Source organism: Marmota flaviventris, chromosome 13 (genome assembly GCF_047511675.1).
Source record: "Marmota flaviventris isolate mMarFla1 chromosome 13, mMarFla1.hap1, whole genome shotgun sequence".
NCBI lineage: Eukaryota > Metazoa > Chordata > Mammalia > Rodentia > Sciuridae > Marmota > Marmota flaviventris.
In genome coordinates, this window is record NC_092510.1 from 104,622,471 (window position 1) to 104,694,559 (window position 72,089).

Consider the following 72,089-nt stretch of genomic DNA (forward strand, 5'->3'; position numbering starts at 1 on the left):
CTGGTGAGTGTTGGGGAGCCTGTGCCTGGACGAGTGTAGGTATGTGCCTGGGTGTGTGGGGGTGTGAGGTGTCTCTTGGGTTACTCTGGGCCAGGTGTTCAGAATCAGGTACCCTGCAGGTGGCAGATGTGGCTCTTAGAGGGTAAAAAAAGCACCTGAGCTCACTAGGTTTGTCAGATCCAGGTCCAGCCCTGCTGTCCTCCCAGTGCCAGTCTTCAGGGGCTGCCTACACACCCAGTGTGGAGGGTGCCTGCAACACCCTTGGAAGATGGAGGCCATTCCTCCCAGAAACCCTGCAGGGGCAGGTCTGGCCTGCTGCCAGTACTGCCACTGTGGTCAGCAAGGCTGGCGCTCTACATTGAGCTCAGTGTGGGCCGTGCTGCAGTCTGTGACAGGATCACAGTGCAAGGGAGCTCTCCCAGCAGACCCAGTGCATAGTGAGGGTAGGTCGGGAGCAAGCAGGCCTATGTGGGTGGATGCCTGAGCAGACAGCAGAAAGCTGGGAAGGCCCTCAGGCTGGGGTTCAGGGAGTCAGGAGCTGCCAGCAGGGGACCCCTGAGAAAGGAAGCCCAGGACTAGCACTGGGGCCAGCATCTGCCGTTTGTCAGGAGGGACAAGCCCTGCACCCATTTCACAGATGAGCCCTTGTGGGGTTGAGGAACTTGCTGATTGTCCCTGGATCAGGAGGTGACAGGTACAGGTTTCCCTCAGAATGAGCACTCTGAGGCTTCTCTGCCCTTGGAGTCCCCCACGCCCCCAGCTCTGACTCTCATGGGCCTGAGCTCTGCGAGGGGCCTGCACTTGGTTCCAGCCTGCACAGCCATGCTGGGACTCCTATGACAGGGAGGGCTCATTTCAACCATGGAGAGGTGGCCGAACCCCTGGCCTTGCTGAGGATAGCCAGTGAGGATTCCTCAGTAGGCATTTTGCAGCCTGTGTTCTAACCCTACAGAGCATCCCTCTTCTCTTCTGCAGACAAACTCAAGAGAGTGGCATCAAGGAGTCCGTGTCCTGGGGCACTCAGAGGACCCAGGATGCACTTTATGAGGCTAGGGCACCCCTGGAACGTGGCCACTCAGCAGAGCTCCCTGTGGGGCAGCCAGGAACACTGGTGAGCCCTCCCTGGAGGGGGTTACATGAGATGGGGTGGGGGTGGGTAGACCGTGCCTTGTGGGGTGTGACTAGGAGGCTGCTGTCCCCCCAGGCTGCGGATGTACAGATGCAGAACATGGCACTGAGGGGTCCTGATGGGGAGCCCCAACCTGGGCTGGAGAGCCAGGGCCGGGCTGCCTCCATGCCCCGCCTGGCAGCAGAAACACAGGTGAGTAGTCTGGAGGGGTCTGTCCAGGGTGAGGGTGAGTGAGGGCCTTACCCCGTGAGACACAGAGGGGTCTGCTTGGAGGGACTGCAGGGGCCTGAGCCTCCACCCTGACATTCAGGGCTGCCTGGCTGCATGTCTGCTCCTTGCTGCCCACACCTCCTTCCTGTGCTCCTGGTTCTGGACATCGTCTCTTCTGCTCTTTGCATGTCCTTACTCATGGCCTAACCTAACCCTAACCGGTGCTCACCCTGACCCTCACTATCCTTTCTTTCTTCTTGCTGTTCTTGCCTCTTCTGGCCCTGAAGCCCCCATGGTGGCCAAGTGTAGAGCAGCTTCCTCATCCTTGATAGGGGTTGGCTGTGCCCCAGCCCCACAGGGAGAGCCGCTTTCCATAGTGCAGCCTTGGGGGCAGCTTCAGGGACCAGTCTCTCTGACAGACTGAGGAAAGTGATCCCTAGGCAGCTCTGGGCTCCGCTTGGGATTCTCCACCTAGGCCAATGGCCCCACTCCTGGCTGCACACAGGGCCAGGCATCTGTGACTCCCAGCAGGTTCCTTCTGACTGGACCTGGGCTGCCCTTCTGCCCCCGAGCCTGCCTTACCTGCAGCCCTGTGCTTCCCCAGGCCCAGGCCATGCACCTCCTTGTCCTTTTTCCTTGCCCACAGCCGGCCCCTGATGCCAGCCCCATGAAGCGCTCCATCTCCACGTTGGCCCAGCGCCCACACGGGGGCCACCTCTGCAACACCACCCTGGACCGCCCTCCCCCCAGCCAGGCACCACATCACCACCACCATCGCTGCCACCGCCGTAGGGACAAAAAGCAGAGGTCCCTGGAGAAGGGGTCCAGCCAGCATGCCGACACAGATGGCGGTGCGTGTGGAGGGGCCTGGGGTGCCTGTTATGGGGCTGTGGCTTGATCTGGGGGATCCCAACAGCCCACGGGAATCCTCTTCCTTGGTGTCTCTCATGGCCCCAAAATGGGCTAGAGCAAGAGGAGTGAGTTCTAGGTCTGGGGACCAGTCGGGACCACATGCCACCGGCTTCCCTTCCCCAGCACCGCTGAGGTGTGTCCTGCTCCCTGTGAGGACTGGGTCTGGAAAGGTCTTCCTGCCTACGCTGGGCCCAACCGAGCTGACTTCTCCTCTTCCTGGCCAGCACCAAACAGCACTGCAGGGCCCAGCCTGCCCCCAGGAGAGGGGCCCCCAGGCTGCCGGCGGGAACGGGAACGCAAGCAGGAGCGAGGCCGGTCCCAGGAGAGGAGGCAGCCCTCGTCCTCTTCCTCAGAGAAGCAGCGCTTCTACTCCTGTGACCGCTTTGGAGGCCGTGAGCACCCTCAGCCCAAGCCCTCCCTCAGCAGCCACCCCACGTCCCCAACAGCAGGGGAGCCGGGACCCCCACCACAGGTGAGTGGCAGGGTGGTGTGGGCCCCTTCCAACTCCTTCCCCAGGCCACCCAGCCGCCCTGCTCTGCCTGCCGCCTGCCGCCTGCTGCCTGAAGGGCCTGAGCTACACTGCTCCTTGCTGCCCACTCAGCCTGCACTCCAGCCGCTGTCCCTGCGTGGTTGTGCCAGGGGCTTGCTGCTCTCCCAGCCACTTCTTTACCTCCAGCCTTGCTGTGCTGTGGGAAAGGGCCATCCCCCACGGCCCTCCCTCCTGCTTCCCCATGCCTCATGACCCCTGCTGCCTTGTGCTGCACACTGTGTCTGTTTGGTTTGGTTTTATTTTTTGTTTGCTGCTCTCTTTCTTTGTGTAGGGTAGTGGTTCAATTAACGGGAGCCCCTTGCTGTCAACATCTGGTGCTAGCACCCCGGGCCGAGGTGGGCGGAGGCAGCTCCCCCAGACACCCCTGACTCCCCGCCCCAGCATCACCTACAAGACGGCCAACTCCTCCCCGGTCCACTTTGCTGGGGCTCAGAGTGGCCTCCCGGCCTTCTCCCCTGGCCGGCTCAGCCGTGGGCTTTCTGAACACAATGCTTTGCTCCAGAGAGACCCCCTGAGCCAGCCCCTGGCTCCAGGCTCTCGCATCAGCTCTGACCCTTACCTGGGGCAGCGCATGGACAGCGAGGCCTCTGCCCACACCCTGCCTGAGGACACACTCACCTTTGAGGAGGCCGTGGCCACCAACTCAGGCCGCTCCTCCAGGACTTCCTATGTGTCTTCCCTGACCTCTCAGTCCCACCCTCTCCGCCGTGTGCCCAACGGCTACCACTGCACTCTGGGACTCGGCACTGGCAGCCGGGCGCGGCACAGCTACCACCACCCAGACCAAGACCACTGGTGCTAGCTGCACGGAGACCATGCGCCTCAAGGCGGCAGGCACCTGTGGGTTCCCGTTGATGAGTTTTATCATCCATGCTGGGCTTCAGGGCCGCAGCCCTAGGAGGAGGGGCCGCCATGCACCTCCTTGGTGGAGGCTCCCATTCCTCTCTCCTTCCTCTTTTACACTGGATGGACTAATAAAGCCCTTCTTAGAGGGACATGGCTCTCTAACCCCTCGTGTTCTGCCTTCCTGGGTCTCATGCCACACGTCAGAGCCTAAGCAGGGCATGGCTGAGCTGAGACAGACCTGATGGGTCCGAATCCCAGGTCTTGGCCTCCAGCATCCAGAGCAGGTGCCCAGAACGTCGTGGAGGAGGCCTGAGTCTCGTGGGGAGCACTCACATCCCAATGTGTGCTGGCGGGCCGGGCACGCCCGAGAGCGTGGAAAGGAGCCAGCTGTGGCCGGCAGCGGGCCTCCTGCTCACACACTGCTGTTGCTCTTGCCACTGAACCGCAGATGGCGTAGAGTCACACTCTATCTATCTGTCCCTGGACACTGCTGCCCCGCAGGGACTAAGTCTGGAGAAGGCTCTTGCTGTCGGCGTCTGTTTGCAGCACCCTTCACTGTCATTTCTGTATACTTGATCTGGAACATAGGAAAGCAGGGGAGGAAATGTTGACTTTAAAAACCAACCTGTAGGAAGGTCTCCACTGTTGTGTGCTTCTGTGTGGACTCCCCCAGCTCGGTCCTTCCCCGGCCGCCCTGGCTCTACCGCTCGACCAAGTGCCTGACCTCTGGCTCCTGGCATCACACGCTGGGCGAGTCCTCTGAACCATCGGGTGGATTGTGTGAGAACTGCTCATAGTGGCCAACAGGTAGAAAGCTGGTGGTCCTGGACGACAGCAGCACATCACAATTGGTGACAGGTGACTGCCCCACGAACCTCCCGCAGTGAGGAGGTTCTAGGAAGCCGCGGAGCTGCAGGGCATGTACTTGAGTGAGGCGCTTTCAGTCTGTTCTATGTCTGATTCTCAGGGACGGATGCCTGCGAAGGAGGGCGTGATCTCTGTGTGTGAAGTTTTCACCGAAGGCTGGGGAGACTGAAGGGCCAGTGGCGGGGGAGACTTGACCGAGGGCTGTGTGTCGGGCCATCAGGCAGGAGGGAGCAAGTTGCCGGAGGGGACTGGCAGGGGAGAGGTGACTCCTGGGCTGAGGCTGGGTGTGCCAGCCCAGCCGGGGTCCCAACCCAAACAAAACCTGACCTCATGGCCGCTCTCCAAAGAGAAAGTGGCTCACCACTGGGCATGTGTGGGTGAGTCCGTGGCCGTGTCCTCCGTGTCTTGAAACTTCAGAGGATATCTCTGGGACTTTTGGATTCTACCCCATGAGTCTCCTCAAAGAAGCTTTGTGGGTGTGTGTGCGTGTGTGCTCACAGGTGACGGGCGTGTGCAGGTGTGTCACTGAGTGGTGTCGACAACCATAGGGCTATGCAACAAAAGACACATTCAATAGAAACAAACACACAGGCCCACCGCCTGGTCTAGGGTTTCAGCATGATTGTGACCAAACCTTTTTATAGAATTTCCTTATGTGAAGGCACAACACTCTGAAACTTAACAATTAGCAGAATATTTTATTCCAATAGGATAAAATTAAGCAGGAATCTTGGACTGTGCATGTGACTCTGCACTTGTGTGGCAAGTAGAGGGCTGTGCATTTTGATACTGGTGTTTGTCTCTGTTCCTGCCCTAGCCCGTGTTCTTGGGTGCCGAATGCACACATTCCATGTAGAACCACAGCTGTCTCTCTGGGCAGTCCTGGGTCAAGAGCCCTCTTTTCTAGACCCACACAACCTAGCTGGCTGGCCTGGATCCTTCTAGGCATTGGCATTCATGGCAGTTGCAAGGTGGGGGAGGGAGACAGCAGGGCTTGCCTTTTTGACTTCGGGTTTGTTTCTGTACTGTCTCTTTTCAAGCTATCGTCTGTTTCCCTTGAAGTCTTACAGTGAGTTGCCAAATTTGAAATGCATCAGCCAGCTGTCTGCATCTGGAACCTGTCAAGCAGCGGCTGACCTTGAACAAGTCACGTGTGCATGTAGAATATACACATATATACGTTATTCCAGTATGTGCATGAAGTGTATATCTTCCTACTTTTTGATACAATGTACTCATTTGTTAATTTTTAATTATATTTGATATAAATTGAAGGTTTGTTGCAAAACTTTATATTTAACAGCAGTGTTAGAGAGAGAGTGAGAGAGAGAGAGAGAGAGAGAGAGAGACCCAACCATGGAACATAACTGGTATCTACTTAAAAAAAAAAAAAAAGAATCCTGTGATTGACTTGTTTGCTGCCTGAGTAATATTTACAAGCCAAACTTTGGATTCTGATATTGTTTCTACAACGATATTTTGTATGAAGCAAAGTCCTTGGATTAAAATAAAAACTTAGCAAAAAAAAAAAAAATAAAAAACAAAACCCCTGCCATGCTGCCTGTGGTACGTGGGCACGTGTCTTGATGCACCTAATGGGCGGGGCACCCAGCCAGGAAGGCGCAGGAGAAAGTGCGACATTCTGGACCTGCCTATGTAAGTGTGGCTGGGTTAGGGTGGGCGGAGGTCCTGGCCTCCACAGTGTGTGGACTGCCTTTCCCAGGGGCCTCCAGGCCCCCTTCGGATCTCCACATATGGGTGAGTGGACACCTATTGTCCCGGGCACAGGTGGAGAGCATCCTGCAACTCCCAGAGACCCTGGGGGCTTTGCTCCCGAGCTGCAGTTTCTCCTCATAGTGGTCTCTGGTTCTTACATCCAATTTCTTAAACCCAGGCTCCTGAAACAGGTGGTTTTCTTACTGCTTTTTCTTCTCTCTTTTCCCACTTCTGGTGATAGCAGAGATAAATATAGGCATTTGTCAGTTCAAGGGCTGGGAACAGATTTCATCCAGTAACTACTGAGGTAGTGGAAGGAGCTAAGCTCCATTCTCATTTGTGTAGAGGTGGTTTGACATTTTGAAGGGGAAAGTAGGGAGGAGAAGTGTTTGAGTTCAAGAGAGTCAACAAGGTAGAGAGGCAGAGGGTCAGTGTGTCACCAAAGGGATCGAGGAGGCACTCCTGTGAGGACAGGTGAGACACAGCAAAGGTCTTAAGGGCAGCAAAGGTGTACGTACCCCACGGCAGAGTGTATTGCCCGCCCCTCAGGGAGGAGACTGAGGCACGCCAAAGGTGAGCTCCCTGTGTGTGTGACTTTCCAGGGGAGAAAAGTGCAGGTCCTTAGGCTTCTTCAGGATTCAGTCTCTCAACAGTCATCCTGCATTGAGTTCAGGATGTTCCTCCTCTGTCGAAACAGTCCAGCCGTAAGTCATCTGGGGGCACGTTGTGCAATTCTTTGAACCTGGAGACTTGTACATTAATATGTTCGTGTTCTCATCAATTTGTTGCAAGCATGCACTGAAAGTTTTGTTCATCTTACCAAAGGTCTCCATCTACTAGAGCGTCTCCTTCTCCCTCAGAGCCCACCTATCTCAGTGCATATGCAGTTAGGCCAGCTGTTGCTGACAGTTGTCTGAGTAAGGATTCTAGCTTCTACAAGCATGAGGAGATACCCCATCCCCTTCTCAATCACATTCCAAAGGAATTGTTCTCAGAGGCCCTTCTGAGTTGCAAGAGAAACGTATTTTCAGTTGCAAGCCCTTTTTAGTAAATACTTCAAGAAGGGGAGGTCAGGGCCTGTCATCTGGTGTGGGTTAGAACATGGTAAGTTTTCCTGGCAGTATTGAGCTTTCCTGAGGCAAATGTTTTAATGGAGGTGGTGGAGGTGGAAGTGTTGCTGGGGTCACCCTAAGCTACTTGAGCCTGGTAGGTTCACTTGGTGAAAACTCTTAGTGCCAGGGTTTGGGCCCAGTTGTCATGTGCTCAGAGTTCTGCACTTCTCATTGGGCCCCTGTGCCTTTAAGTGATCTCTAGTGGTTGTTTACAAAGAAGGAATGCAGTTCCAGGTGGTTTCACACATTTTCTCTTCAGCAATTTTTCTCCATAGCATCATGCATTCTGGGATGTTCCAGTCTCACCCATCCAATCCAGCCAATTCCCTTTATTCTCATAGGAAAAATTAGTAAAGACATTTCCATACTTATTCAGCTCGTTCTGTTAAGTAGAAGAGTTAAGTGTGGCGACGGCTTAGAAGAGTCTGACAGTGAAGCTCCGCGTGAAGGTCGTGTTGCACAGAAATGACACTGCCCTCCCCACAGGCTCCTGCTCTGGCCGACATGCGGAGCAGAGCTTTGCGCCTGTTCTAGATCATAGAAGACACCTGCTGCTGTGGGGTCCCTCAGATGGTGAGCCAAGACACTCAGAGCCATGGCCAATGACATTCCAGCTGCCACCCAGGGCGTTTGCTGGGCTGCTACTGCCGTCTTCGAGCCCAGCAGGAAGGAGATGCAGCTGGCTGCCCTCGGGACTTGACACTGGCCTGCCTCCACAGTAATGGTCTGCTTTTCTTTATTTTTGTAGAAATTTCTCCTCATTAAATGGTGACTGCCAGCACCACCTAACAAATACCCTCTGTGACCAAGTCCCGACACAGTTCAGTTTATCCCTAATAAATAAAAAATAACCAATTGAGAAAATGGACTTAACATTTTCAAAGAAAAGAATATCTTCTCTTGAACAAGACAGGAAACTGACAGAGATTCTCTGCCTGTCAAACTTCTATCAGGTTCCAAACACTCTCCTGGGCCCATCCGTGCGCGTCCGCCCTTCCTTGTACAATCCAGTGCTCCAGAGCACAGCACAAGCTCCTCCTCAGTACCTTGTCTTCCTCCCTTTCTGGTTGGGTCTCTTGTCTTGACTGTCCCTGGTGATGGCTGCTCACCCTCATTCCAACAAGAATACTATGGGGTCAGTTTGGTCAGAGGCTCTCTCACGTTTCTGATTGGCCATTTCCACAGACCCCATTGCAGAGGTCTCTATATCTATGTGAGAATCCTGAAAACAGCTGCTCCCCTGCTTTAAAAAACATCGCTGGGTACTTTTTCTAACACTGCGAGACAAGGGGTAGCACAGGTTGCCAGCAAACACCAGAAGCTGGAAGAGGAAGGAGGGACCCTGCCCGCAGTTTTCAGAGGGAGATCAACCCTGCCAACACCTTGATTTTAGAATTCTGGCCTCCGAGTTGTGAGACAGTGTGCGTCTGTTTGAAGTGACACCTATTTCAGGGCTTTGTGGCTGCCCTGGGAAACGAACACGCTGGCTGTCCCTGCACTCAGATGTGGTCCTCCTCCCAGTCTACCTCGTTAGTCATTCCAACACTGAGTGAGAGGAATGGTGGGAAGACACTGACCCTGAGGACAGGGAGGTGCCAAGGGGAGTGGGCTTGGCACTGGAGGGCAGAGCTGGAAGACCCAGGGCAGCTGGGCTCAGGCAAGGTCAGGGTGGTGGGAAGAGCAGAGTCAGGTCCACGGAACCAACTTGATTTTAAGCACCCCAGCTCCCTTCTGAGCCTTGGCCCTTCCGTGCTGTGCCCTGGGACATTTCAGTCTGAGCGCCTTGCTGTCACCTCAGGGATGAGCATCAGGTCCGAGACCGGAAGCTGAGCTCTTCCTCCATGGGCAGCAAAGTCCTGAGTGCCAAACGTCACCTCCTTCTCCACACCCTCCGCTGCTCAACTTGTCTTCTGAGGAAAACTTCAGCACATTTCAGTCCTGGCTCTGCTGGGGGGCGGGTTGGCACTGATTCCAGCCCCCTCCGGCAGCACAGGAAGGGCTGCAACCAGAGGAAGGAAGGCCCCTGTCCAGGCTGCAGGGATGGCCCCGCTGTCCTCCCTGAGTTGGGCTGGATCTCAACTGTGTGTGTGTGTGTTTTAAGAAATACAGGATCGCTCCATTTCTTCTCATAATCTTTTTAAGAGAAGAAGGTGTATTTTTTCTCTCTTTCTATAGAAGGAGTGTTAGAAGCTAGGATTCCCTGGGAGGAAGGGGTGCATTCCTTCCCTTACTGGCACCGGTTGTCATGTGGTGGGCTCTGATCCACACACGCACACATGAATGTGTGGACACGCATGTGCAAGCACACATGCATACACATACCCTCACAACTCCCCCCAACTGTTACACATGCCATGACATACCATGCACCTGTGTGTGCATAACACACACACACACACACGCCTGTCGGGCTTGCACCTCTGAGGCTGCGGAGTGGAGGAAGCCAGGAGAGGAGCCAGGAGAAGCCGAGGGAGGAGCCTGGAAGCAGACAGAGGGAGCATCACTTCGCAGGAGACCAGGGCGTCCCCCTCCTGATCCACATTTGTCTCAAACCCTAGACTTCTCTCCAGAGCCAGGAATGGATTTTCCTGGGGTTGATTCTTGTGGGGACCTGAGCTGAGAATGTGGGTTCTCTGGGCCCTCACTCTTCTGCCTTCAGAGACGGGGTAATGGGGTCCATGGCTGGGCTCTGGATTTGTTTGCAGACGAAACAGGAGGCCACCCAACAGACACACAAACAAGGGGGTCAGTGTGGAACAGCAGCACACGTGACACTCCCCTGAGCCCTTCAGGAGCTGTCCCCTTTCCCTACCTTGTCAGTGTGGTGACAGCAGATGTGGTTCAGCATCCTCCGAAGCTCCCCAGCTCCCTCCACCTGTGGGCAGGGACAACCCTTTGGCCTGTCTCCAACGCGTCATGCAGAAGCCCTTCCCTCTTGAGAGGACACCCCATTTTCAAGACTCTTACAAAAGTATAATCTGTAGCTCAAAACTGGGCACTTGACTCCCGACGATGTCCCCCACTTTCCTGAGGCAGTGGACAGGAGTGTCACGAGCCTAGGCAGTTGAGGACAGAGGCTGAGAAGGCTGGGGCTGTGGTTGGCCCTGGGCTGTCATCTCTGTTGCAGGCACCAGTCCCTTCTCTGCAGGACCACGGTAGCTTCCAGCGGGCATTCTGGAGTTGGGGTCCTGCTCTCTAGGAGAACAGACGGAGGGTGTGGTGTGTGTGGTGCACTTGGCGGAAGCTCCTGGTCCCACTGAGGGAACAGATACCATTGGAGTTGGGGCCCTCTGGCTACACAGAGGCGTCTTGACCGTGTCTCGTGTCCTTTGGGTGTAAGTGGGGAGCAGTGGGGGGTGTCTAGAATCTGAAGCTGCTAGAAGGCCCCGGGCAGCATGCTGTCAGGGGTTAGCTTTATCCTTGGCACCTGTGCCCTGGTTCAGACTGCCGTGAGCACAGGGCCTAGGGATGGGGGTGCGCTGAGAGGCCTGGGAGACTGGGTCCTGTGTGGATGCCAGGCTGGCACAGGGAGGGAAGATGGAGTGTTCTGGCACAGGTGCTGCTTGGCCTCTGTGTGGGAGGCAGGAGAGCTTCCTGGAGGAAGAGGAAGGTTGGCCTGCTGAGCATGAGGTTTCTGCCCCAGCATGGGTCCTGAACCTGCTGCCCAGCCCTTCCCTCCTCCCTGTGCTCAGTTCCAGACCTGGATAGGGGCTCATAGAGCCAGCCCACAGCTGACCCAGGACCTGTCAATGGTACTACATCAGGGCTTTGCAAGGGCACAGTTCTCTCTGTAACACCAAACAAACAATTTAAGAAAATCCAGGCTCAGGCTGCAGTTGCTCCCTGTAGAAGGGGATGAAGTAAGCAGTTGAGTTGCCGAATGAGGATGCAGCATAAGGTCCTCCAGGCTAATTGGAGTGGATCGCAGCAGCTGCCTCCAGGTCCTCCCTGGCCGGCATGGCACGGGGGGCTCCTGGAGTTGCCTCCAGGTCTGGCTGTCCTTCCCCAGGAGGCTCTCGTGAGCCAAGAGGCAGACTGGGGCCTTTGTACCTTTCAGAGTTTATCATCAAGAATAAGGCTAGGCTAGGTGGGCCTTGGGGAGCTCAGAGACCCCAGGGCCTCGGTGGGATCTGACATCCATTCACTTGTTGAAGGACATCTTGATTCCTTGAGAACTTAGCCATTATGAACAGAACTTCTGTATGTAATTCCATGCTGTATTTCGACAGATATTTTCAAGACATATGTTTTCAAAGCAGTGTCTAAATTCTTAAGATCATAGTTCATATCTATCTTTGGAAAAACCTGTTAAACTTAAAAAAAGTGATAAACTATTATGCATTCCGCCAGCAATGAATGAATTCTTGTTCCATATACCACAGCTGATACTGTGTTTAAAAGGCTTTAGCCACTTAATACGTGGGCAGTGCCATCAGAGCCGTGTGGTTTGTTTGACAGCTGATGCCGAGCAACTTTCTATACTTCTTTACCATTTGCATATCTTCTTTGATGAATTATCTCTTCAGATATTTTACCTGTTTTTAATTATATTGTTATTATTGATTTTCTTAGTATAGTTAGGATTTTAGTCTACTTTAGATATGAATTTTCCAAACATTTTCCCATGTTATGGCTCATGTTTTTCTTCCTTAAATGTGATTTTTCACAAAGTGGAAATTTTCATATTTTTAAATATGTTGGTACTAGGCATTGAACTGAGGGGTGCTATACCACTGAGCTCCATCCCCAACCCCGTTTACATTTTTTTTTTATTTTGAAATAGGGCCCTACTAAGTTGCCCAGGCTGGCTTCAAACTTGCAATCCTCCTGCCTCACACTTCTGAGTCTCTGGTGAGACAGACATGTGCCACTGTACCTGGTGATATTCAATTTTAATAAAGTCCACATTAACAGTTTTTCTTTCATGGATTTTTTTGAGCTGTATTTAAAAACTCATAACGAAATATGTGAATATGTGGTCATGCATATTTTCTTATATGATTTTTTACAGCTGCACAATTGACATGTAAGCCTGTGGACTATTCTGAGTGAGTTTTGTGTGAATTATGAAATTTGCTTCTGTCCATTTCTCCTGTATGGTTTCCAATTGCTCCATCACCATCTGTGCAGCAGACACTCTTTTCTTAATTGAAGGTCTTTGTCTCTTCAAAATATCAGCTGCTGGATGTGGTGGTTATGTTTGGGGCTCTCTCCTCACCTCCATTGATCTTCTGTCTATCTCTTCACAGCAGCATATTTTCTTCACTGCTTTAGCTTTCCAACAGGGGTTGGGATGCAGATGATTGAGTTCTTTGATGGTCCTTCTGCAGTCAGTCTCTTCTGTTCTAGTTTCAGAGGTTCAGAAACACTGTGCCACAAATTTGTCTGTGATCACACCAAAACTGCAGATCAAGTTTGAGAGAATTTCATTTTAATTGTGGAAAACTGAAGAAGGAATGTTTCTGCATTTATTTATGCTTTATTTGATTTCTTTCCATTGTTTCAGGGTTTTCTGAAAATATAAGACATTTTTAAAATTTCCACTTTGGGTGTGTTATTGTAAATGGTATTATTTAAATTTTTCTTACTCTAGTTCTCAAATTCACATTTCCCCCATACGTTGCTGATATATAGGAAATCAGTGGACTTCTGTTTATCAGCCATGCTCGTTGCTTCTTTCTCTCGCTATCCATTCTGATCAAGGCATTGGATATTGGGTTCGACTGCCATTTGATTTCTAAAATCATGGCCTGGACTAATTAGAATCATTAATTTCAGAGCTTCACTGAGACTGCCAGGAGAGGTTGTGGGGTCACTGCTGAACAGTGAGTGCTGAGGGTCCTGTGCTGCCCACAGTGGCTGGTAGGGGGCGCGCAGAGCTACCTTTTCTGACCCCACGTGTGTGAGCAAAACACTGGACTACATTACCCACAATCTTTAGGGGCAGGAGCTTGCAGGAGACCCTGCAGTACTACCCCCTACACACACACACACACACACACACACACACACGCACGCACACAGAACCCTCCACCCAGCAGTCAAATCTGGGCTAAATTTCCCACAATCCCAATGAGGTGGAAGCTCCCAGGATCCCCCATGGAGAGCCAGCAAAATATGGAAGTACACCACACAAAACTCTCAGGATTAATTATAGTTGGGGCCAGGGGTATGGTAACAGTTAGAGGCAGGGTTTTGCGATGGTGGGGAATTCAGAGAGCTTCCTACCCCTAAAGATTGTGAGTTATGTCCTGCAATTTGCCCATTCAACAAAGGGTATCTTGGGAGTATATGGCCTGAAACTTCTAGTGGTCTTCATGGTGAGTGTTGGGCTACAGAATGCTGGACTACACTACCCAGAATTCTTCAGGGCCTGCAGTTCCCAGGAGCCTCTGGGGTGAGGGCTGCCAGGGCAGAAGACCTACCTGACTTTAGTGCTCAAAATCCCTGGGGATGCCTGTACCCTGTAACCCTGTAACTCTCAGAGGTTTCTGTAGTGAGAGCTGCATTGGCAGAGCACACTACCTAAAAAAATTCAGGTTACCAGGGAAAACATGGGGTCTACAGCTCCAGGGGTTCCTCCCAACAGGGCTGCACAGGGAAACTGCTAGAATACAGTATCCAGAATCCTCAGGGGCTGCAGCTCCCAGGGTCCTTGGTGGTAATTGATCAAAAATAGTGCATATTACCCACAAATCCTCAGTGTCTATAGCTCCTAGAACTCTCTGTAGTGAGTGGGCAAAACCCTGGGCTACATAACCTACAGCACTCGGGGACCTGTGGCTCCAAGTCTCCTCAGTGGTGAGAACTGAACTACACTATCCAGAATCCTTGGGGAGGATTGCCTAAATGAGTGAGCAGACTGCAACTCCCAGAGGCCCCCACAGTGGGGACCACATTTGTAGGAAACTGGATTACAATATTAGAATTCTTAGGGCACCAAGGCAAGCATGTGGCCTGTAGTTCTCGTGGACCTCCCAATGGGGGCATGTGGGCAAAACACTGGACTACATTACCCAGAATCCCTAGGAAACTGCAGCTCTCCGGATCCTCAAAGGTAAGAGTACAGGGTATAAAACTGAACTATACTACCCAGAATTCTTGGAGTCAGCCAGGTGCCTGTGTAGCCTGCGATCCCAGAGGACTCCACAGTGAGGGCAGTGCAGGCAGAAGGCCAGACTACACTCCCCAGAATGCCTTGGGGCCTGCAGATCCCAGACAGCCTCCTGTTAAGGTCTGCAAGGGGCAAGGTTTGTATTGAGTTACCCAGATGCTTCATGGGTGCCCAGGCAGGGTGCTCTGTGCGGATCTTGGGAGCCTTGATGGTGAGGTCCATTTAGGCAGGATGGACTGCACTATCCAGAATAATCAATGGCCTGCAAATTTCAGACTCAGAAATCAGCGCTGCCTGAGTAGAATGGACTACAATACCTAGAATTCCTGGGGACTTAGAGCTCCGAGGAGCCACTATAGCATGGGATGCATCAACATAGCAGCACACTACAACGTCCACGACTATTGGGGGTCTGAAGCTTACTGAAGTTGAAGCCTCTGCAGTGAAGGCTGCGTGGGCACAACACCAGACTGCACTGCCAGAGTCCTGCAGGGTGCACAGCCAGGCTGCTCCCTCAGGCTGCTCTGAGAGGGGACTTCTGGGTGACCCTAGAGACAGGAATGACCCACGAGGGTCATGAACCTCCCAAAATGGGCCTTGTAGGCAAAACCCAGAATCCCTAGGAAACTGCAGCTCTCAGGATCCTCAATGGTAATCCCATGCTGTAGTGGCACCTTGGAGCTCTAAGCCCCCATGGTGCTGTGTGGCAGAACACCAGACTCCACTGTCCGGAATTCTGAATGAATGGGTAGCCTGCTCCTAGAAGCATTCATGGTGAGAACTGGGCAGGAAGGACAGACTGAATCATCTAGAATGCCCCAGGGCAGGGGGATGCAGCCTGCAGCTCTTAGAGCTGTTGGTGACTTTGTCTGAGTTCAGGTTCTCATAACCTTGACAGTGACCACTATAGACTGGGATTTAACTGCTTTTCTTAAAACTTATGATCCCCAAATGGGATAGTCTCTGGCTAGGTCACTCTGTCTCAAACAGTATACTTCCCAGTGGCCTCTGTGGTGGCCTGTTTCTTGCCTTCTGCCCTTGGGCGGTAGAGTGAAGCCAGGGCTGCACGTGGCTGCACGTGGCTGCCTGAGTTGGGGTTCTGCCTGCCTGGCCCCTGGCTGCAGCTGTGCTTGGCCTGGTGGAGGGCAGGCTGGGGTGCAGGGAGGTGGCCCCTGAACTCCCCTCTGTCCGCTCCTGAGATTCAACTCATCCTGGTGCCACAGAAACACAAGCAGACCTAGTTACAGCAGTGAGAACGGATTTCGTCCAGTAACCTCTGGTGGTGGAGGAGGGCGCTGAGATTCCCCAGGACAACCAGGGACTCCGACCCGCCCTGCAGGAGCGACCTGCATGGGCGTGGCCAGGCGGGGCCTAGGCGCCACCTTGGTGCCAGTTCTGCCTCCGCCAGGCTGAGGCCCAGGTTTCTCCTCAGAGCTCCTCAGAGGAGTCCAGGCTCCTGCAGGTGGTGGGTCACTCCGCAGGGAGGGCAGAGCTCCCCCTGCTCAGGGCAGCCTCGGGGAGGGGCCTGGCTCGGGGTCCCTTGTGGGTTGTGTCCTACAAACGGGGGCAGTTCCTTTCTCACAGAGCAGGCTGAGGGAGGCCCTGGGTGGGGACCCTCGTGGGTCATTCCCATCCCTAGGGCCACCCAGAAGTCCCCTTCTCCTAGAGCAGCCCGAGGGAGGCTCTGACGCGGGGACCCTCATGAGTCATTCTGTCCCTAGGGTCACCCAGAAGTCCCCTCTCAGAGTAGCCTGAGGGAGATGCCTGGCTTGGGGACCCTCGTGGGTCGTTCCCGTCCGTCTCTGGAGTCACGCAGAACGCCTCTCTCGGGGCAGCCTGAGGGAGACACCTGGCTTGGTGACCCTTGTGGGCTCTCGGTAGGACACCTTAGCTTCCTTCTCCTCGGAGCAGGCTTAGGCAGACACCTGGCTTGTGGCTCTTGCCTGTAGGGCTGCCTGGAGCTCCCTTTTTCTCAGACCAGCCTCAGGGAGATGCCTCGGAAGCTTCTGGATGAACAGGCATTACGTCATTGCCCTGGATTCAGGGTGGATCCTGGTGCTTAGGGTGATGGGATGGGGATCAGGCAGGTTGTCTGCCTCTACTAGCTTCAGCCTCAGCTTCCCCAGGGTGGGATGTGAGCATGGAAGCCTGGGGATTTAGGGGCTCTGAGCTAGGGAGGATTGAACTTGCAGCTCTTCACCACCTGTGGTCTCTGATCCTCCTAGGACTCCTCTACACACCTTGCCCCCTCCTCCAGGCCCTGCGCTCACTAGACTAGGTTCAGCAGCTGCCTGATTTGTGTCTCAGGACACTGATTGGTATGTTTTTAATGGTGCACAAAATGGTGTGTGTTGTAAAACATTGACATCCTCCATTGGGATTAATACATTGACTCTATTATGCTTTGATATACCATAAAATGAATGTAGTAAAGTTGTCTTTCTCTCTTTTAGATCATGAACATTTGAAATAAAATCAGAATTTGTTAAAGGTCAGGTAACAGCTGTGAACTCTGATGATCCTGGATCTTTCCAGTGGGAGATCTCTAAGCACAAGTCAAGTTTTTCTATGCTAATTGCTTAATTTATAGTCTCCTTATTTTAGAGTCATGTTGCACTGTCTGTATTCACTGGGAAATGCCCCTTGTCCTCCAGGGTTCCAGTTCCTTGCCGCAGGCTTCTCCTATTCATCTTTTAATTTCTCCTCTTTCTGATTTCCAATAAAATACTTAATGCTATGAATGTCTGCTGTTTTTCATCACGGATATTTAAAAACTATACCTCTAGCTTACTTTGTTTTTGATCTGTGGAATTATCTTGTTTGAAAATTTTCAAGATAATCTGTAATGATTTTAGTAAATTGCTGCTTATTGAGTGTTTTGGAGGTCTTGGTGTTGAGCTTGGTGGCAGAACACTTGCCTAGCATGGGTTGGGTCCCAGCACCAAACATGAGTGTGTGTGTGTGTGTGTGTGTGTGTGTGCGCACATGCATGCGCGCGCGCGCGCGCACACACACACACACACACACACACACACAATGATGTCTTTGACAGGACTCAATCATCAAATATATCCAGAGGTATCCTTTAGAAAGATCATGTATTTACACATACACACTTATATCACAGTAACTCTTCAAAATTTGGATGAAGTTATTATAAGCAAAAATTTCAAATCAGTTTTAGAAGATAAAACAGGATGGTGATGTTTTTAATGCAAGCTATTGATATGCATGATACCAATATAGGTAGAATTTCCTCAGGACTCAAGTCATCACAATATGTAAAAGACATAGTAGTTGCTTTTTGTAATTCAAAATATCTAGTAAAAATAAATGTTTTTTAAAAAGAAATTTTCCTTTTTTAAATTTAGAAAGCATATCTATGTATTATAAAGTGGTACATTCATCAGAAAATTAATTTCTCTTATTCCTTGTAAGCAAGGGGATGGGCCTTCCAATGAGCATGATGCTTTATATATTGTCAATAATTATTGTTGGAGAACTCTGTTAAGTGTTTCCTCTCTGTTCAAAATATAATTTAAAAATGTACCATTGTGCTTTTGAATTCACAAATTTGACTTTCTTCTTTGAGATTATGATTTATTAGTACTTAAAGAATTTCATGGGCTGGGGATGTGGCTCAAGCGGTAATGTGCTCGCCTGGTATGCGCGGGGTGCTGGGTTTGCGCGCCATTCAGTGCGTCATGGACCTGAGCTCCCGGGAGAGAAGCAGTCTGGGCGCCATCTTTACCAACAAGAACTCTATCAGACATATAGAGTGGATGGGAGGAGGAGCTGAGGAGAAACCGCATGGGTCTCCACTGGACTGGAATTTTATGGGGCTTATGGCAAGAAGGGAAGGGCTTGGGACAGGAAAAAGTGTTTTTAGAATCACTTGTCCTGCTGGAGTTGGTCGGGGAAACTGGCTGAAATCTAGGATTGGCCAGGACATCCTGCTGATTGACAGGTGTAAGCCAGGAGATCCTGCTGATTGACAGGTGTTTCTGTTGGTGCCTGGTGCCTTATTGATGTTTCTTTTGCTCGTGGGCTGCTTGGTGCTTTGTTCCTAAGTCACTGCCACTGACCTGACAATGTCCTGAATCACTTTTCTTCTCTACACCTTTTGGCCATGATGTTCTGCCTCACTTTGGATGAAGAGCAATTGAGTTGTCTGTCTTTGGAGTGAGAGCTCTGAAACCATGAACACCAAATAAGCCGTCCTCTCTAAAATTGTTCTTGCAAGTCTTTTGGTCACAGTGATGAAAAAGCTGAATAAAACAGAAATTGGTACTGAGAGTGGAGTTTTTGCTCTGACTAACATGACTATGTGGTTCAGAAGTCTTTGGAGCTGTTGGAGAGGAATTTTGAAATGTTTAGAAATGCAAACTGGAAAAGTTTTAGAATGTTATAGGTGGGGCTTAATGGGTGATTTTGGTGAGAGCAGGAGTCCAGAGTATCAATAGCACTTTAGAATGCAAAGACTGGGTTTGTAAGATTTCAGAGGGAGAGAACTCTTTCAAAATTGGGCAAGAGGCCATTTAAGTTATATTCTGGCTAAGAAGTTGTCTACATTTATCTGTGTCCTGAGACATTCTGTGAGGCTGAACTCAAAAGTGGTGGAGTAATTAATCTGACAGAGGAAAATTCAAGGTAGCAGCAGCAGCATTCAGGCAGTGACGTGAATATTGCTGGTAGCTTTTAGGCAAGTTCACTCTGATAATTAGAATCCGAAAGCAGAGCAGAAAGATTTGAATAATTTCCAGTTTGGCCATAAAAGTGTAAAACTGGGACTAAGGAAACTAATTGTTAAAGACCTCACAACCACTAAAGACAGGCTAAATTGCTTTACCCATTGCCGCAGTCTGGCTGGGCACAATCAGGAGCCACTTGTCAAAAGAAACTAACTTTATTTTTAGAACCACACACGCCAAACAAAACAGCCTCTCAGGAAAAACCCTCAGAGCCTCAACTGCCACCACCAGCTTTCCACAAGCCTCTCTCTCCCACACAAGCTTCTCTCCACCCCCCACAATTCTCCTGCTCTTGAGGCCGATTGGCTGGGTCACATGGGCGGAGCCAAAAAAGTCCCCCAATGAGCAGCTCCGTGGTCTGAAAGGGCAGGGAAACAGCCCAATGAGCATCACCGCAGAGGAGCCAATCAGCTAGATGTTGCTAGATGTCTAGCCAATCAGCTAGATGTTGAGTCAAAGATAAAACCAATCTACAGCTTCTACAATAGCCATCACTGAACTGCTTGCAGAACTTGCCTGGACACATTGTGAACTCACCTGTATGCATTGTGAACTATCTGTTGGTGCAGCGACTTGTGGTAGTGTTGGGGTATTTTTGCTGATGATGTCATTGGTGGTACAATTTTTCCAAAAGGAGCCGTCAATTGGCTTGGTGTATCTTCCTCCCTTCTGCTTGTCATGATCGTCCAGCTAAAATTTGGGGGCCAACAGAGGTGAGGCAAAGAACCTCACCCCCCCGCTGGTACAAAGACCTCTCCACAGGTGTGGCTGTATACTGGACCGGTAGTCAGTGACGGGTAAGATCCAATTGCAATGGTACCAACCTAAGGACCATATGTACTATTGGACAACCTAAGGCAGGCACGGTCCCTAAGCCACATGCTTGTTGTTTAAACAGAGAGGGGGAGATGTTGAGAGCCACAGCCGAAGGGGCCCCAGCAAACTTCCAGCTGCCAGCAAACTTCCAGCTGCCGGCTGATGATTGGCTCACAGCGGCCCCAGCAACATCTAGCTGATTGGCTCCTCTGCGGTGATGCTCATTGGGCTGTTTCCCTGCCCTTTCAGACCACGGAGCTGCTCATTGGGGGACTTTTTTGGCTCCGCCCACGTGACCCAGCCAATCGGCCTCAAGAGCAGGAGGATTGTGGGAGGTGGAGAGAAGCTTGTGTGGGAGAGAGAGGCTTGTGGAAAGCCGGTGGTGGCAGTTGAGGCTCTGAGGGTTTTTCCTGAGAGGCTGTTTTGTTTGGCCTGTGTGGTTCTAAAAATAAAGTTAGTTTCTTTTGACAAGTGGCTCCTGATTGTGCCCAGCCAGACTGCGGCATTGCACTGGGATGAAGATAGGAATTCTGGCAATAATGGCTAAAGAAAAAATTATGTAACATTACAGAAGGCACTAAAAGAAAACAATTTTCTTAACAATTTACATTGTTTTTAAGAGAATTATTAAATATAATGAAAAGGAAAGGTGAAAGTAAACAAACAGATCTGTTAACCTTCTTTTTTGTTTACATATTAAAACAATCCTCAACAGTTGTTTACCCAATTTAAATTAAACCATATAAATCACGTGAAAAAAAAATTTTGGATCCATTTTATCATGAGCGCTCATCATATATGATATATGGACATACGTACATTCAAACATATAACACAAAACACAAGTGTGCACACATAATATAATACATACAACACATAACATAATAGTAAAGGCCTTGTAACTTTTTACAGGTGAAATCTCCATTGCAATGTTTAAAAACTCTATAGTCAAAAAAAATAGAACTGATCAGCAAAACATTAACCTAGGTCTGTATGAGCTCAAAAAACAAAATAGAACTTCATGATATGGCAAAGGGAAATAATAAAATAGATATTGAAAAAAGCATCCTGGTTTTGTTGCAGATGTAAGAATAGCCAAACTGGAGTTTTGGATATCAGTTGTTAGATTTGAGCCAAATCATCTTCTTTTTGGTCTGTAGAAATCGCTTTAGTTAATCTTTCTGGAATCCAAATTGGCTGCTGTTCTCCCTGTGGAAACACACAAACAGACCCCCGACTCCAGACAATTACTGGGTCAGGACCTTTCCATTGTCCTGTTAGAATATCCTTCCAAAGTACCTTGGGCTTATGCACATTTTTTGGACACATATGCCTTTCCGCAGCACTAAGTCCTGATGAATCCAAATTTAAAAAGTTTAGAGTAAAAAGGGTTATTTTAAGTTTATCTTTGGGGAATATATACCCCTTCCCAATTCCTTCTTTTTGCTTTAATAAGTACATTTTAATAGTTTGATGAGCTCTTTCAACTATGCCTTGTCCCTGTGGATTGTATGGGATTCCTGTTATATGAGTAATGCCAAATGTTGAGCAAAATTGTTTAAAAGAGGTAGAAGAATAACCAGGGGCATTATCTGTTTTTAACTGTTTTGGAACACCCACAGTGGCAAAATTTTGTAAGCAATGAGCTATAACATCTTTAGTTTTTTCTCCGGCATGAAGGGAGCCCATCAAAAATCCAGAAGAAGTATCAACTGTAACATGCAAATATTTTAATTTTCCAAATTCTGGCAAGTGTGTGACGTCCATCTGTCAAATATGGTTAGGTATCAATCCTCTAGGATTGACTCCAAGATTAACTTGTGGTAAAAAGGTCACACAATTTTGACATTGTTTTATTATTTGTCTAGCTTGTTCCTTACTTATTTTAAAGCACTTTTGTAAAGTATTAGCATTGACATGGAACTTTTTATGAAAATTTATAGCTTCTTCTAGTGTAGAGAAAATATGTTTGTCATGTGTAGTTTTATCTGCTAAATCATTGCCCAAACTAAGGGCTCCAGGCAATCCTGTATGTGCCCTGATATGTCCTATAAAGAATGGATCTTTTCTGTCCCAGATTAGACTTTGTATAGTGGAAAGCAAAGAGAAAACAGTAGAAGAAGGGGAAATCCTACCAGCATCTTCAAGAGATACTATAGCATTAACTACATACTGACTATCAGAAAATAAATTAAATACAGAATCTTTAAACATCACAAAAGCTTGTAAAACTGCATTAAGCTCTACCTTTTGAGCTGATTGTTTGGGTACTAAAAATGTAAAAGTTTGATCAGGGGTAACTACTGCTGCTGTACCATTATTTGACCCATCAGTGAATATATTTGGAGCATTCATGATAGGTGTTTTTCTTGTCATTTTTGGAAAAATTACAGGATGCAATGACCAAAAAGACAATAAAGGATTAGATGGTAAGTGGTTATCAAATGAAACATTAGATTTGCACATGATTATTGCCCAAGTATTTAACTCATTAGCTAACTCATCAATTTGATTCATAGTATATGGAGTAATAATTTTATTGGGAGAAATTCCAAACACTCCCTTTGCTGCTTTTATTCCTTTGAGTATTAATTGTCCTACAGCCTCAGGATACCTAGTAAGAATAGTGTTAGGAGAATAAGATAAATGTATCCATAATAATGGACCTTCTTGCCAAAATACTCCTGTAGGAATATTTTTTGTTGGTAGTACAATAAATAATAAAGGCAAAGTTATATCAATTCTATCCAAATGCATATTTTCCATATATGTTTCAATAATTTTTAATGCCTTTCTTGCTTCAGGCGTTAACATTCGGGGTGAATTTGGATCTGATGGACCTTTTAGGATATCAAATAAAGGTCCCAACTCTCCTGTTGGTATACCTAAATAAGGCCTTATCCAATTTATGTCTCCTAATAACTTTTGAAAGTCATTAAGTGATTTGAGTTGATCTACTCGTATTTGAATTTTTGGTGGACGGACCATGGTTGAGGATAATAGAACTCCTAAATAATTAATTGGAAAATTTAATTGTACTTTATCTATTGCTATCTCTAGATTATAATTTTTTAATAAGTTTGTAAGTGTGGCATAACATTCTAGCAATGTGTTTTTATCTTTGTGTGCTAATAATACATCATCCATATAGTGAAATATTTGTAGTTCAGGATTTTGATTTCTAAGTGGCTGGATTACTTTGTTAACATAAATTTGACACATAGTTGGGCTGTTAGCCATCCCTTGAGGGAGTACTTTCCATTCATATCTCTGATCAGGACCTTCATGATTCAGTGCAGGGATAGTAAATGCAAAATGTGGACTATCCTCAGGATGAATTGGAATTGAAAAAACAATCTTTAATATCTATAACTAAAACATACCAGGTTTTTGGCAAAGCAGACAACTGAGGAATCCCTGATTGAGCAGGTCCCATAATAACCATCTCATTATTAATGGCTCTTAAATCTTGCAATAATCTCCATTTACCAGATTTCTTTTTGATGACAAAAATGGGAGTATTATGGGGAGATACAGAAGGTTGTATATGTCCTTCTGCTAATTGTTGTTTGACCAGGTCATGGGCTGCTTGTATCTTTTCTTTAGTCAGGGGCCACTGAGGAACCCATACTGGTCTTTCTGATTTCCAAGTAATTTTTATTGTCTCAGTGGCCCTTTCTGAAAATCCAACCCATGTCTGTCTGTTCCTTGATCTATTTGTATTGGTGCTGCTATACCTTGTTCTTGTTTTTCTAATCTTTTTCCTTTCCTAAAACCTTGTCTAGTCATAATAGTGGGTGCATTTTGGTTGATGTTATTTGTTAATGTCAAACCTAATTGATCTAGGACATCTCGTCCCCATAAATTTACGGGAAGATGATCCAACACATATGGCTGTATAGTTCCTTCACATCCTTCAGGATCCTTCCAGTCTAATACCATTGCACTTCTATGGGGATTAGTCGCCACTCCTAGGCCTTGAAGCGTTTGAGTGGCTTGTTGTAATGGCCAATGTTTTGGCCATTCTTGACGAGAGATGATGCTAAGGTCTGCACCTGTATCCAGTAGTCCATTAAATTCATGTCCTTGAATATTTAGTTTTAGCATGGGGCGAGAATCTAAATTTAAAGAAAGCATAGCCCAATCTACACCTGTGGAGCCTAATCCCTTGGAACCTCTTTCTACAGTACGACTGGAAAATTTATCATGTAGGCTGGGTATTATTAGTAACTGTGCTATTCTATCTCCTGGTGAAATTACTGATATACCCTTTGGAGAACTGGCTATAATTTTTATTTCACCTTCATAATCGGGATCAATTACCCCAGGACTTATCATAAGTCCTTTTAGAGTAGAAGAGCTGCGTCCCAATAATAAGCCTACTGTTCCTTGGGGAAGAGGTCCTTTCACCCCTGTGGGAATGATTTGAACTCCCATCTCTGGAGTTAGTACTGCTCTGGCGGAGGCGCAGATGTCCAACCCTGCGCTCCCTCTGGTTTGTCTGATGAGGGATCTGATGGACAATGTGTCCTCGGCACTACCCTGATGGGGTTGCTGGGTTCCTCCAGTGCTCCGTATATTTGTGGTTTTGGGCCCCGGAGCATTGGGCCCCCCGTCCATTTTTTGGCAATGGAGCCCGATGCCTTTCTCCACGATATCGTGGATAAACACCTGGTCCTTGTTCGTTTTTTGATAATGGAGTACCCTCTATGGTGGTTTGAGAACGGCATTCATTAGCCCAATGTCTCCCTCTACGGCATCGTGGGCAAATACCTGGTATTCTACTCCTTTGATACCTAGTTTTGTTAAACCCTCCTCCAATGGGGCAATTCCTTTTAAAATGTCCTGTTTGTTCACAATTGTAGCATGTTCTTGGCCTGGCATCTAAAGCCTGTTTTACTGCAGCTGCCACAATTTGCCCTTGTTCATTAATGTCTCTGGCATCTAAAGCCTGTTTTACTGCAGCTGCCACGACTTGCTCTTGTTCATTAATGTCTCTACATAATTTAATATATGTGTTTAAATCTTCATGTTTCCATGGTCTAATGATATCTCTGCACCAACGATTCGCTTGCTCATAAGCCAGGTGTTTTAGTAATGGCATTGCTTGTTCTGTATTCCCAAAAACTCTGGTAGCTGTTTGAATAAGCCTATCTACAAATTCAGCATAAGGTTCATTAGCTCCTTGTATTACCTTAGATAATTGACCTTGTAAACCTCCATGTCCTTGTAAAGTCTTCCATGCCTTAATTGCATCTACAGCAATTTGTGCATATACACCAGGATCATATGCAATTTGTTGCTGCTGATCCTCATAAGGTCCCTTTCCTAACAACATATCTAGATTTCTCTGAGGATAACCAGCTGCTGCATTTCACCTAGCCATCTCCTTGCAAAATTCCTCATTGGCAACCTTCCATAACAGGTATTGTCCTCCATTTAGCACAGCTTTACACATATTAGCCCAATCTGCTGGCGTCATGTTCAAGTTGTTAATGGATTCGACCATGCTTACAGTGAAGGGTGCTTGAGGACCTTAGGTTGTTACAGCCTCTTTTAGCTGCTTCACTGTTTTGAAATTTAAAACTTGGTAAAATCGCTGCCCTCCTGCCTCAAATACAGGGCATGTTAATATTTGAGATCTTGTCTCAGGATCCCAACTATCAACTGCGGGGGTTGGGGACCTCCCAGCATATGGAGGTGGCCTTGTTAGTTGGACACTTACGTCCTCTGGTGATAGAAAGGTGTTAGTAGCAGTCTCCTGTAGAGGTGGTGCTGTTGGTTGGACACTTACACCCTCTGGTGATAGAAAGGTGTTAGTAGCAGTCTCCTGTTGTAACTTTCCCCCTGATGGCTTTTTCTGTTTTACACTTTCTTTCTCTGTCTGACTAGCTTGAGAGGCCTTCTCTTTTACTTGAATCTTTTCCTCTGTCTGACTAACTTGAGAGACCTTCTCTTTTACTTGAATCATTATGTCTTCTCCTTCCTCTACCATTGTCTGAACTGAAGGCTTTGGACTAAGCAAACAAGATATGAACGTCCACAATGGCAATGTGCCAACTGGCAGAGTCCCTGGGCTTTTCTTTTCTATTCTTTTAAAATCTTCACCATGATGGTTCCATTGTGATATATTTAACAACTCCTCCTTAAAAAGCCATGGGCTACATTTTTGTATTGTATCAACGTATGCCCTGACTGTTCTTGATTTTACTGAGATGCCTCCTTCCTCTAACAATTTACTTAACACTCTTTCAGTTTGTTTTTTGCTAATTTCTGATCCTGTATTTCTACTATAATACAACCCAACAAGATGACGCCAAACAAAACCGAGACAGAATGAAATAAAAAGGGAACAACAAAAAGTCATTATAGCCTTTCTATCCTCCTGACATGTGCATACGTCCTTTCTCCCTATCTGTTCCTCAGACGTAAATAGTTTTTTCTCAGATGTGAGCGGTTTTTCTTCCGTCTCACTCATCTCCAGGGACAGGCAACTTAAAACAAAAGTGAAGCAAAATAAAAGAGGAATCTTAAAATGGCTACCCATCCTCTCGCCCTGCCCTCAGGGGTGAGCAGTTTCACTTACCCTCAGTTGCGCCCCGTATGGGCCACCAAATGCCGCAGTCTGGCTGGGCACAATCAGGAGCCACTTGTCAAAAGAAACTAACTTTATTTTTAGAACCACACACGCCAAACAAAACAGCCTCTCAGGAAAAACCCTCAGAGCCTCAACTGCCACCACCGGCTTTCCACAAGCCTCTCTCTCCCACCACAAGCTTCTCTCCACCTCCCACAATCCTCCTGCTCTTGAGGCCGATTGGCTGGGTCACGTGGGCGGAGCCAAAAAAGTCCCCCAATGAGCAGCTCTGTGGTCTGAAAGGGCAGGGAAACAGCCCAATGAGCATCACCGCAGAGGAGCCAATCAGCTAGATGTTGCTGGGGCCGCTGTGAGCCAATCATCAGCCGGCAGCTGGAAGTTTGTTGGCAGCTGGAAGTTTGCTGGGGCCCCTTCAGCTGTGTCTCTCAACACCCAGGGACAATAGGAAAGATGGCTTGAGGACATCTTAGGAATTGCCAGAACCACAGCCATCTCAGGCTCAAGGTTGTAAAAAAAATTCTTTAATAAGAGATCATTTGTGCACCCTGCTTATGCAGGAGGGGTGGGGGCTAGGAAATTGTTTCACTGTGCACAGCTGCCCAGACATTTAGAGGCTGCTGCAGCCTTGATCCCAGGACTCTTGCCTACTCCTTGAGGTGGTGGCATCCTTGGCATCAACCATGTGGGGCTGGTTCTGCAGGGTTGCAGGATGCTGGAGTTATCAAGGTGCCATGGAGTCTTCCACTGAGATTGCAAAGCAAAACCTTGGAGGCCAGGCAAGGTACCACTGGTTGGAGTCTCTGTGGGCATCCCCTGAAAGGGTGATGCATTAAGACGCTGCATTGGAGATCCGGGAGATGAAGAGATGTCAGTACCATGGCAAGTCTGCAAAGGCAGTGAAAGGCGAGTGACTCACCAGGAGATTCAACCAAGAGATTCTATTGGGGGGCTGCCTGAAGGGCAAGAAAAGGAGAGGCAGAGAGGAGAGGAGGAGGGCAGAGAGAGGAGAGAAAAAAGAGGAAGAGAGCAGAGAGCTTGTGCTCACAAGCTTCGGTTTAAGAAGGGTTGCATAGGGACATGTTGGGTGCTGATTGGCAGGGTGACTCAGGAACAGCAAGTGGACCCTGTGTCCTGCAGGAATTGGCTGAGAAAACCTTTGAATTTGGCACTCTTGGGCTTGGCGCTCTTCAGAGAGGAGGGGGAGACTGAAACTTAACTTCAGCGGGGAGTCTCCCATACACCCAACAGGAAGCCTATGGGAATCAAACAAATATAAGCTGAAAGAGGCTTGTGGGTTGCAACCAGCAAAGCCACAGAGCCCTTGGAGAGAACATCACAATGCCATATGACTTAGATGCTGGATGTGGAACTACAGGTCTTGTTTGCCTAGCTGAATTTCAATTCTGCTTTGTTCCCACAGATACCAGTCTTGGGGACCAGGAATGGATTCTTGTTCCCCTGGTGCTGAAGATTAAACACCCCAAAATGCTGAAGCAGGCATAGAAAGCAAGTTTAAGGAAAAACTTGCTTTTTACTTGCTTTTCTTCAAAGAGAAGGGGGCCCAGAGCTGGGTGTCTGAGGGAGTGGGTGTGTCTTGCTCTTTTGCAGACCACATAGAACCCCACTTTCTCTTCTCCACACATGTGCCTAAGAGCAGGAAGGAACAGGAGCGCAGGGGGTAATCCTTAGCAACTCCCTGTGCGGGAAGTGTTGTTAGTGCAGAAGGACAGGGACAGATGCAAATTTTATGGGTCAGCTCAGCACAGCTATTTTATTAAGGAATGGAGTGATGCCTCTGATGGAGCCACTTTCCTGGTGGAAAATGAGACAAGAGCCAAAGGCAGGGGTGGGGGTGACGAGGGGTTAGGCTTATATAGGTTATACTAGAGGTGACTCAATTAATGAGCATGTCAGTTTGACTATACTTACTGGGCCAGAGGGAGGGCATGGGTTAGTGGGTGTGGTGTCAGTGATCAGTACTGGGATTATCTTTACTGGGCTAGATGGAGGGTAGGGGTCAGTTTAAGGTGGGATTAATTGCACTAATCAGGTGATCAGCATGGAGATCTGGCCCAAAGAGGTGACTTACCAGGCTTCCCAGGACTTGAAGCAGTGCAGGGCTACAGACCCAGAGTTGCTGTGACCAAAGGATACTACTATCTTTCTGAGTTTTCATGGATCTCTCTTATTGGGAGCCATCCAGTCTACCTATCCTCCCCAGAACCTCAGATTCTCCTCCTTATACCTGGGGAACAAATGTGTAGTGGGAGCCAAAATACCAACTCCTACTGGGGGGCCATGTGGGACATACAGTGCATGCAGTGGGGACAATGACCTCCAAAGCCTTGACTTGCTCCTAGCCTCCCAGCACTACCTTCTTCCCTGAGCCCTGTCCCATGGCCAGGAACCTCACCAGAAACTCTCTGCTCAGGACATCAAGCACACCAGGCCCCTGCTGTCCAGAGGAGGCTTTAGTCCCCAACCCACTCCAGCACCATCGACCACCCTGGGACTATCCCAAAGCCAGGGAATTTGCATGGAACTCCTCAACTTCCATCCCCTCCAGTTGCCGATCCAAAGAGTGAGCTGGATATTTAGTCATGTGGAAAACATGCCCCATTCTGCACCTACCCTCCAGATCTATGGATGCAAGATGTGGCTCTGGAGCTGTTTGGGACCCCACAGCCTCAGAAAAGGAGGTGTAAGTCATCAGGCAACAAGAAGCAGCAGAAGAGACCCCGAGGACAGTAGAGTGGGTGGGTTGTGTGTCCTCAGGGTTGGCTGCCCTTCAGATGGGGTCTGGGTGAAATTTCACCCTCACTGCATTCTGCACCCCAAGGGCCAAGAGTCCTTCTCACTCGGGATGGTTCCTGCTGTTCCTCAGAAAAAGGAAGGGAAGGGGAGGGTTTTGGGTGTGTAGAAAGGGGGGAGGTGTGGGGGGTGAGGAATGGAACTGAGAGGGAGGATCAGCATGTTCAAGCCTGGTGGGAAGTTGGACCTTGCTGGCCTTGTATCAATGGGACAAAGGCAGTTTTATAGGAAAATCTTCTCAGACTTCTGCCTTCTGCCAGTGAGAACGTTAGGCCCCAGGATGCACAAGACTCATGGGGTCTTCCCTCCAGGTTTAGACTGCTCTAATCCTGGGAGAAAACAGACGTAAAGCTTCAAGAACCTCACTCAAAATGGGCCAAATGAGGCCCATTCAAAATGGCCTCATTTTGTTCAGAGAGATCTTCCTCTGTGCATCCCTTCATGATCTTGTCCCTTAAAAATCTCTCTTACCAATCCACTGAGGGTTCTTGACTTGATGCAGAGTAATTTTTTTAAAAAGGGCATCTCCTTGGAATTGGCTCTGAACTTTGAGGGCTGGTGGCTTCCATGTCTTAATGTGAATAACCCTGAGATTTATTGTCACTGACTCTCCACTTCTAGGGGGAAGCTGCTTTCCTGTTGCCTTCCTCGGAGCAGTAGCCAGCAATTTCCAATTTTTCCCTGGAGCCCACCTGATGGCTGGTCTAGCAGCTCCTGGCAGCTCTGCATTGCTCTCTATCTTTCTCTTATCTAGCCAATCTGGGCTAGTCAGGGAGACCAACCCAGTTTTCCAGCCAGTACAACCATGTTCTCTACTTGACCTTCTCTACTTGACATAAAAGTCATGGATAGACAAAATATAACCATGTTAATGGAGCTTCCTTAGGACTTAATCTGTTCTAAAACGGGAAGTGGTACAGGAACTATTTGCATAAGAACATGGGTAACTTCACTTAGCCATCCTTTTACCTGCCAATGTCATGATTTTATTCTATTTTAATGCTGAGTAAAATTCCATTGTGTATATATGCCACATTTTTTTTATCCATTCACCCACTGAAGGGCATCTAGGTTGGCTCTACAGTTTAGCAATTGTGAATTATGCTGCTATAAACATTGATGTGGCTGTGTCCCTGTAGTATGATGTTTTGTTTTGTTTTGTTTTTTTTAATTCCTTTGGGTACAGTCCAAGGAGAGGGATACCTGAGTCAAATGATGGTTCCATTCCCAGATTTCCAAGGAATCTCCATACTGCTTTCTACATTGGCTGTACCAATTTGCAATCCCACCAGAATGTATGAGTGTACCTTTTCCCCCAGATGCTCTCCAACACTTATTTTTGTTTGTCTTCATTATAGCTGCCATTCTGACTGGAGTGAGATGATATCTTAGAGTAGTAGTTATGATTTGCATTTCTCTGATTGCTAGAGATGATGAACATTTTTTCATATATTTGATTGTATATCCTCTTCTGAGAAGTGTCTGTTCAGGTCCCTGGCCCATTTGTTGATTGGATTATTTGATTTTTTGGTGCTTAGCTTTTTAAGATCTTTTTATATTCTAGAGATTAGTGCTCTATCTAATATGCAAGGGGAAAAAATTTGCTCCTAGGATGTGGGCTCTTTGTTCACCTCACAGATTGTTTCTTTTGCTGAGAAGAAACTTTTTAGTTTGATTCCATCGCATTTATTGATTCTTGGTTTTAATTCTTTTGCTATAGGAGTCTTACCAAGGAAGTTGGGGCCTAATCCCACATGATAAAGATTATGGCCTACTTTTTCTTCTATTAGATGCAGAGTCTCTAATTCCTTCTAGGTCCTTGATCCATTTTGAGTTAAGTTAAATGGATGGCGTGGAGAAGATAATGCTAAGTGAATTTAGCCAATCTGGAAAAAAAAAAAAAAGCCGAATGTTTTCTCTAATATAAGGAGGCTGACTCATCGTGGGGTAGGGAGGGGGAGCATGGGAGGAATAGATGAATTCTAGATAGGGAAGAGGGGTGGAAGGGAAAGGGAGGGGACAGTGGATTAACAAGGACACTATAATATGATGGACATCATTATCCAAAGTACACGTATGAAGACTCGAATTGGGTGTCAACATACCTTATATATAAACAGAGATATGAAAAATTGTGATATATATGTAATAAGAATTGCAATGCAAACAAAATAAAAGTACATGTATAAAGGCATGAGTTGGCATGAACATACTCTATATACAAAGATATGAAAAATTGTACTGTATATGTGTAATAAGAATTGTAATGCATTCTGCTTTCATGTATTTAAAAAATAAAATCAATAAAACTAAAAAAAGGAAAGAAAAATTTAAAAAAGAACTTGGGGAAGTAAGTTTATTTGAATTCAAAAGGTGAGCTCAATCATGCACAGTGTCCTTCCATATATCCCCAGAATTTTTGCTTAGGCACAGGCATGGGAGGGGCTCCTCACACATTAGATGGAGAACTACTGAAGTTCCCTTAAAGCATAGAGTCATCCAGAGGGACTGCAGGGTGGAGTCATCCTGGATAGACCTGCTGTGGAAACTAGAGTCTCCAAGTACCTGTGAGGTCTTTATGGCAGCCATGGCCATTGAAGACGGGGGCACAATTTTTAACTCTTAAGATCATTGGACCTTTCTTTTTCACTTGGAAGGAGAGCTGTTTTTGAGTCTTTCACCCGCTGTACCATTAACCTGTTTTGTAGAAGTAAGCCTGGGGATGGTATTTTTCTTAAAGCTTCTTTCTGATTCTGTGAAAGATGCTAGATGGTGAGAGTGGACAGATCTCCAAATGGCCAAGACCTCCCTGAGTAGGCAGCTTGATGAAAGGACAAGGTTTGTCATTCAGGGAAAGAGACTTCATCTGACACCACAGCAAGATCCACTCCACTCATTGATGAAATACTGCGATTTCTGATGGTGGCCACAAGAATTGGCTCCTTGTGCATGCCATTTGGTAGCGGGACCTTTATTGAAAATCAGAATTGCAATATCCTCTGTCTGTGTGCCCTGGGCAGGATTGCTCAGAGTTTCCTGTTTCCTGGGGTCTGGGTCAGGCTGTGCCATGCGATCCAAGCAGGTGAGGTGTGGCCTGCTAACATCTTACTATTTTTGCTTCAGGTCATTACCAAAAAATTTAGAAAGACATTCATCTTCACCCCTCAAATATAAGAATTCTAAAGTTTTTATTTACTTTGCAGTGTATGCAGTAAATTCATGGACACTTTCTTCATCTCAATAAAATTTAGAACACTTTCATCAGATCAAAAAGCTATCATTTACCATTTAGCTATCAATGTCATTCCCCAATCTGCATTCCTACCACATTTGAAATTTCTCATGGTCAATATTTAAGGACACTTATCATCCCTACTGCTTCATGGAAAACATTTATTAACTGAAACAGTCATTGTTCATTGAGCTAGGTGGTTACGACAAATATAACCTCTATTAGTGTGGTTTGGGGCCACTGCCTTGATTCATGTCAAGGGGGCAATATTTCTGACACCATGGATTTTGTACCTCCAGCATATCTGTCAACAGGGTTGTTCCAGAAAAATCTGTGACATTCTGATAAGTCAACTAGTACTTGAATAAGGGGTAACGTAGATTTCTCCCAGGAGGAAGAAGGGGGCCATAGCTGTATTCTGGTATTGCAAAAAGCAAGGAGTTCTGACCTTTTTATGTGTCCGCGGCTTCCTTTGTTCTCCTGCCTCTTCCCCTTATCTTTCTCCTTCCTGCATAAGTGCCCAGGCCCAGGAATGCTCAGTGGGATGGCCCAAAGGTGGGGAAAAGGTGGGCAGAAGGGGGAAAGGCAGGATGGAGCAGCCTGGGACACGTTAACAACTTCATAGCTCCCTGTAGGGAGCAGCAATTCCTGGCGCAGGTTGCCTTAGCAGGTTGGAGCAGGGACAGGTTCTTGATAAGGGTGCAGGAAGGGCTCTGAAGGAATTAACATTTCAATCCCTCAGGGGACAGCCTCCATCTTACTGCACTCAAAGTTGGCCTCCTTGATCCGACTGACTTACCTATCTATACTGACTGCCTAATTCTGGCTTCATTATTACTAGTTCACTTAGGGGAATATGTTTTCCTTCCAGACAACTTTAAGTTCTGTAGGTATAGATTTTCCAGGTTCCTGGAGTAGGTATGCTTCCATTAGAAGACTCTCAAACCTCAGTGTTCTGATTAAAATATAATTACTTGAGATCTTCCTGCCAATACACCAGCCAGCAAAGAAAGGAGTTATATTGGCAGGACATTTTAAGGTGATACAGACACTGCTATATAATGGAGACAGAAATAAATCATTTGGCACTGAGGTAATTTATTATTACAGACTTGGGTAAGTCTAGCAACCATAGCCTGATAAGGCACAGTTTCTAGAGTCTCATACCTTCCAAAGATAGAATGACCACACTTCCAAAACTGTCCATGACTGGCCATGATTGGAGAACAAAATCACAGTGCTTTCTGGCCATCATTCAGTTACAATTGTGGTATCCATGTATTTCCTAATAATTAAAATTCTTAGGTTTTTATAAGCAGTGCTATCCAACAGTGCTTCTAAAAAAATGTCTTGAAAGAATTCCATAGCCATACACACTCAAGGTCTCATCTAACCTACATGATAATGACAGGGGCAGTCTTAAACTATTAAAAGATGTTGCTGTATTTGACATTTCCCTGTGCTGATTTTCGAACAAGAGGGTAAAATGTTTATTATGTCAAATAGAATGTGAAACATAAAATATGATGCCAATTAATGAGAGTTTCCCATATAAATGTTTGCCTACTAAATGACAGAAATCTGTCAAAAGTATAGTCAGGGGAAAGGAAGTAAATGTTGGTTGATCTCCAAACTAAGAAAGTAGTTTCCATTAGCATGCACTGCAATATCATAAATCCTCACTTACATATATCAGTACATGATTTTATATTAGCCAGAGAAGATGACAGGAAAAGGGTTGTTATAATTTGGCTGTGAGGTCTCCCCCAAAAGCTTATGTGTGAGACAATGCAAGGAGGTTCAGAGGAGAAATAAGTGGGTTATAAGACTCTTAACCAAATTAGTGAATTAATCCCCTTATAGGAATTAGCTGAGTGGTAACTGAAGTGGTAAGGTGTGGCTGGAGGAGCCTGAAATTGCGGTGTAGCTTTAGGGAATATATTTTTATCTGGCAAGTAGAGACCTCTCTCTGCTTCCTGATTATGTGAGGGGCTTCCCTCTACCATCTCTTCTGCCATGATGTTCTGCCTCACCTTGAGCCTGGAGGAATAGAGCAGGCTTCTATGGACTAAGGCCTCTGAAACTGTGAGCCCTTAAATAAATTTTTCCTCCAGTTGTTCTGGATGAGTCTTTAAGTCAGCAGCAAAAAACCTGACTGAAACAGCGGTAATACTTGTGCAATGAAAATGATCTTTCCTCAACTGAGGCAGGTTTTTTCTTTGATTTTCAGTTTGATTAAATGCCCAGCCTAATGAAAATGCTACAGGAATTAAAATGCATTTCCACAATCATTTGCAATTTGTTTAGACTAGCTATGAGTAAATTCAGCTACTCATAAATGAAGTTATTTAGTTACTCAATGTTAAAACTCTTGTTGTATCACTAACAAGAGAAGATAAACATTTAATTTAAAACAGTATAAGAAAGAAAAAGATACTTGGCAAGGGAAATGCAAGGTTTAGGCAAAATAAGAAAATTGGGTACAAACAGCAAGGAGCAAAATACACTAACTGAAAACCAGGCAGGATGTTTTTCCATTTCTTTATTTTTAGTGTGCTGATTTAAAAAAAATAGTTAATTAGCGCACACCGCCAGACCTATTCCTTACTGGGTGTTTACCCTTGTAACTTTGTAATTTTTCTAAAAAGCATGGTGTTTAATGAAACAGTATTAAATATAATGTAAAGTGATGTGTATTGTTGATAAATGAGAGACTATTCAAAACATTCTTGTGTCAATTTTGCATGTTTCTAACACTTATCTACTACTTTCTGTTTACTAAGTGCTTTATTGTTCAAAAATATCTATTTTTTAAACTCATATGGATAAATTTTTGTTCAAAAGCTAGTAGAATACAAAATAAATTTTTCTAAACACTTTTATCATTTATATTATTTAACCACAATGACTCTCAACTATGTAGAAAAAGGTACTCTTACTTACATAGAAAAGTGCTAGGAATATAAAACACCCATTAGTCTTCCCTGATTCAACAGCTATTTATTGTTGGGGGCTTAGCTCAGTGGTAGAGCATGACCTTAACATGTGTGAGGACCTGGGTTCAATGCTCAGCACTGCAAAAACAAACAAAAAATCCAAATTATGTATCATTTTACTATGTTAAACAAAATGTAGATAAGGTTCTTTTAATATTCAAAGTGTTTGTATATTCAGGAACCAAATGTCTAATTAATTGTATCCACCAAAACAATGCAATGGGAAATCAGATGCAGATACCCATATGTTATAGGTTTTTTAATTAGGTGTGCTCTCTGGCATGCATACCACATTTAAAATGTCCTCATTTCTTTATTACCCAGGGAAGGAATAACTGCATGTATATGAGTTAAAATAATAAAAGGCAGTATTAATTAAACCAAATGTATATTCTGCACCAGCCACTAAGTGTGCTTATAAATGATTTATGCATAACCAATAATTATAATTACTCCACATTTACAGAGTAAAATACTGAGATTTATAGAGCCAAAACAGTTTGTTAAACATTATATAAGTAATTGATTTGGAGTTAGGATTCATGTTCTCAGAGACAGACTGTAGATTCTTCATTTTCACCCAGTAAAATGCACTTTCTGCTCATCACATTAGGGAACTGGGATGCCTTAATCACTACTTGGACAAGCCTTGTTTTATTTGAATTGCCTTCCTACCATGATAATTTTAATAAAGTGGGCAAGTAGAGTCACCAGTTTTCCATTAGGTGGAAATAACAACTTCCCATAGATTCCTGTCCATATGTAGAAATCCCTCCCCACACCCTTTGGCTCATGAGGCACCTAAGCCAAGGACAAAAAAATACATAAAATAAAATAATCCAAGCTGAATCATTTAAGCTTTGTCCAGCTTCTCTATATAGTCAGGAGGGCAGCTGTTTCTGTAATGGCCACATTCTCTAGGAGGGCCTCGACTACCATCATCTATACGGTTACACTTGCATATTTCAGTTTGGCAGAGAGAAAACATGTTCTGGCCAGGGCAAGTGAAGAGAGAGTCATGCATCCAGATTATTGAATAATCATAATATTTCAGCATGAGAAGTGCCCTGAAAGTTCCCTATCCTCTATGCCACTAGTGTCTGACCCAATGCAAGAAAATCATTAAGTGCACCATCTCACTCTCAATAAGGGGAAGAATTTGTTAAGTCAGTTGGTCAGAATATTCTATTAATTATCTTAACTGTAATGTCTGGTTGTCCTTTTTGCTCTAATTTTTTTATGTGTTGCAAAAGGTGAGAGTAAAGTTGCACTATGTTGCAGAGAAAGGTATAGATAGTCTGGTGCTAGCGCTGACACAGACATAAATTCCAATTTGTGTTGAGAGTGGCTTTGTTTTTCTTGAAATGTTGATACATTCTCCATTAAGAATGAGTTGAATCTAGGGCCCTTGCCAAACTTAAAAAATCTGCAGCATTATTTTGAGATCTAAAGCAGTATACAAAGTTTTTTATTGCCCAATCATATTGTTGGTGTACACAGATTCCTACAAGTAAACAAAATCTAGGTTTCCACCTTGCAAAATTTCATTTTCTTCTCAGCCATTCATCCATGGAAGCTTCATTCAGTCTTTCATGGGGGGCTTCTGCCTGGGTTTCCTTAGTCTTTATGAGTTTTTCTAGCTTAAATTTGAGCCTTCCTTCATGGTATTTGATGATCACACAACAAGATGATTTCTCCTAAAAGATGAATTTTAGTCTTTTCTTGCCCAATTTATTTTATTGATAGAGATTTGGTTCAGATGGCTCATCACAACACATCATGACTCTCACTCTTCATTGACCATAATCATTCCTTCAATCACATCATATTTGCCACATTTGAGCACTTGCAGAATGAACCAGACCAAATTGGTCAGGAGATCCCCTTCACACAAGTTTAATGGTCAACCATGTTGAGGCCCTCGGTGATGGAAGCCACTTCCTGAAGATGCAACCCTATGTCCTTTCCCCTAGTCATCAATCAGTTTGACTTCAGCATGTTTTTTTATTGCCATTCTTCCAAATTGATAGGGGGCAGTTGCTTATTATGCTTCTTTACTATGAAGAGCTTGTTTTTGAAATCTTCCTGGACATACAAGGAAGACTCAACTCCAGGAAATATCCAATAAAACATGTCAAACAGAGGTACAATCCCCATAGAAATTACGAGAGGAATAACTCATTTCCAAACATATATCCAATATTTTGGGATAATCTTTTTGTCTTAAGGAAAACTCTTAATCTCATTAGTTAATAGATGGTAATAGATGGATTTTAAGCTTCTGATATTATACAGAACATACTCTATTTAGGAAAAAGAGTGTCACTAGGAAAGAAGTTGAAGAGGCTTTGCTGGACTTTGAATAATGCATCCATCTCTGTACCCTTAAAAAAATGAATTTTCTTATGTAGTGTAAAGGCTTTAGAGGCATTCTGATAAAACAGGTCCTTTCAGTTATTTGATATATTAAATGTATTTCTGCTCCAGTAGTTTCATGTTAAGTGTTACCTTTCTCCTAGAATGTTGTTATATTTGCATATAGAACTTTATAGCTATGGACAGAGTATATATAGTACAATCAACAAAAAATTATTTTAAATCTCATAAGTTCAAATCTAGCTACAAGTAAGCTTTTAATGTTTTTGAATATGTTTTTCCTAATATAAGGCTTCAGTTTACATTAAATTACACTTATTTTATTATGGTCTACTTATACAGATTATTAGCTCAGATATTTATTCATATAGTTGCCTTTAATAGTTAATATTTAAGGATAAACCCTAGTCTTGTGTGTCCCTGTGACAGATGAGAGACCCAAGAGCCAAGGAGTGCCCAGAGTCCCAACACACAGAATCCAGCCGTGTGCCTTGGCCCTTCCTGACCCCCTTTATTACTGGGCTAGACTGGCTTCTCATGATTCTAGCCTCCCGGACTTTAGATCCTCAGCTGTGAACCCTCACAGCACTGCATGAAGCTGTCATGCCAACAGTAAAGTAAAGACCTCCACCAAGAATCACCACAAGTCTGCACTCTGCTCAAAGACATAGACATACTGAAGATGGTGCTTCCTCAGATATTCTCTGGGCACTCCTGCTATGGGCCTCAGTGACATAAGGTCAGAGGTACTAGGTCAACCCACGGGGCTGTCTCATATACTTGGAGGGGTCTTGCTCAGAAGAGATCTCCTCTGGAGGAGCTTCAAAGGCTCTTCAGCACCAGAGTACACTAGCTCCCCACCTCTCTCCTGCTCAGTACCAGCCTGAGACACTCTCCACCCAACTCTAATGTCCCTTTTGGCCTCTGCCCATGCTATTCCTTTGGCCTGAAACTTCCTTCTCTACCTTTGACTCTGCCACCGTCTCTTTGTTCTTCCAGGTGTCACTTAGATCCTCCCCACTTGCTGTCATAGAACCATGAAGATGTTGAACTTCCTTCTCACCTGGTTTATAAGTGGGGAGGGGCTCGGTGTGTCTTAGTGAGGTCTATGAGGCAGTAATGAGGCTCAGGATCTCTCTGTCCCAGGCAGGGGTTGAGATGGCAGATAGAATGGGAGCGTGAAAAAGAAGAAGTTGGAGTCACAGGACCATGAATCATTCCATGACACTGTAGAAGGAGGAAAGTGACCCTGGAATGGTCCCCCAGTGCTGAGTGATGGGGTATCTTTCTCCAAGAGAACATATGCACCATCTTATGAATGCCACCAACTAAAACACTACCATGTCCCTTATTTTGTGCCATTGAAACCCAAGACAAGGCTAAGCCATCTGCTGTGGTGCCCAGAATCACATTGTTCTCATTTTTCATCTTCACTCTTGGCTGACGTAGGCCCTGATTCTTTCTAAGGGGTGAGGTATGATTGTTCACAGTGCCAGGATCTCAAGCTGGGGAGCGCTAAGCAATGAGGTGAAGGCATTTCCAAACAAAACTGATCATGTTCCTGTAGTCCTTTAAGTAGGTACAATTAAAGCCTTACTTGAACAATAAAAATAAAGAGAAGTTAAATAACTTATACATAGTTATATCAATGAACACTGAGTCCCAGAGATCTTGCAGTTGAGAGAGTCAGGTATCAAAGCCACCTCTCAAATCGGAGGTCATAGGGTTAGATTCTGTTTTATCTTGTCTTAGTTGAAGTTCAAAGGATCTGAGTAACTTAATAAGGTCACCTAAATAGTGTTGGATTATATCTGCAATTTCAATCCAAGTCTTCTAATATCTTTTCCAGCACGTATCTAATTAATGCCAGTAAAATTATTCATAATCAAGTGCTTATCAGAAATTCCATCACAAACTATGGGACCCCTGGCATGGCAGAGCATTAGTATTTTTAAATACTTTTGTAGAGAAGGATCTTAAGATACCTTTTCTAGCACTTTCCCCACTGCCCATGCCTGTAGATATCCTCAATAGAGAGATTCAATGGGAAATGTATTCTTAATATGGAAACTTTGTAAAGAGAGAAACAAGTCAATGGGACAGAGGGAAAAAAGTTTTAGTTTTCTCTTTAGGTGATATATTATGGTTTGATCTTTCCTGGCTAGTAGATAATATAGGTACTTGAGTTAGATTGGCAGATGAACTAGGTTTGAGCAAAAGGTGTTTCTGCAAAACAATAGTGTTACTTCTTATTTATTTTCAAGGCACATTGTGACTCTTTAGTAATAAAAGCAAAATCCAGAACCCATGTTCTATGCAGTCACAATATAATATTCTTATACTTAAAACTTCTAGACTGTGTTAGGAATTATGGTGAGCACAGAGTTGGAAAATGAGAAAAATGGGACACAGATTTTTCTCTGTTTTCATTAGTAGGATTTCTAGAGGGGGGACTGTTATGTTGGTGTGAGGCCTTGCCATTCTGGTAGAGGACATGATGACCTGAATCCTCACTCATGGTCCCTTGGTCTACTGGCTGCACTAATTGTTCTTTATCTATTTTGCTCTTTCCTTTGCTTTCCCCCAACCTCTCACTGTAGAATTTATTTCTTTAGAACTAATTCTTGCCAAGTGTGGTGGCTTATGCCTGTAACCCCAGTGGCTCAGGACACTAAGGCAGGAGAATTGTGAATTCAAAGCCAGCCTCAGTAATGGCAAGGCCATAAGCAACTTAGTGCCTTTAGATAAATTACAATTCAGTGCCTCTAAATAAAATACAAAATAGGGCTGGGTATATGGCTCAGTGGTTGAGTCTGCTGAGTTCAATACCAAAAATATAAAAGAATTAATTGTATATCTCCACATCCTATTTTTGTCTCTACTATAGCACTTTCCTCTGTATTCCCCTTCATACCACAATTTTCAAAATTTTGTCTCTAACATAAAACTTCCTCTGTATTTCCCTTCTTATCACCAAATAGAGCCAAATTTGCAATCTTGATTTCACCCCATTTCCAAATTTTTAGCTCAGAGTCATCCCTATTTTTACGATAAAAAGCTCATTTTTTCCATTTGCTTATTTAAAATTAGTCAGTCACTATATCTCCCTAATCACTCTACCTACTTTTGCACCTTAATTTCTCTGTTATACTTATGATACTCCAACATAATTTGCATGTCTATCTCTGACCTAACCGTGTATTTATCTCCTAAAATCATTTTTTAGTGATTCAATAATTTATTCCTCTAAAAAAGTGTGTAAAATTATATAGCTCTCATCCAGAAGTTATATATGAATGACATTTAAAATGAAGGCCTTTTATTATTGTTTCTTTTTTATCAAAGTCTTTTAGTGCACTGTACCAGCTCTATACTATAGTTTTTTTTTTTAATGAACTTCACATATTTTTGTATTCTTTCAAATTGTTTGCTATATATGAAAGAAGCTCACTGCAAAATGCTTCAAGGAAAAAAGAAAACAAAGGAAATTCTGAACTTCCCATAAATGTACACCTTTTACATTTAAAAAAGTTTCTGAAATATACATATAAGCATGCTGGACAATCCCACCCTTCTCCCCTTCCCACTGCCCCTTTTTAGTTCAAAACATGGTTAAGAGTTCTGATTTCTACAGAATTTCCAAAATTAAAAAATAAAATAAAATAAAATGACTTTTCACTCTGTAGTGAATCCAGGGCTTGTACATTTCATATTAATTCAGTAAAAAAAACTCACAAGTAAAATAGTGCATATTTAAGGCAAATATTGTACAGACTTTTTCACACAGAAGTAAATAATAAGATTTTTAAAAAGTCTATTGCCATTCATTTATTTTTGCACAAAAATGTATAAATATGTCACCAGTTTTTTTTTTAACTTAAAAAGCTTACATAATGAAAAGAAACCAGATGAAAACTACCCTTTACTGTCTTTTAAAAATTTTTGTCATTTTTTTTTTCTGCTTAGAATCGGGTTTCTAGGGAAGAAAAGCCCCTGCATGAAAAACAGCCCATTAAAAAAATTCAAAGTTCTGATTAATTCTGGGAAAAAAGCAACCCCAAAGTGGTAAAAGATTACAATTATCTACTTTAAAATGTGTCTTCTCACCAAGATAATTTTATACAAGTTTAAAATCTTCATCATCTTATGCTCTTCAAAAGGCCTTGAGAATTTTCCTTTCTGATTAAGAAAAAACAGCACTGCAATATTTTCAGTCAATTTTACACTATACACATTAGATACAAATGGTTTGATATATCAGATTTTTTTAACCTATTCATTGTGAAGGTCTACCCCTCCCCCCTTCAATTGGTGGCACAGCGAACAAAATTCTCCATTTACAAATTATTTCTCTGCTTTCACATTCCCATCACAAAACTTTTTTAATATAATGTTTTAAATGTTAAATTATTTCAAGAAAAATACTTTTATAAAATCATATCAATTATTACATTTTTTCCTTTTTTTGTTAATAATCGGGACATGGAAGTCTCCTGGAAGAACTTTTAAAATCTGCATGATTCTCTCCACAGATGAAAAGAGCTCAAGCCCTTGTCAAAGTGGCTCCAGGAGGCCGGTCCATGCCCGCTACCAGCCTCAGACAGAAACACACAGCAACACAAGGGTTAGAAACAAGGTCTCAAATACAACCCTCTGGGCCTGGAAAGAGGAGTCATAAAATACTTCCATTAGCCATTAATGCTTTAAAAAGCATTTTTTTTTAAAAAAGTCCCACCATGAAGGTTCAACTTCAAGTACTAATTAATGGTTAAGTTGTAATAGTTCTTTGAAATAATATTCCTATGGTCCAGAAAATATTCACCATATTTATAACTGATTTTATGAGCAAACACTTTCCACTGTGATATGTACATGAGTCCCTTTTGCTCTTATGAGAGGAGAGAACTGGTTTTTGATAAGAATTCACTAGAAAATATATTTCCATTCTGACTATACAAAACTAGTTAAGGTACTTGCCTCCACGGCTCTGGACTGAGCTTGACTGCCTTGGTATGAAACCGTCATCCTTCACACAATGCGGGCCGCACTGAGCATGGCAGAACTCCTAAAACCCAGTGTGTTCTTATCAAGATCTACTGCTGGGTGGTCTTGAACACATGACGTTTTAGGCATGATCTCCCAGATTTTTTTTCCCACTCTTTTTCTGGCTTCTAGGACAGAGGTATGTAGTCAAAGAACCCTATGGTGGATCTGAGTTGGGTTTCAGCTACTGTACCTGGTCCTCAACAATCAAAAAGTGAAAAGAGAGTTACGAAAACATAGGACAAAACAACTTTAAATAAATGAAATGAAGCAGTCTCCGGGCCTTTTGAATCCACACACAGATATCAAGTCGACTAAAGCAGTCATGCCAGTCCGGATGGGAGCATTTGGGAGTCGGAGCCTCCGGTATGAAGTCATGTACTTGACCTGGTTATATTTAAAAAGTCCCAGAGAATGGAGTTCAGCTGACCCACAGGCCTACACCAGAAACAAGAGGACTTCATGCAAAGGGCTCTGTGGATCTCATCTTTAAACAGAAGCTGAGAACACACACTCTTATGCAAAAGGACACTGTCTCTTCTGTTTCCCTCTTAAAAGCCACCAGCAACACCCAGACTTCCTGGGGACCAGCGGCTGGGGGGGTGCTGCCCACACCACACACTGGCTGAGGGTCACTGTTGATGGAAGTCCCCAGGTCCATGAGAGAAGTGCCAAGGAGTCGCTGTGGTCATGAGCACTGCAGAATGAACATGTGCCTGCTGAGGGCTTCACAGTGCGGGACTGTGGAGACTGGTCTGAAGAAAAGGATAGCAGGTTCCTCACACAGAGGCTGCGGGAGAAGGACCTGAGCCAGAGAGAACAAGTGCTTTCCGATTAAAGTATATTCATGATGGCCTTCTACAGCTGAGTGAGCACCACAAGTGGACGGGAAGACAGGAATCCTGGGTGGCGGGATTGCACAGGAGTCAGAACAGTGCGTTGTAGTGCTCCAAAACAGACCTTAAAACATCAGATGTGCTCTTGGAGTCCAGAGGGTGTGGAACCTGTTGAGAATTCCTGGCAGGGAGAAGTTCCTCCGACTGTGCTACAGAGATGTGGTGATGAAGTGAAGCCTTTAGGAAGAGAGGGCACTGGTTCTGAGTCTGGGGACCTGATGACCAAAAACCACTGGGAGAGATTCTCAGCTTTGGCAGTTGACACAAAACACCCAAGGGCCAAGGGCTGCTGCTTGAGCCCCTCTGGTGCCTCTCTTGAGAGAAGACGCTCGCCCTGGCTCAGACTGTGCTGCAAGTGAGAGCCCACACCAATTCCAGAAGGAGAGCCTGAGGAGGAGCTGGGAGAGGAATGGAGGTTCCCAGTCATTAATACGCCAATGTCATTGTCCATATCATCTGGAAATGGAAGGTCAACAAACATATCATCATTGTTAGGGCTGAACCCATCCTCGTTGGGATGGTTGATGATGTTGGGAACACGAGGATGTACAAGATGCGTCTTGAGGGGTGTACAGCTGATAAGACTACAGGTTCAGTGCAGTACTTCAGCCAAAAACAGAGCCCATTGTGACAGCGTCTGGCATCACTACAAAGGACCCCTGGGGCTCCATGGGGGGCTCCACATATCCAGCACACATCCTTGAGCTGTTTGCTGATTGTCTGTAGTGAACATTCCAAGGAGGATACTCCAATCTTTAAGCTACCCATGGCCAAGATGCCCAAGTGTCCCAATCACAACTCTCCAGGGCAGTGACAACATTTGCACAATGCCTATGCACCTTCCCACAGTTTCTGAAGTCCAATCTTGCGTGCAGATACTTTACTCTTCTGTGACCTATTTGGTAAAGCAATATTCACAATGCAAGTCTCTAATAACGCCCCATGGAGGTCAGTGCAGGAAGCCAAGAGCCAGTGCTTTTCATGGGATAGACAATAGCCCACAAAGAGCACATTGTACTTCTGGCTGGCCTCACCAAAGTTCTGTCCAAGCTCTTTCTGCTTTGATTTGTCTTTGATTGGGCGCAATATAAAAGGAGGGGAATAAAGCTGGATTGGGCTGGGCTGTTCAGGGTTCTTGAGAGTCATCTCAGTGCTGGCTGCAGGTCCAAATCCTGTGAGGGATTTAATGTGGATCTGTGTGGGCAGATGTCACCTGCACTGGCAGTACTCTGAAAAATGCCATGGACTTTAAATATTGACTGTAGAAAACTTGTTCATTCTTCACTGTCTGAAGCATGTACTGGCAAGGCACAATCTGGAGAAAGAATTTCTCATATGCTCAGGTAAATTATCCAGCATTTCTGTGCAGCAGCACATCAAACTCAAGAGCCAGAAGTTTCCAGAAGTGGAGTCTTCCTCTGCAGTGTAGGTGAACGGGTCCACCATGTAAATGACAACAGCAGGAGGGTAGGCTTGGCTGTCTGCATAGTCAGGCTCTGTGGGAGTTCCTATTCTCTCCCTTTCTGTAGCACTTTCTTGTCCATCCTGCACGCATGGGCTGGGAGAAATTCTGCCCAAGCTCAGTGTCTCCACCACAGCCCAGGTTCCCTTGGGTTCTGTCCGTGGCACTGCCCCCAACACTGGGGTTCTGCCCTCTAACACTACCGCTGAGTCCTGAGGAAGAGGTAGTGCTCATCTGGTTAATACCCAGAGCAGAAGCAGATGACGAGACTGGGGGCACAGAGGAACCAGATGTGGAACTGCTTGTTGGGGGGTTTGTAGAACCACCATTAGAGGTGGGATTGAATGCACTGCCAGCTGGGGGAACTGCTGATCCTGAATTTGAAGATAAAGGCCTAGCATTCCCAGGTGGAGCTTGTCCCTGTGTTGCTGCTGGTGGGGTCTGGTATTTAGGTAGTATCAACAGGCTGCTGTCCAGCTGCAGAGAGGCAAAATTAGGTGCTAGGTGATAGTGGCAGACTTGTGCATAAAGTCTGAGTCCGGAATGATTGTCATTGTCCTCACTGCTCCAAGGCTGGTTAAACCATTTGCTCACAAGCTCATCTGTCAGCTTCTGTGCCATGGTCTTTCCCACACGCATGATGCCATCACATAGCACTTTGCAGATGAGCTTGTGCTGCCCAAGCCTACACATCTTTTTTTTTTTTTTAAGAGAGAGAGAGAGAGAGAGAGAATTTTAATATTTACTTTTTAGTTTTCGGCGGACACAACATCTTTGTTTGTATGTGCTGCTGAGGATCGAACCCGGGCTGCACGCATGCCAGGCGAGTGCGCTACCGCTTGAGCCACATCCCCAGCCCAACCTACACATCTTATATACAGCACTCAAGTCCCTGAAGAAAGTTTTGGCTCCTTCTATCAAGGCCTCATTTTCTGGACACACCACATATAGGCAACATCACGGTGGCCCCCACATGGGTCCAACAACAGCCTTTCCCAAAAGGGCAAGGAGAATGGCGAGATGGTCATGAGGTCCTTGTCATAGCCTACTAGCAGGGTAGGGATGGGTGACAGCTCAGGAGATTCTTCTGAACTGTAGGTTCCACGTCCCATCATCTTGTGGAACTGCTGCCAGGTGAGTGGTCCCTGCATGTGCCGGATGTTCTCCCAGGTCCTTCCCATGTGCTTCTTTTGGATGACATCTTGGAGAAAGTGCTGCAGAGACAACAGCATGTGGACCACATGCTGAGAGGAGAGCATGCTGACATCTAGCACATTGCTGTGAGGCCAAGAGTGCACAGTGGCACTTCTCACCAGAGCTTCATCCACTTTCCCACCAGTGGGATTATCCACTACTGCCATCCCTGCTCCAGTGCATCAAAGCACTCTGTCCAGTAAACATTGTTGTCTGCCTATACCCGGCCATAACTCCAGCTGATACAGGGAAGAGTTTGGTGACTGTTAGAGGAAATACAGTCCAGGAAATTCAGAGAAGCAAAAGGTTGTGTATGTCGATTCTGAAGGAGAAGAAGAAGGCTTCTGGGTGTCTCCTGGGATTTTCTGGCTCCCTCCATCTGAGGAAGAAACTTGGTCTGACACATCATTAAGCACCTCTCTGCAGCCTGACCAATATCAGAATTCTTCCCCCAAATATCCAACTCATCTTCAAGGAAGAGTCCCGAATTGTAGCCAAGTTTGCGGTTCATAATCGCATTAAACCCATAGGTGCAGAAGTACTGGTCCTCATTGGAAGAATCGGGGATGTAGAGGCCAACATCTGCCTCTTTGATGTTCATGTTGCAGGCACAGATGCAACAGCTGTCAAAGTTTCTGTCTTTAAGGATATTAATCACAGAATCTGAGAGAATCAGGTTACATAACGACTGTGGGCCTCAGGAATTGGCTGCATGGTGGCAGGCTCCACAAAGTTAAGGCCCGTGTGGTAGAGGGGGTAGAGGCTGGTGACCCCTGATCAGGGCTGTAATATTTATAGACCCTTGACCACTGGCAGCCCCCAACTCTGGGAGGTCTTGGGGTTCTGGGGGTTTGTGGTGTGGGGACAGAAAATCGAGGGGTCACTGGAGATGGGAGGACTCCTGCCCCACTTTGCTGGCTGGGGCAGTGCTGCTCAGCGTCTTCAGCGTGTTCATCTGTGGTGGTTTTCAGATAATCTGGATCTTCTAGGCTCCCAACACTAAGCACATTATTGTAGCCATCCCTAATGACAGTGGCTGCAGTTGTTCAATTTTAGGAGGAATTACCCACGAAGGCCAAAACAGACAGGCATCAGGTGTCTTCAGAGGTAGCAGGCAATGGCTCGACAACATCTTCAGTGGAGCAAACATGGAAGATCCCACAAAAGGCTGAAAGGGTGGAACTCTGTGCACATATGAAAAGTCCTTTATTTCCTCTGGTTTGGGACTTCCTAATCCATCTTCTACTTCCATTTTGAATTCTGTGAGGTGTGTTGAAACTATACTGACCACAGGACTCTCCATCATGCCTAATGCTGACACTGCCTCTGAACTGATCCCATCTTTATAATTCATCACAGAAGAAAATGCAGGATGCTGTTCCAAAGACGGAGGGGTGGGGAGCATCCTTTGCAAGTCTGCAACTGTTGGTGGGTATGGAACAGCAGCTCTTCACCCTTCCCAAGAGGTTGATCTTCTGTTCCAACCATAGGCATTTTTGATGAGCGTAGTGCAGGTGATACAGCCCCAAGTTCGTCATCATCAGAATTATCAAAGATGTTGTCTAAGTCATGCAGGGAAGGTGCCAAATCTGTCACCTGCATAAGGCTACTGGAGCCAGCTCTGCCAGCTGCATTATCCTGCCGGACATCTGTTTTAGTAGCAGAACTGGAAATAGACATGGCATTTTTCCCATCAGGCACCAGTGGAATGACCTGGTGTAGTGATATCCTTGGTACCAAATCCATACTCTGACTTATTTTTTTTTTCCAGGGAATCCTTATCTGTCCCTTGTTTGCATTTCTTATTTGCTGTGAAGATGTATTTTATGTTGCCATCTTCAAAGGTACATGAGTCATTGACTTCTCCCAAACCGTCTCCAGGTTGCTGTGACAGAGGCAACGGGTCAAGGAAGTGGAGTGACGGCATCTGGGGCTGCTTGTCTTGCCAGATTTTAAACCACTTGTTAGGTTGTGCAAAGAGTCTTTGCAATGCAGTGCTCTCTGAGTTCACCTCCATTTTGGCATCACATCTCTCACCCTGGAGCTCTGGTGGCCTGGGAGATGAAAACAATGCCACCATTTATCTGATGACTCTGGGTTTGAGAGCTTAATCCCACAATATAAGGCTATCTCGCTGACCTCTGCCATTAGAGGCAGTCTTTGGCCTACGAGGACAGTTTTGTCATCTAAAGTAGACAACTGTGAAGTTCTAGCCCATTTCCATAGAGGGCTGGATTCATAGGGACAGACGGTGGGTCAAAACTTTGTTTCCTGACCTCATGGCTGAGGGCCGAGTGTTGGTAGCAGAGGGGAAATAGGAGAATGAGGTGAATCCATAGGATTCAGATTCATTTTCTTGCTTGTATTTCTGGAAGGCACGAACATTTGCTTATCATACTTCCAACTGCTAGACATCTCTAAGGAGGAGTCCATCCATGCCAACCCTAGCTTCTGTCCTGGTGTATCCTGTTTCATGCATAACTCTTAGCCACAGAGAGCCTATGATGAAATGGTATCAAGAGTCTCTTTTGCAACTTATCTCCTTTTTCTTGTCTTTCCGTTATTTTGTGCGTAGAAGAAGCAGGGAGGTGGTAAAGATGAAGATGATGATGGTCCTGCACTGTACCCTGGTTGAGACATTGTGGGAGGTCAACTGGGTCCTACTGCACACGATTTAAAAGTTTATGCCTGGAACAAGAATAGCTGACTCTCTGGGTTGGATCCACAAAATCCGAGGTAGCAGGATTGTTAGCAGGCTCTTCTTCAAGAGTTGGAGTTGACATTTGGCTCCTCTTGGACTGGGTTCTGTTGAGGATGCATTCCTTCCAGACTCCATGAACCATATGATTGTGGAGTTTTGAAGGAATCTTCCCTGATCTCTTTGGACTGTGCATAGTTACCATCCCCTGGTCTTGGGAACCCAGATGACTGGTAGCACTCTGCATATCTCCACTCCTGTGATAGCCTGCTCTGGAGAGGTGGGAGGGGTCAGAGGCATCCCACAGTTACTTGGGTCCTTCACCCTACCAAGTCCCGGCTGTCCAACTGTAATATGGCCTCCAGCAGTGGCAACACTCTGAGGAACTGGGATGTCATTCTGAGAGATCAATACAAAATCTGAAGGGTAGACCATCCGAACACCACCACCAATTACTTTGACTGCCACGGGGAAATCATCATCATATCCCAACTCTTCTTCCCCTTTCAACTCCTCTTTCTTTTTTTAGCACCATTGGGTAGAAATATTGCCATTCCTCAATCAACTTGCAGGTGGCTGGGTCTGACATTTCATATGCTCGGCCTGTTAGTGTGCCATTTAAGCCACACGGACTCACCAGTACTTGAAATGGTGCAGGTGGAGACTGAGCCATGTGTATATGTTCCTCTCCGATCAAATAAATTGGCTGGTGTTGGGCAATCTCACACTTGTGCATACATTACTTTCTCCAAGGACAAATGTTCACTTTGTTGACTGGCTTTTCGTCCTTCTCATAGGGCCCAACAAACCACTTCACAATCCTGAAAAAGTTCCTATCCATTAGGCACCTTTCTAAGAGATGCTGGATGGTTTCTGTTGGGAAAAGTATAAATGGCAGCCATACCCCAGAGAAAAAAACCCCAACATGGCGCCTAAGCACCTCTTCTTCCTACCTTCTTCTTTTCTGCAGTGGCGCGAAAAGTTCCCACCGGCGCCAATTTCAAATCTCGCTGGTGGGGAACCTTAGCCCCAATGAGAACTAATTCCTGGGCTCTGCAGCTGATATCTGAAAGAACTTGCCAATAAACGGGTTGCCTGCCATTTATCTAAGCCCTACCATCTCCCCCTTAGTTCTATATAAGCACATTGCTTTTTGCAATAAAATTGGAATTCTCCTGGGGAAGTGTCTTTGCGTGGGGAATTCTTTCAGTTTCAAGAGCAGCGCCCTACATTCATAGGAAGGCCATTTCCCAGAGTCCTTCTTCCACAAACTGCAGTTCAGGATGCATCACACCCACGTGGTCCAGCACATCCGTCCTTCTTTGCAGTCAGGTCTGACACACGACGCCATACACACAGCACGTGTGCAGGCAGCGGATGAGGACGAACCGTTCACAAGCCTGGGTCATCTCGGGCTGGGGCTGAAATCAGGTGGCCACAGTCCCCAAGCCCTCCCAAATCGTGCCTGCGCCACTTAATCCCTGCGAGTTCCGCCAGGAGAAGAGGTCGGAGACCCTCCAAGCCGCCCCATTGGCCCCGCAGTTCGCTGCCCCACTCCTGATCCTCCGCGAGCCGGCTGCCGGAGCGGGGCGCCTCGGCTTCAGGGGGCCGAGGGGAGGCCGGGCCAGGCGGCGGCGCCTCGGGAGGAGCCGGGGGAGGGCGGGAGGAGCCGGGGGAGGGCCGGCGGGCGGGCGGCCGGGGGAGGAGCCGGGGAGGGCCGGCGGGAGGAGCCGGGGAGGGCCGGGGGAGGGAGGGAGGAGCCGGGGGAGGGCCGGGGGAGGGAGGGAGGAGCCGGGGGAGGGCCGGGAGAGGGCCGGGGGAGGGCCGGGGGAGGGAGGGAGGAGCCGGGGAGGGCCGGGGGAGGGCGGGAGGAGCCGGGGGAGGGCCGGCGGGAGAAGCCGGGGGCGGGGGGGGGTCGGGAGGAGCCGGGGGGGGGGGCGTGGGGGGGGACGGTCCGCGGCGGCCGCGGGGCTCCTTCCTGCTCGGGCCCGGCGCCCTCCCCGCCTCTCAGGGCCGCCCCTGCCTCCCGGGTCAGCGCTGCGGGCCGCCGCCGCACTGTGTACCTGCAGCCACCGGCTCCCCCTGGGCCCCCGCCGGCGTGAGGGGAGGCGAGCCCCCGAGCGAAGGGAGGGCGTGCAGACCGAGCCAGAGGGCCACCCTGGCCTGTCCCCTCCGCGTCCTGACCCTCCTGTGGAGGCTTATGAAACGGGAGCGGAGTCACTGAATGCTGGGACAGGGTGGAGCTGGACACCAGGGTGCCCTGGAGTGGGGAGAAGGCCTGAGCCGGTTATGGCCGTGACTCTGTCAGACCCCTGTGCGGCGAACACAGTGACGATGCCGTCCTGGAACCCAGTTGAGGTCGTTAAGATCCCTCTTCATTCCCTATAAATTGGAGAAACACGATTTGAGAGTACTCATTGTGAAATGAGTGATATTTTGGAAACTTTTAGTGATTTGTATGCGATGACTAATCAGCAAGGTGTGGTAAAATCTGACCTGCCATCTCTAAGGAGCATTGTGAAGTTCAGAGGGTAAAAGGATGTAAGATGATATCGTAGTACATATTGAGACTTGATGAAGATGATTTGTGACTTCTTGCTCAGGCAATCCATACCCTTTAGAAATTTTTATTGCAGACGTCTAACCATCTATTTGTATGTTTGCCCAATATGTACATATGTGTATGTACACGTAAATGTATATTTGTTTATATGAATATAGGTTCTCATTCATAGTAGTTGGCAAAGTAAAGACACCTCCAAAGATTTTTTTTTTAATCTAATCAACAAAACCTGTGAATAGTCTGTGACAAGGCAAGCTGGCATATTGTTAGAAATAGAAATAAAGTTGCTCTTCAGCATATTTTTGTATTTTGAGGTAGATGTGCTGATTATCTGAGTGGCATAAATATAATCACAAGGATTCAGTAGATGTGGAAGAGGAACACAGAAGAGTAAGTTGCACCGTGATACAATATGTGAAAGAGTCTACTGGCCATTGCAGACTTCACTCTTAGAGATCCAGAGGGAACACAAGCCTGTAACACCTCGATTTCATCCCAGTAAGACCCATTTTAAATGTCTCACCTTTAAAGCTTTCAAATAGTAAATATGCATTTTTACTGTTTGTGTATATAGATATATTATCAATAGAAAATAACACACCAATAGATAAATTTAATTCTGTTATAATGTATGCAAGTATATACTTGGAGAAAATAAAATTGTGAATGTGAGATATGTGAGATATATATATATATATATATATATATATATATATATATATATATGTATATATATATATATATCACTTTCAGCTAAATGAACCAAAAAATAAGTTTAACATCTGCATTGGGCTGGGGATGTGGCTCAAGCGGTAACGCGTTCCCTGGCATGCGCGGGATGCTGGGTTTGATCCTCAGCACCACATAAAAATAAAATAAAGATGTTGTGTCCACAGAAAACTAAAATAAATATTAAAAAATTCTCTCTCTCTCTCTCTTAAAAAAATTCTGCAAAGGGAATAGGAAGACTGCACTAAAACTTGAATGAGTGAGGTACACTGGGCAAAATATATCAAGCTCTTAATAAAGGTTTTTGAATATTTTGTTATTATTCTCTTTGGAGAGAATTATAGAACACCCAACTGTGGTGAATATTGATGTGGTTAAGATAATGCTTACAAAGAATTAGCACTTCCAAGTACTATGATTTTATCATAAATGAGGGAGTGGAAAGAGGAGTGGGGTAAAAGAAGTCCATAAAAACTGAAAAAGACAGTGGGCTCTAAAACAATCTGTCAGAACACAGATGCTTGCTTCTATGGCAGCAGCAGATTTAAGTCAAGGGGATCAGGCATTTGGATGATTCCCTGTTGCATCAGATCCTGTCATTTGCATTTTACTTTTGCTCATTATTTTTATTAGGCAGAGGCACTGAAAATCATGTGATTTATGCAAAGCAATTTTTGAGGGAAAATTACAAAATCTACACATAATATTTTAGAGACCAGTAAATGACAAAGACAAAAAATATGCAAACATAACAAATTTTAATTTTGGCATATTTTGGAATTAAAATTTTAGAAATAATAAAAAGTGAATATAAGAATTGAAACATAGAATTGGATTGAAACTTAGAATTGGATTGCTTTAATAACTGACTTTCTTTACAATAACATAATATGAAATGTGCTTTAAAAATGATCACACTTTATGTCAATTATCAGCTCGATTTTCCTCTATATTCATTATTCTTCATTATACTTTCATAAGTTGATCTTTATGCTATGGGTAGGATAAACCAGTAAATATTTCTTGTTGGGCATCCTGGGCCTGTGGCCTAGAGTTTCTCCTCAGGGGTTCTCAGTCTGTGCATCTGGAAGAAGGGTCAGGAGGAGGAAGGCATGGAGAGAGAGAGAGAGAGAGAGAGAGAGAGAGAGAGAGAGAGAGAGAGAGAGAGAATGAATGTGTGTGTGTGTGTGTGTGTGTAGTGGAGGGAGTATATGAGCAAGTGACACCTACCCCAACCCTGTCATAGGGTTACTGAAGGCCCTAGGTATTTGGTTGTGCCTGGTCAGTGAAGTTCATGCTTCTAGGTACTTAGCCTGGTGAGCCCTGACCCCTGACCCTCAAGCAAATCTGCCCAACCTTTTGTAGTCACCCATGGCATAAGCCCAAAGAACTGTGCACCCTATCTCCTCTCCAGCCCCATGAGTATTCTCTCAGGGGCCAGTCTCTGCTCCTTTTAGTGTCCTTGCCCTGTAGCTAGCTGCACCCACACCCTGACCAAGGTCACTAGCATCCTCCTTGTGACCAAATTCTAGATGTTTGCATTTACTCACCACCATCTACTCATTTGTCCATTCATTTCTGACTGCAGACCAACTCTGAACCATGAAGGAAAGTGATCCTCACCTTGGGTTAAGTGCTTTAAAGGACAGGCAGTCACAGAGCCAGCACTGGAAGCCCAGCCAGCAGGGTGGGCACACAGTCCCACACCTCTGTATCTCTCTACACCATCTCCGCAGTATGTGGGCCTGACTGGGTCCCACCACACCGTGTGTTTTGTGCTGAAGTTTCTTCTTTTGTCACTGTATTTTAAACATTTTGCACATTGGAAACTATTCTTGTTCATCATGCTTTACTAGTGTGTGTGTGGAATCCCTTCCAGAAAATGCACTATAATTTATTTATTCAAATCTGCATTGGCCTCTTATACTGGCCACAGCCAGGTAGCTGGACTCTAGAGATGCAGCTCCCCTCTCACACACATATCCCAGCAAGTTCTCAGCTCTAAGGATGGCCATCTCTGCAGGGGTTGTTTCAGGGCCCCTTCTCACCTACCCTCTTCACATAGCTTCCAGCCTTACCAGCTAAGTCTAATAGTCTTCCCTATCTCTGGGTGGAGTCCTTATCCTTGCCCTGGTGTGGGAGGATAGAGACTGAAATGATGGTGGCACTGACCTGCCTTGTTTGATGGCAGTCTGATGCCTTGTTCTGATGGAGGCTGCTCATGGCCCCTGATGACCCTCCTTAGGGTAGCCAGACCCAGGTAGTGGGGCCAGGAGGCAGGGGTTATTGGTAGACCTTCCTAAGCAGCCTTGGGGAACTGCGGAGTGGCAGAAACCAGAGTTCCCAGGTCAGCCCAGTTGGGCCTGGCACACTGAGCCCCATTCAGCACTCTGATACATGGTCCTGGGCTGATCTGGGATATAGGGGTGTTAAGAGCTGATTTGGTCTCATTCGTATAGCCTACCTCATTCCCAGGGTGCTCTTTGGCCCTCCAGTCAATACCTCAGCATTCTTAAGTGGCCCTCATGAATCACAGTCCATGGAATTGAAGCTCCACAGTTGGTAGATGTCAAACAAGGGTTTTAGGGTCGAGTTTGGGACCAGTTGGGTTAAATGGTGCTGAAATTCTTTCTTTTCTTCTTGACTGCAGGTCATCTCAGGGCCTTGGTTTTAGAGTGGGGTAGGTAATATTCTCTCTGATAGACATCCCTGTGTGCCAAACTTCAGGGCCTGCTGTGCCCAGGACCCATTTGGGGACCTGGTGACTGGGTGCTTTAGAGAAGCAGAGGCCCTGAGATAAGTGGGCAATCCCACACAAATCTATACCCATGGGGTCCTGATGGGTGGAGGGACCATGATGTTGCCCAGCAGTGAAAGGCAATGTACAAATTTAACCTTTGGATTTATGACTCCATTTCATTGCAGCAAATGTCATGGGAAATGTCAGGCCAAGGCTGAAGCTGGGTGAGGGGTCCATCCAGAAAGAAGGTGGGGTTGAGGAGGCTGGAGGACAAAGGGATTTAAGCCAGCATGAGACTTCAGGCTCCTCACCACCTCCTGGGAGCCCTCTCAGATTGCTCCTTGCTTGCTTAGATCCCCAGCACTGTGTCCTCAATTTGCCCCAGCCATTGTGACTTTGTTAATATGTTGCTTTTATTTACCTTTCTGCCAGGGCCCAGATGGGGCTGGCTCAGGGACCTGCCAGAAGTTCCCCCCTCCCCAAAGATTGGGAAGCCATAGGATCAGCTTGTGAAGTACTGGCTGGCTGTGTGACCTTGGGTAGCATCGGCCTTCCCTGGTAACTGGAGGCCTCATCTATAAACCATGGCTGTTGACCAGAGGTGGTCACGTTCCTAGCTCAGTGCCTTTATGAGTGGGAAACACTCCAAGTCCTGGGATTGTCAGGTGTGGGGCTCTGGAAGAGATGGGTGGGGCTGGGTGCAGGGCCAGGATGAGGATTGGCTTGTAGCATCCCACAGCAGCCCCAGCACCTGGAGTAGAACCCACACTGTAGGTGTTCAGTAAAACAGTGAGTGAACATCAAAGGCAGAAAAGGTCTTAAGCTGACTGGGAATCCATGCCACCAGAGTTACGTGCCCCCTATCCCTCCCCCATGCCACATCCGGCTCAGCCTGCCTTGTCACTGGGCTCTGCACTGTTCTCAGATCTGGAAGGTTGGTCAGTGAATGCTGGCCAACTCCCTGCCATATGTGGGACCTATACAGCCAAGCAGAGGGTCCTCAACTCCCTGGGCTACTTCCTCCTAGCAGCTCCACATCACTCCTGCACACAGCTGCACTGCACTGGGCATCCAGGACCCCCAAATTCAGTCTATGTGATATCATAGCCTTTGTATTGGACTTCCAACCCCACAATCCTGGCCTGCCCACTCTACTTATCCCCAAAGACAGATTCATTGTACAAAGTCTGACCTTCTCCCAGTAATTCCCTTTCATTCCTCATGGCAGGCCTGCCTTATTAGATCACCCCCTCTACTTCCTGGCTCAAGACCACACCCTGCCTACTATCTTATTTTCCAATAAGATGGTATTTTCCACCCCTCCTGCCTAAACCCTCCCAAGGCTACCTCTAAGTGAAGCTTTTTCTCCTTACTTTCAGGGCCTGGGCCTGAAGGTCTCATGTAAGAAGCTTTTCTTCCACCTTTGCTGGGGGAAGCTCCAGGTGCTATTTTCTGTCACCCCATCTCCGTGTCTACCAAACAGTCTAACCCTGGCATGAGAGTGCAGAGAGCCATTTGTGGGTAACACAAAATATAATTCAAATTAAATGAACATAATGATGGATGATGAGATATCTCATGTGTGTAATGCATCATGATAGAAATGTTAAAATGATGTCACAATTCTACAGTAATGTCTCACACTTTGCAATGGTTAGGGTAAAATGTACTTCTGACAATCAATAGTTGAATTTAATTTAAAAATGCAACATTGCTTCAATTTTTATTTGTATATCTTAACATGAGACTCTTGAAAATTATTTCGCAAATTTGACAATTTCCTCAGATGTAAATTGATGCAGTAATAGTAATATAAGGTTATTTGAAGATTAATTGATACAATGAATTTCTAATTATAATCTCTTACAAAGTGCTTGATATATAGTAAAGTGAAATAGAGATTAAATTCTTTCTGCTTAATGAAATGCAATGAGCAACCCAATTCCCATTATTTCCTTTTCCTTAAAGATAAATGTCAATTTTAACATCTAATTTTGTCAATGTCAAACCAGAATCTTTCAATATGCCCATTTAAAGAAAAATATTTTGATTTTCCATTTAGATTTTCTAAATCAGTATATTTTTCTTTGCACTTATTTTTCTTTTTATTACATATATTTACAATATACAGAGCAGAAATACTATATATTACACTAAATATATCATGCATTTCTTATTAATTTAATTTTTAAAAATATTTTAATGGAAAAAAATATGTGGCAACTTTAAATGTTGACCTTGAAAGTGAAATATTTTCCTGGTAATATAAAGTGTTATTTGGTCATTTTTAAATTTTATGTTTTGTAGTATTTTAAACTGTGTAATTTTAATTTCCAATATGATAATTAAATCATTGATTAAATATTGTGTTATGGGTTATCTTTCTTTTTTATTATAGGCTTGAGTTTAGAAATCATGATTCAAGTTAAATAATTCAACACAATCACAAATTTGTAGGATCAAAATTATGGCAACTCTATCAGGATTTCAAGATGCTTTTAAAAAGCAAAACAAAATTGGAATAATAAAAGTTACTTAACACTGAACTGTAATTCTTGTGAGTGTCCTGGTAAAAGACAGGAAATCATTCATCACTGAAGTGAAGCAGGACTTAGAGGTAGAGTGCTTGTCCTCACTGGGGACAAGGCAGCTTCACACTCTCCCTCCAGCCTGGCTGAGGCATCAGGTTTTCTAGAAGATGCAGCCAGGGTTACAGTGCTCTGTGTGCTGACACCATCTGGGTTCACCACAGAAGCAAAAGCATGTGAGGTGAAGCCTCCTGGAGTTCCTGATAGTTTTCTCTGTCTTATGCTAATGGATTTATTATGAATAGATGGAGGTTTTTGAGAAACAATAATAGGGATGTGTTGACTATTGGATCCAGAGCTGTAATAGTGTTTGAAAGCTATCCCTTTGGATGCCCTTACCGAATGACCATTTTATATTAAATAACAAGAGATGGGAATAAAGCTAGAGTATGGCTACAGCCAATTTGTTATCCAGCAAAGACAAGCTTCTTCTTCATTCATGTTTCTGCTCAAATTCCTTTCAAAGACAGTACTGATCTTCCATATCTGATTTCTGGTTGTGATCCTAACTCATGAATATTTGTGAAAGACTAAAATATGTGTAAATGCATAAAATATGTATTCAGAGATACTACCACCATTCAGTGTTCTTGAAATGATTTTAAAAATCTTTAGTCACATTTTTAAAGCCTCATCTTTTACTAAGTACTTATCTTCACCAAGAGAGTACAGCACAATAATTTCTGAAAAATGAAGAGGAGTAGGAGGGGGAGGAGAGGCAGGAGAGTGGACTTCTAAAATTTCGGAACTAGATTCAAAGAGAAAATTGAAAAAGAGAAGACATTTTTGTTGAAATTTTGGATATTAATGTAAATAAAGTTTACTAACAGGGATTTTAGAAATTAAGCTTTTAAGCAAAAATGTAAAGAGGTACAAAAAGACATGTAAATTATGAAAATCAGGGTATTGAACAGATTATAGATACAAATACATTTATGATACATTTTTTCAATTAAGTTTTTGCTGGGTCAAATCGTGACCTTAATTAATATTTGAGGATCATGGTTGAAAAGGCCCTCTTTTAGCATAAGCATCCTAAATAAGTAAATGATATACAGTTCTGTTTATTCTATTATCAATTAATGCAAACAATGGTATTTCTGATGGAAAAACAGCCACTTTCCTTGGGTTGTAGTGCACAGTTGTCCCTCTGTATTCTTGGGAGAGTGAATCTAAGCCCCACCCCAAACACACACACACTAAAATCTGTATGTGGGTTTCAAATCTATTATATACAGTGGTGTTATATGTTTATATTATTCATTGCATATCTTCCTGTATACTTTCAATCATTTTTACATATAATATCTCAACAATATTGTTTAGGAACTAGTGTCAGGAATAAAGGTGTGTACATGTATAGTTAAGATTCCATTTATTTCCAGATGTCTTCAAACTCATAATTGATTGAATCTACTCCTACATATCCCACAGGTATTCAGGACTAACTGTACTTCAAACATCATATAGTATTCTAATTATGACATTAAATGTTATAAGTTTCTTCATAAATATAGTATTTAAATAACCCCAAATTACTATATCACACTTCATATTTTATTATCCTAAATCATATAATAATTCATTTAATTGGCCAGATGACTAAAAGGAATGTTATCAGTACATGGCCGACACTGCCAGATGCTTTGGATATGATGCCACATATTAAAGTTGATGTTAATGTCTGACACCCACAGTTAAAGCCTAGACAAACAGTCCCTTAGTGAAGTTTTATTCTAATGTAGGAAACAGATATTAATTGTTAATGACACAAATAACGGTCAAGTTATACTTTTTTTAAAAAAAAATATTTATTTATTTTTTTAGTTATCGGCAGACACAACATCTTTGTTGGTATGTGGTGCTGAGGATCGAACCCGGGCCGCACACATGCCAGACGAGCGCGCTACCACTTGAGCCACATCCCCAGCCCCCAAGTTATACTTATAATAAGACTCTTAAGAATGCTCAGTGTCAATTACAGAATAGAATAAATAATGTCAAGAGAGTAAAAAAAAACTTATCAGAAAAATCACAATCAAATTAAGATTTCCATAGATGAGGAAGAACTTTTGGAAAAGAGGGGCAGGAAAGACATTCCACTGAGAGGGAAAAGCAACTATAAAGGCCTCTGGAGAGGATGAATAAGGATAGGTGTCAGGGATTAAAGTCAGCATACCTGCAATCAAGAGCTGTCGGAAATGTGTGGCATTGAGGAGGCTGAAGAATAGAGTAGGCATCCCAGTCGGGATACATTGACCGAGTCCTTGAAGCAGGGTCATTATATGATGAGAATGGAATGTTCCTACAGGATGAGGGAAAATATCTGTGGTTTACATGGAATTCACATGAAACTGAAATTATGCAATGTCAGGATTTACAGGATTGCTTGGACCTATGTGAAAAGCCACAAAACATGGTTCCTGTTGGTGACAGTAGGTGCATTGGTACTAGTTTCTACATGGACTCTGTTATTCTCTGAGGGCACAACTCATATATTGTGCAATGTACGTAGAGCTGGGAATTGGTTTCTATACTGGCATATAACACAAAGCTAATGAAATATATAAGAACTTGTGTTATATTCATATTAGAACTCTCAATGTTGTTGGTGGAGAGCGACAGAAAATGAGATATATCAATGTCAAGATAAGCAGGGTAGTGTGACCCTATGTGGAGAGCCATATAACTGGCATTTTATGTTGGCAAGACTGCCAATGTTTCTGAATTGATTCAAAAGTTTTGTTATTCCATTTAATGCTGACCAAAACTTTCTTCTAGTTTTACTCTTATTAAAGGTTACAAATTTATAATACCATAAACTCTTCCACCTCTATGATTATACCATACATTTATTTCTTGCATTTCTCTTCCTGTGCGCACGCGTGTGTGCATGCGCGTGCACACCTCTCACTTTCTCAGGGCTGGGAATTGAACCCAAGGTCTCACACATGCTGGGCAAGCCTTCTACCACTGAGCTACACATCCAGCCTGGGGTTTTAACTCAGGTAGGTAAAGCGCTTGCTTGGCACATGTAAGCCACTGGCTCAGCACCACATAAAAATAAATAACAAAATAAAAGTATAAAAAACATTTTTTTGAGGCGGGGTCTACCTAAAATTCCCTGACCTTGAATTTGAACTTGAAATACTCCTTCCTCAGCCTCCTGATAATTGGGATTATAGAAATGCGTCCCCATGTATTGCCTGTGTCTAATTTTTTAAAAATTTTTAAATCTGTTTTAGTTAAATCTGTCTAATTTTTAAACCGATTTTTTTACTTGGAAAAATTAACGTGTGAAATTATACGAAAATAAACTATATCCTCATTTATATTGATTTACATGGATAAGCACCATACCTCGCTAAGAGCTCCCTGTAGTAACAGCTGAGTTTTCTGCTTGTCTTGGCGGGTGGGTTCCTAGTACGGAGCCAAGCTGCCTGATGGAGACTGCCCACCGGTGCCCGCCAACCCCAGACACCACCGCCGGGCTCCAGGCTTCCGAGTCCAGACGAGGCAACCTACTCCCAGCGCCCACAACAGCTCCCCAAGGGAGGGCGCTCCGCTAGGGTCTATACACCTCTCACATTCATGCTAATAAGGATTTGGAAAAAGTAGCAACCCTATTGGTCCAAATTTAGGAATCGCTCCTGCCACCAGCCCCCTGAGTGAGGGCAGGCACTGGCGCTGGTCCCTTAGCAAGTCCACAGTCCAGGGGACCTCCAGAATACGGGAGGAGGAGGAGGCGCCGGGAGCTGCAGGAGCGCCCCGAAGCGCCGGAGCCAGAGCCGCTGCCCCCGCCGGACACCGGACACCGGAGTGCAGGAGCCCCAGCCGCCCCCATCACGGAGGAGGAGCCACTGCCGCCGCCGCCGCCGCCACACCAGAGCCTGGAGGCCTCCGGTTCACGCGAGCCTCTGCAGTGCAGGAGCCAACGCTGCCGCCGCCCAGGGACAGCGGAGCCGCTGGAGTGCAGGAGCCGGTGACACTGCCACGAGAGCGCGGAATGTGACCCACAGAGGTGATGGCGTCCAGACTCAGGAGCCACCGACACTGCCCATAGAGCACCGGAGCCGCTGGAGTGCAGGAGCCCATGCCCATGCGGTTGCAGCTGGGAGGCAGGACTGCGCCTCCGGAGCTCAGGGCCGCCGACTAGGGGACCCAAGCCAAAGGAGGTAGGTGCTGGGAGCCCCGCGGGGAGGGTGCAGGCGCCTTGGGTTGGAGGATAGTGGCTTCTGGAGAGGTACTCTTTGGCGACAGGAGTTGCCACATGAGAGGTGGGCTCACCTAGGATGGGCAACTTCATCTGCAATGCAGGAAGTGTGGCCTGTTAGTTTGGGGGTGGTGGGGCTGGAGGTAAGGGCACCTCTGGTGTCTTTAAGCTGTGTGCAGGGGCGGATGCAGCATGAGGGTCCTCCAGAGGGGGACATTACCTTGAGGTGTCTGAGTGAGACCCCATTTTGTGGAGGTACAGGTATCAGTGCACAGGAAAGACAAGATCCTGTGGATAGGCCTAGTGTGGGGGGTGTTGATGTGGAAAGGGGATGCCTCAGGTGGCCCAGGCTTCAACAAAGGGGAGAGGTTCCCTTTGGGACCATAAAGACTTCCTTCCACACCCCAACATTCTTACTCCTGGGGACAACTCTAGGAGCCAGGAGGCCCCTCCCTGAGGGTCCCAGGTCAGAGGGTGTGGACGGCTTCTTTGGCATGTAGGTTCTCCTCACACCTGGCTTCCTGTGACAGGAAGATAACAGGTTTCTGTTGTCCCTCTGCCTTTCACTCTCCCTTGGGCCAGACTGGAGCTTAGCCTGCCTCTGGATTCATAGCTAGCCACCTTCCAGGTCCCTGTAGAGGTTGGGAATGTTTACAGTTGTGGAGACTGAGGAGAGACTTTGCATGTCTGGACTGTGAGTGTGGGTGAACAAATCTGGCTGTGTGTGCATGAGGACATGTGCCTGGAGTATGCACATATGAGAATGAATGTGGATCTGTTTGGAGATGTCCAACTGTATACCTAGGTATTGTGTGTGTGTGTACCTGTGTGCATGAACTGTCTTTGTGAGTCTGTATTTGTGTGATGCTTGAGTTTGTGGGAATGAGTAAGGCTATGATTGTGTGCTTGTGTGGTGTGTGTGTATTACCCTTCCCTTGTTGCACCCCGTCACTCAGCCTGGCACCTTCTTGCAGCTATGTTTGCATTTTGGGAGTTGGCAGCTCAAGAAAATGGGAATACAAAATAAAGGGCACAGAATAGAGAAATGGAAAAAAAGGCAGAGGGCAGAGTGTGGGGTAAAGGTGTGAACAGAAAGGGCCAGAGCATGCAGGGAAATCAGGGGCATAGGAAGTGGCTCTTCCCAGCCCTGAGTGCTTCCACTTGGGCAGGTGCTGCAGCCACTGCCCAGAGGCAGCATATGACATGGGGCCACAGGTGCCTGTTGTCAGAGAGCTCTGGGAGCTGGGAGTGTGCACCTAGGGGCAAGTTAGTACCATCCTGGATCCTGAGTTCTTCATTGGTTTGAAATGTGGTAGCAGCGTTCCTGGGAAGATGGGCCATGAAGAGAGGTGTGGCTTGGAGCAGGGACTGGAAAACCTAAGGACAGTGGCTACCTGAACACAACCAGGAGATGATGGAGCACATGACCTCAGGATTTTGGAGCAGCACGGAGGACCAGCGTGCAGAGGCCACCTGGAGCTCCGGTGCCAGGTGAAGACTGCACTCACCATCTGACGCTCAGTCATCTAGTGGCAGCAGTGGGTGACATGGTTCCTTGGCTTAGCTCCTTGCTAAAGGAGGAACATATTTTTGTGTTAGTAGGAAATGTTTTTGCTAGAGGCATTAAAAGAAGGAACTGTGGGGCTGGGGTCTGGCAGAAGAGGAACTTATGTAAAATCCTAAAATATGATTCTCTGAACTAAGCTCACGATTATTGACCTTTAGAGGTTTTACCTTATGTCTTCTAGAATCAAGATCTTCTTAGAGGCCACACAAACACTATCTTTCTCAATTCCTTTTGCTAGATTAAATTTGAAAAATTCACTGAATGTATATGGATTAATCTTAGACATATACTTTAACTGAAAGATTGACACATTTTGTAAAACTAACCCCCATTAGGACATTTTTACTAATTTTCAGAAAGCATATGACATGTAGACAGTAACTTCCATCTATTATATTGTTCATGAATGTGTTTAACCACTCACTCACAGGGCACATGCTGATTAAGGATCTGCACTCTAGTATTACTTCTCCCAGGAATTTATTGAATATATACTTATTGGGTTCCAAAATAACCAGAGTTTGTGGTAGGTGGTAAATAGCAATAGAACAGAAGAAACATTCAACTAATGTAATCTTTACATTGTATGTTTACTTACATGGGCAGGGAGCACAGGACCATACTTCCCACTCATGTTCAAAGCTCTACAACTAGTGTACATAAAACTCTGAATCTTTAAAAAAATAAGTCCAGCTATTTCAGAAATTTATATTAATGAGTAACATGGGATGCTAATTACATGTTGTCTTAATAGATGATCTACAATTTTTTTCTTCAAGGGAAACTAGAGATCTCTCACTAAAGAACCAATTTTGCTAGTCCCAAATTCAAAATATAACCAAATAATGGAAACTTTTCACTTATATAAAGAAGTATAGTGTTCATCAAGATAACAAGAGGTATTTCGTGAATTTTGAGATACAGTCTCAACCTAAAACTGCTGCAGTCACTAAGTTATTAAGTTCGATACTGACCTCCCACTTTGTGCATGTTCCATGTAATGATTTTATGAAGAAATGCTAATATATTAGACTACGGCATTTCCTTTAAAAATAGCATGCTTTCAGTGTTAAGATTTGGACTGAAGGGTTTCTAGTGGGCTCACTCAATGCCTGTACCTAGGAGCACAGAGTCCTTCGGTCCTGAGGTCTAAGTACTGGGACAGGCAGGCTACTTGTACATATGTTGGTGCACACAATGACACCAATGACGTAATTACATTTGAAATCTAAGCATTAAAATAATTGCAGAATTAAAATATCTATTATCCTAATATAAAAGGTTAATATTGCATAATCAAACTTAGGCTATAAAAATCAGTATTGGGGATAAATATGTATTTTTAAACTTCTGGAAATATATAATATTGGCAGTTTCTCACAACTCACTCATTGTAGATATTTGCATGAATATTAGATCATTTTAAAGTAATAATGTGTTAACATAATACTCAATATGATTTGTATTTATTTCCAAGTATTATGGCTAAGGAACGAAGAAAGAAGAGGTTAATCCCAGTTGTAAAAATTGATTGTATAAATTGGCCCCTAAGGGGAATTTTCCAGAGTGGTTTCCTTGTTACTTGACAAGATCCAGTCAAAATCACATTTGTCTCTTTGTCATGTTACTTTAGCGGGGCAAGTTGAATGAAGGGAACAGGTGCCCATGCGTATGAATCAGTGATCATGGCAAAGCACTTGTTAGCTGTGGCAGGGCACAGGAAGGCATGAGGGATTCACGGGAGCAGGAGCACCAGGTTATTGATGAAGGTAATAACAAAGCTCTTGGGGCTGCATGCACCAAGGCTGTAAAGTTTACCAGACAAGCACATCAGGATGTGTAGATACATTGAGGGGGAGCGACCACATGAATAAATCTGAAGCACAGCTTCTCACCTGGCAGAGTTATTAAAAGTCCACTGCAGGAAGATGAACCAGGCTGCTAAGGGAGAGTCGCTGTCACCACCAAGGCCATTGTTTGAGGAGCTTTTGTTGTCTCTGTTTTTAATTCTCTTTCTCCTTTTGGAAGTTTGAATTTGCTTTCACTCCAGCCACACCTGAATCTCAGCTCTGTGCACAGGCTTGGAAAAGCAAAGAAGCACAGCCCTTCTGCATGAGCTCAGTCAGCCTCTAATTTCTGGGACTTGCTGATCAACTTGTAAGTCAACAGGGAGCCTGCAGTTAGATGTGCTTACTGAATTTTAAATACTAATTTGCTTGTCCATTTGTTCTAGTCCCCTATACCTAGCTTCACTGAGCTCAAAGCCTTGCCATAGAATTGTATTGGGGGTACTGAGCCTTGAATGGCTCTGTGTGAAAGGAAGACACAGAAGCAGAAATCCAGGCTTAACCAATATAATATGGAGGCAGAAGGTGCAATTTTAAATTACCCTGGTGTCATTAATTTGGGAGCCACATAATCTGAGAAAAATACTTCTACATTTGCTGGAGTACAAAAAGCTCTAAATTGATATAGGCAACTCTCAATAATTTTGCTTCAGGGTCAAACCTTTTCCTTCTAAGGGAAGGTCACTGCATGATTCAATATTTTAAATCCTACTACAACATAACGACATTTTAGGGAGTGTTTGCAAATGCACACTAAGCTGCCATACTTAGAACAGTGTTTTATTTTAGTATCTAAATCAGCCTTCTGCAGAGGGCTAAGTAATTATTTTATGTTAAATAACACCTAGACGCAGGCAAGCAGCCACATAGAGGTAATCAGGAGTCATTTCCAAGGTGAAGAGAAGGATGCCCACTGACCTCTCCAGGGACCACCTCTGCTGTCCTCAGATACTAGCACCCCCTTCAAAGGAAAACAACCAACATACCTGCACACCATGGCAGCTTGTCCAATTGCAGGGCTGCTTGTAAGAGCTTATTCCTTCACGGGTTTTCATTACTTTATAAGCTGTTGTTTCTAAAATTGCCTGTCCCATGTTTCAGCACAAAATCTGACACTTCATGCATGGCTCCATCTTCGACCCTGGCTGCCAGGCTTGCCTGAATCTCTTAATGAGTGTGCGCACGTGGATTCTCATGCTGCGGGTCTCCAACTTTTGACAAGTTAGACAAAAGATCACTGTAATCTGCGATAGCATTTGGTATTGCTCTTTTTCTTTTCTTAAAAGAATTATCTGAAATTTGTGAAAATTATGGAGCCATTGTGCAGGACATGCTGCCCGATTTAGACTAGAGATCCCTAAATTCTGTTCTGTCACAAAGGTAGAACTAGTCCAAGGACTCTATTCAGAGCTGGCTACAACCCCTTATAAATAAAACAATTTAGCACCATTTTCTATCCCAACAAAAAGGAAACATGTTCCTGCTCAGTGAACCTGAGAGAAGCAACTCTATTTAGACATGTTTATCGTTAGCATCACTTAATGGCAGTGTAGATGGGGCCTAGGAAGGTGCCCCACACTGCAGCATGGAATTCTAATTAAGGCTCCAGCCATGACAGCCAGGTGGATGGATCACAACCATCAAGCAGCAGCAACTGCCAGGTGGTTAGAGAGCAAGGCGCAGTCTGGGTAAAGCAGGCCACAGTTCTATGGGCTGTGGGTCCTCACAGAAGTGGTCCCTCCAGCAACAGGCATGTGAACAGTGGCATGGCAGTTCTGTAGTGAAGCAGGAGGGCTGCTCTTTGGTTGAACACAGTACCTCACAAAGGGTCTTCCCCCATATGGAGTATGGTGATGGGGAACTCACCGCCAAGCGTCCTTTCCCGCGTGGACCATGGTGGTGGGGAGCTCACTGGTCTGCTGTGACCTTTGCTAGTCCAACCTCCCATGGAACTGGGATGGCTTCCACTTTTGAGGTTTTCGGAGATCTGCAGGGTGGTGCCAGGCCTCCCTGCCCAGCCTCTTGCTCCTCTCCTCTGGGATGGTGGCTGCCTGGGTGGAGGAGCCATGTCTCCTGGGGGCATGGTTGCCTCTCCACCTGAGGGTGAGCCCCACCTGCAAATTACCAGAGTTTTCACAGCTCCATTCTGGGCTCTGAGGATGAGGTACACACAGCAGGAGATGGAGAGATCTGAGCTGAGTCATCTAACCTGCAGGACAAACTTTTACAGTAACACCATTGTCCCCTTTTATACGTGAGAAAACTGAGGCCACCTTCTCTTTTACCTCTGTGTTAAGTATCGACCTTGCCTGACTCTCCAGCCCCAGAAAGCATTCAACTCCAACTGAACCCTTTCCTCTGAGCACGGCTTGTCTATCAGTTTGTTTTCTGCTGTGTCCTGTAAATATTGCAGTATTATTGCTTGAACAGATGCTCAGGTTGAGCCATTTCATGAAGTGTGTGATCCAACTGTTTTTCCCCACACTGAGCACACCCCTCCACAGAGAGACGGATGGTGAAGGCCAGTGCGTCTCCCCTCAGCCGGGATGCCTCATCCATCCCGCAGGTGTCCTTTAGGCCTAACACTGATATTTTTTATAACTTGACTCCAAAATCTGTAAGAGGGAAATTTTTAAATTTAAGAAAGTCTCACAAGTATTCTACCTCAGAGTCATTAATCTTTCTCTCTGCACTTGGCCACTTTCCTTAGGAAGAAAGCAGGGAGACAGCTTTGCTTTTCTTTTTTTAGTTGTTGATGGACCTTTATTTTATATATTTGTATGTGGTGGTGAATTGAACCCAGGGCCTCACACATGCCAGGCAAGTACCCTATAATGTTTTTTCTTAATATCATATTTTAGTATAAAAATGCTAATGATTCTGGCAGAGTCACTTTTGGCTTGGTTTGGAGAACATCCTGACAGTCTTTGCTCATGCTCTCTGGGAACTTGCAGGAAAAACACATACACACAATGTGTCTTATGCACCTTTTCCACCTATTTTGTCTAAAGGACGGGCTGCTCGTTTCTCAGGAATTTAACAACTTTTTCTGTGGACTTGATTCATAAGCATCTATTTTTTTCCGAAATCAGTTATCATCCTCACTATCTTGGAATAGCGCTTGTCATCCTGTGACTGCCCCTCTCCACTGCTCCATGAAGTGCCGCTTGTTCTCACCACTGCCAAGTTGACAGAAACCCGTTAGAGTCTGTATTCATGGTATTGAGAGCAGGTCTTGGAGCCTGATGTATGGAGGTGTTTCTGGCCAGAGGAGTCCACTGCCCACCTTTTGCAGTCATCTGACCAGTCCATCTGTGCTCGAGCTCCTGCCCTGCTGGGATACCACTCTGGGAAGCCTTGCTGTTGAGAAAAGTTAGGATTCTGCTTCTGATCAAACCCATAACCTGCAGAAGTGCCCTGACTCCCCGCCATGCGGTGGGTATCTTTGAGTCTCTCACTCCTTTGTCGGTGCAGCATGCCCCATTCTGTGGGGTAGCACCTCTACTACCATGATGGTGTGATGGGATCCCTCTGGTTAAACAACAGAAAACTGGTTTTATTTCCTTTTTCTGTGCTGACCCAACAGTAAACCTGCTTCTTGTCTCAGACTTCACATATGAATACAGTGGAAATGGTCCTTTAAAGAAAGTGGGAGGCACTAAAAGATTTCAAGAAAAAACAAAACCACCCCCCAACTTTTGTGTTTACTTGGGCTGAGACAGAACCCTCTGTGGGCAGCAGAAATGCGAGCGGCCAGCACAGCCTCGTCTGCCCTGTGGTGGAGTGTGCCTTGTGCCATGTGTGCGTTTGGTGGCTCTGCTAGGGGGCAGCCTGTGCCAGCTACTTTGCCATCTCAGCAGATGGTGCCTGGGGCCGGAGTTTGCTCACATGTGCTTCTTGAGGGCAGCTTTCAGCCAGAGAGGTTCTTGTTCATGATTGGAGGTCTGCTGGGGACCTTGGGGAGCCTGCTTGGTGCTCACAGCCCTCCTGTGTTTCCATCCTCAGCTCTGGGTGGAGACCACTGTGCAGGCAGAGGCCTGGAGGCTTAGCACAAGACCTGTCTTTGGTCTTCAGACTCCATAAGTCAACAGGAGGTGCCTGCCTCCCTGCGGGCCTCTCACCCTGCAGTCCTTGGGGCCTGGACTTCTCAGCCTGACTCCGATCCTGGCTCACAGATGGGGCTGCACCACTGAGGACTGCCCCCCTCCAGAAAGCTTGCCTTCAGAGGCCAGCACCTGCTCTGCCTGCACCCTGCACACCCACACTGTCTGTCCTGCACAAACTGAAACTTGGTTTTTTAAAAATATCTATTTTTTGGTTGTGATTGGATACAGTACCTTTATTTATCTATTTTTATGTGGTGCTGAGGATCGAACCCAGGGCCTTACATGTGCCAAGCGAGCGCTGTACCGCTGAGCCACAATCCCAGCCCCTGAAACTTAGCTTTTTATCTCTCTTCTTTCTCTCCTTCTCCCCCTCTTCCTCTTTTTTTTTTTTTTTTTTTTTTTTTAAAGATTAGTCCCAGGAGGTGAAAGATGGATACATAAAAATTTATCAACTTAAGGGAAATACTAACATGAAGGGTAGAAGCAGAATGGGATGTTTGTTTGTGCTACCATTCCCTTCAGGGGTCTTGAACTGTGTGAAGAAGTGAGCTAACACCTGCATCAGTGGACATGAGTGCGTTGCCCCTGCTAGGTGAAGGGGACAGCAGCCAAGACCATGGAGAGACATGCTCCCAAGGCGTTGTAGCTCAATGCTGGGTAGCTGTGGCTTGGCTTCTCCTTCCCATGCCCCTGGTGTGAAGGTGTCCTGAGATTAAGACCTCTGCCTCGAAGGCCAGTTCTTGACTAAGGTCACCAACAGCCCTGTCCTGGAAAAGCAGTCTCGCCCTGCAGCCCGCTCTCCCTGACAGCGCTGGCCCAGGCGTCACCCAGCACTCTCTCCTGGGTTCCTCTTTCTCCTCTCAGCTGGCTCCAGGATGTTCTCCACTGGCCCAGCTGACCGAAAAGCCAGGGGAGCACCAGACCCTGGCACCCACCCACCCCTCTAAGATGCAGGTTGCCTGCATTGATATATAAACATAAAGAACTTCACATCAGCCTTCTTGATCCTACCTATGATTGAAGCACATTCTAGATCTTTCTTTCACTATTTACAGCACTAGGTCCTTCATCTGTGTTCATCACTTTCTTTCATGTTCTAGATGACCATTTACAGCACCCTGCAGACCAAACACCTTTCCCACCTATTTTATCTGAGTGAGAGAGGCTAGGGAGGTGTCTAGCTTCTGCCCTCCAGGAGGCAGCCTTCCTGACTTACAAAGAGCTGAGATCAGCTGCCACAGAGACCTGGGCTGACCAACTAGTTTGTGGAGAGGTGTTGATCAGTGACAAGTGTTTTGGCTACTTAGATTTTTGCATTTTAATAGGGACAATTCCTTAACTGAAAGAAAGTGATTTCTAATGGTGGGAACGCCCTTAGGGTGTTAAGAATGAAGTCTAGAGGGAATGAGGGCTTCTAGCAGCATCTCAAAAGCTGTTCTGGCAGATGCTCAGTAGAAACTGAAGACTGGATTTTTAAATCACAAAACCATTTTCACAAAGATCATGGCCTCTTTTAGTGCTCCTTTCACAGTAAGCTGAGTTCTGGATCATTCTAAGATGAGGAGAGATCCCAGCATTAGGTATGATCCTGAGTACCAGCTGTGACCCAGAGCACTGGGGGAACTGGAGCCATCCACAGGGTGCCTGGAATGTGGGAGTTCCCTAAATCTCCCGAATGGAGGAGCTGGACAATGTCTGCCCATAGAAGAATGATGTTGCTCTGTCCCCATGTCCTGGGTTTGCAGGGGTGAGACCACAGAGGACAGGAACTGCTCTTTCTAGGCATCGTGCCCTTGCTTGACTTCCTCACATCTAATGGCTGATTTACCTAGTTCTTATTCATTAGAAATCCTTACACCCATGTTAAAGGTGAGGAAACTGGCTGGGTAAGTTCTTGAAAGGTCTTCTTGTCTCCCAAGAGTGTGCCGGGCCCAGGATGTCACTTGCATATTTTTGCCTAGAATCCTTCAGCCTGGGCACCCCAGGGCTTCTCCAGACACTGGGCTTCTGATTAATGATCTCAGAGAAGAGGCACATGTTCCCCCAGACCTATCACAGAGGGGCCTGCCTGTCTGGGGTGATCTTCTGAGGGACTCTCTGTGAAGTGTTGGGTACCAGGAGTGCTCCCTGGCTGTACCAGCCCCATGGTGACCATGCAGAGTGTTGCTCTCCTGCAGCTGACGAACTTCTGTAAATGGTTCAGTTCTACTTCTGGTTTAGGGAGCCATGACCCCATGTGGAAGACACAGCAGAGAGTGGGCAGCTGGGAAGAGTTGGAAGGTAATGACCACAAAATCCCAAAGGAGAGACTGAGGCAGAGCAGGCCACCTGCTCCCTGTGGCCATGCCTGTCCTCCTCAGGATGGTCAGTACACAAGCCCCGGCAGATGGAGCTCAGTGAGTTTGTC

General features: G+C 45.6%; 1 protein-coding gene and 3 pseudogenes across 1 annotated transcript in view; 1 reads left to right on the forward strand and 3 right to left on the reverse strand.

Annotated features, from left to right (window-relative positions):
• Positions 1–8,167, forward strand: part of Cacna1b (calcium voltage-gated channel subunit alpha1 B) — a 188,234-nt gene extending 180,067 nt beyond the window's left edge. Inside the window, exons 42-46 of the mRNA XM_071601213.1 lie at positions 976–1,111; positions 1,205–1,321; positions 1,986–2,190; positions 2,476–2,723; positions 3,073–8,167. Coding sequence (XP_071457314.1) covers positions 976–1,111; positions 1,205–1,321; positions 1,986–2,190; positions 2,476–2,723; positions 3,073–3,603 — 1,237 coding nt within the window. The 3' untranslated portion in view covers positions 3,604–8,167. The remainder of the gene's footprint in view (positions 1–975; positions 1,112–1,204; positions 1,322–1,985; positions 2,191–2,475; positions 2,724–3,072) is intronic.
• Positions 8,168–44,314: 36,147 nt separating this feature from the next.
• LOC139701353 (mediator of RNA polymerase II transcription subunit 13-like) lies at positions 44,315–46,798 on the reverse strand (annotated as a pseudogene).
• On the reverse strand, positions 46,755–48,356 carry LOC114092665 (mediator of RNA polymerase II transcription subunit 13-like; annotated as a pseudogene).
• Positions 48,357–48,996: 640 nt separating this feature from the next.
• On the reverse strand, positions 48,997–60,189 carry LOC139701496 (mediator of RNA polymerase II transcription subunit 13-like pseudogene; annotated as a pseudogene).
• Between the last annotated feature and the right edge of the window lie 11,900 nt (positions 60,190–72,089).